Below are 60745 nucleotides of genomic sequence, written 5' to 3'. Positions count from 1 at the left end.
CCTGGTGCTTTAATGCCACTGGGTATAAATAAAATAGTGAATGGATTACTTGTACCTCTAATTATCGGCTTTGGCACATCACGATTTGATTAGAACTCAAATACTCACACACAAAACACAAAACTCTAGTCAATACATACATGTACACCTGTGTTCAAAATAATAGTAGCGCAACGGATTATCAAGTGTTAACTATTTTGATTTTCTTTCATTTTTTATTTTATGTTCATTTAAGAGAATAGTGCATTCTACAACAAAAACAATATAACTCAATGCCACTAACTTTATACAAAATTTACTATAATTTAAAAAATTTTAAAAAATTTTTCCTCACAATTTTTTTAGTTTTAATCAGAATCTTAAAAAAAATTCCAGGTATACCCTATGATCTGAAAGTACCGGGAATGTTTAACTAAAACAAAAGAGAGTTAATTTTCAAGCAAATTATTTTTTTCTCCTTCAAAATATGACCCGACTGAAGCAACACACTTGTGCCAACGTTTAACCCAGTCCTCCATGCACACCTGGTAGGCCGACGAAGGGATGACCTTCAGCTCCTTCGTCGCATTCTCTTTGATCTCCTCTATCGATTGAAATTTCCTTCCACGAAGTGGTAACTTCAACTTCGGAAACAAAAAAAACGTCGCACGGGGCCATATCAGGTGAATACGGTGATTGCACGGTGGTATTTACCTGGTGTTTGGTCAAATAATCCAGCACACTTTGGGCTCGGTACGATGGCGCGTTATCATCATGCAAAATCCAAGAATTGGTTGCCCACACTTCCGGCCGTCCAGGCAGACATTAATGATCCGATGGTGTTAAAAAGCGACAGATGTGTGTCTTACAGTCCTATCAACATAAGAAAAAAAATATGGACCGGTTCCCATGTGCGCGGTTCGTTTAAGTTAAACATTCTGATCATAAAAGTGTAAACTTGAAATCGCTCAAAATTGCGTTGATTTTTGACAATTTTTTTGTATGCGATGTTGAGAATTTTCCTTCATATAAATTTAATGTTCAGCCCCTTAGCGAAAAAAAAAAAATGCCAAAAATCAACTAGAATTTTGAGTGACTTGAAACTTGTACTTTGTTATACTGATATTGAATGCGCTTTAAAACTACGTGCCCAGAATTTTTCCATAAATTCTGAATAAAAAGTTGGAAATTTTTAAACTTGTTAAGTTTTTGTAAATTGTGTACAAAGTATGGAACTTTGAGTTATACTATTGACGCTATTGCAGAATGCACTGTACTTTTCTAAAAATATTAAACAAAAAACAAAGAAAGTCCAATAACAAATGGAAAAACCACAACCAAATAGCTAAAACTTACTAATTCAGCGCGCTGCTATTACTTTGCGCACAGGTGCTTATAATCTCGTACACACTACCATTAGTTATGGTTGTGAATGCTAAATGTTTAAAAAGAAATCAAACTTCTGTAGAAATTTCTAATGAGAAATGCGAGTTTTAGATAATATTTATTATCTGAATATTTAAATTGACAATATTGAGAACTTCCTAGTCTACATACCTCGAATAGGTGTATATTCTTTGCATGCTTTCCGATTTCTTGGAGCATGAAGTATTCTTCTCCTTCTTCTCCTCCTCACTATCTTTCGCGTGTATTTTCTTTTACTAATTGGCGCCAATTTACAGCAACAAATCAGTGATTTACCACATGAAGGGAATTCTTCTTTCCAAACACCAGCAGCTAACCATTCGAATAATTTGCGGGCTCAAACTCTGTCCTGGCCTTTTTTGACTGGATACGAAATATGGATCGATTAAACGGTGATGAGGATCTTTAACGGCAATTAATTTTGATACATACGAGGGCGGTTCAATAAGTACCCGTGTTTGATGGCAGAGGGTGTTCCAGAGAGTCTTCATATTCGAGCAAGAGGTGTTTCGTGAGCATCGGTTTTTGCTGAGGAGGGACCAGAACACCCGGCAGACCTAGTTACCGAAGAAATCTAAGAAATCTAAATAATATTTAACACATAACTTGTCGAGGCAGATGTTTGGAGTAATTGAAGCGAGATCCGAAGCAATTTTTGCGTCGAGTTGTCACCGTTGATGACACCTGGATTCATCATTACATACGAGAAACGAATCAACAATCAAAACAATCGATTTCTCTCGGTGAATCTGCTACAAAGAAGGCGAAGACAGTCTCATCGGCCGGAAAGGTCATTGCGACGATTTTTTGGGTTGCGAACGATGTTATCCTCATGGATTTTTTAGAAAAACGAAGAACGATCACTGGACAATACTACAGTGAGTTTTAATAAAAAATTTAAGGAGACACGGCCGCATTTGACGAAAAAGAAGGCAATAATGCACCAGCACATTCATCCGGAGCTTTTGCCGCCGAACTGCATGAATTGCATTATGAAATGCTGCTGCACCCCCCGTAGTCACCCGGTCTGGCTCCCTACGACTTTTTCTTGTTCCTTAACATGAAGAAATGGCTCGCGGGAAAAAAATTGAGTTCAAACGAGGAAGCCATCGCCAAGACAGAGACATATTTTGGAGAGTTCCACAAATCCTACTTTTTGGAGGTGTTAAAACAATGGCCGAAGCGTTGGGAGAAGTGTATCTTTCTAAAAGGGGTCTATATTGAAAAATAAAAAATAAAAAACACTTTGATACTAAAAATATATGCAATTATGGGTTTTCTCATCGTTCCCTTATTCGTCCCCACTGCCTACTTCTAATACCTTAGTCTAAGGTCAAACCTTAGCGCCCTTGGACTTCCATGAGACAAAATTGATTTGAAAGATTTGTCCCGATTTTTGAGTTCGCGAAGTGTGAGACCATAGCATTTTTTCCAAAAAAGATATTGACACAGCATGGCAGACCATAAACTAAGTAAAAAGCAGAAGCTGAAGGGAAAACATATAATTTATTTTGTACTGAGCTCCTGACATCAGGAGCTTTTACAACCTTTGCCAAAGCAATTAAGCGGGCCGAAGAAAACACAAATTCTCGTAATAAAATAGGCCTCTTCCTAAATGAAGCAACTGGTATAAATAAACATATCTGGGCTACGCTGGAATAGAATGTAGAATTTGTATAATTGTAGAATTGCTTACAATTACATTTGTTTGGGAAAATCGTGAGTTGTACCAGTTTTATGAGGTCGAACCATACTCGCTAGCAGCGAATCTTACTCGATAACTTTGATGTTGCTTTCACATACAAATTTTTCGACAAGTGAGCCGAGTAGAAGGATAGCGAGCAGAGAAGTGGTGAATAGAAGATGTCTAATACCTGCTCTTCAAAATTTTAGAGAAGAAGATGTAAATTTGTGCCTCACAAGGAAACTGGGGCAAATCAATATTAAAGACTTTTTTGGAATAAATTCATTCTGAATTATAAAAATGTTTTTTATTAAATTTATGTAATTTTATATACTATTTATTTATTTACTTAATCACTTAAAATATAGTTATAAATAAACATGGCAATGGGAAAAACCCCTTCCATTTTCCAGGCGGCGGTCCAGGCCTGTGCGCCAGAGAATGTATACGGAGAGGCACGCGCGGTGCCAATATTAATATTCTCTCTGACAGTCAAGCAGCTCTAAAATCGCTGGTTAGTTTCTCATTCTAATCAAGGTTGGTCTGGAAATGTTTTAAAATCCTCAACACCCTAGCATCAAGAAACTTTGTTACATTGATGTGGGTTCCGGGACTTGAGCGGCACGAAGGGAATGAAATTGCGGACACTTTAGCGAAAAAGGAGGCAAACACTCGCTTCATAGGTCCTGAACCTTTCTGCGGGTAAATAACAACTTCAAAAGTGCCTTTCTACGTGAGCAGAAACAACGAGGCCTAATATATTACTGGAGAACCCAATCGGGCATGCGGCAATCGAAATGACTCATAGATCCAGAACGGATAAAGGCAGAAACAATCCTTAACCTAAGCAGAAAGGACATACAACTTTACACTGAACTACTAACAGGACACTGTAAACGTAATTATCACATGAAAAAGATAGGTGTGATAGAAAACGATTCTTGTAGACTCTGCAAAGAGGCACAAGAAACAGCAGAACACGTTCTATGCGACTGCCCAGCAGTGGCGCGATGCAGACTAAATTACCTGAGAAATGGGGCTATAAATCCAAACCCCCTGGTAAAAATTAAGCCTATAGCAGTTTTAGGATTTATTAATAGTCAAAAACTCTTCGAGTAAGCTACCTACAGTACAACACAACGCGTTAAAATTACCGAGTTTTTCTATTCTTACATAATTAGCCACACAAATTGATGTCGGATGAAGCGCATTTACATTTAAATGGTTATGTCTACAAACAAAACTGTAGATTGTGGGGCTCTGAAAATTCAAGGGCAACACACCAACATCAGTTGCACCCGCCTAAATGTACTGTTAGGTGCGGTGTTATGGCCACTAGAGTTATCGGTCCATATTTCTTCGAAAATGAGGATGAAACGCCGGAATCGATTTCTGGAGCTTCTTACAGAACATTGATTGAAAACTTTTTGCGGCCAATGGCGGAGCAGTATTGTAATTTGTGGTTTCAACAAGATGGAACAACTGCGCATACTGCTAGGCAGTAGTCTTTAGTCATTAGTAGGTTTTATTTGGCCCACCCTGTACAATAAGCAATTTTGAGCCTTTCATGCCAGCCTGCCAAGTTCAGTTCATTTAGTACTAGAACTATTTAAAATATTTTATTTGTATTTTTATTTTTATTTTTAATTTCTCAATACATTTAAATTGCAAGGCTTTAAAGTCCTACGCAATATTTGTATCAAATTATTAACCATTGAAAAAATATGAATTAATTTGTATCCTTAATAAGTGTGTTTTTGAGAATTTGGAGAAACTCTACAAAAGCTCTGTATTTCTCTTGAATTGTTTCTTTAGCTTGAAAACGCTCATACCAATCACTCATATCCGGATGCTCTTCCCTTTGTGCTTCACTGAGCGAATTCCAGAAATCCTCGAAAACTTTCGTATATGTTTCCACTGCCTGCTTCATCGAATTTTCAGCACGTTCAATGAGTCTATCCCAATCCAATTTATCAAATAATTTCTTCACCACAGTTGTTTCACTGCTTTCATCTTCGATCTGCGCTACGTCCACAAAATCCTCATACAGTTTAGTAATTTCTTTTAAAATTATTTCCTTTTGACCTAGTCCAGAAATGGAATCGTCATCTAAGTCAAGTTTTTCAATGCGGTCCAACAATTGCGTTAATCTGGGAATAAGTTCTTTGACATAATCATTTTTCTCAGGCAATGCATTCAGTTCGACTAGTAGGTCTTGAAGAAAAGTAGGCGTTTCTCGTATTAATAAAGTTGGAAAGTCTATTATAGTGGCTAGTATATCAGAAGCCACTGGCCGGAGTAATGTACGAAAATCGGTTTCTGTGGATTTCGATTCATCTGTGATTTGCAAATCCTTTAATTTGATGTCGTCCTCCTGAATGGCGGTTGAGGGCTTTTGATGCGGAAAGGCGGTGGCGAGCTGTAAGGACATAAAAGAAAATTAGGAAATTTCACACAAACAGGAGTTCGCTTAACTCACCTGCAGCGCTAAACAAACGCCCAAAACTAGTAAAACTGAAATCTTTGCCATTTTGTCGTATTCGCTTGTGAGTTTCCGTACCAGTCGTTTCGACGAATTTGATGCATCTGAATTGAGCTGCAATCACTGCTTAGTTTATATATCAATTGGCTTTCACTATTAATGAGTATAGATTTTTCAAACTCAATATTAGTATACTTGAATGAGTGCTGCTCAGAATGGCGCTTAGAACTCACAGGCAGCGTAGGTTGACTGACTGGTTCTGGAGTTATTTAAATAATTAGCTGCGTACAAGACAACTTATCTTCGTGTTTGTATAAATTTTAAATTCACTAGGGCTTTAATTATAGGAATATCGTGTTTGTGTGTGTGTGTAGTAGTGGAGATGGACATATAATTAATTTAAGCAACTGTTTTTTTTTTTTTTGAATATAATTAAACTAAAATAACGCACGATTTTCCCATAGTTGGCCCGTGAAAAGTTGTACTGAAACTCGAAATGTAATGGAAATACTGTAAATAGAAATAAAACATACATTGTTTTTTAATATTTCTATATCTCCCTTTCATATTTCAGATATATTTGTGTAGTGCAGCTTGTAATCTCTATTAACCAACATAAACTCTCTATCTGCCCATATTCTCATGGCGGGATCGCTACTTTTTGCATATTGTCGCATTATCGAACAACCAGAGATCGACTGAATATCCTTCGGCCACAGAAGTTTGAAGTTCCCAAAAGAGTTATGCCGTTCCAAGCTTCAATACATCAGAGCGAACCGTTCAGGCATCGACCACATCAACATTCTTCGCGTTATCGTTGAGCCGTCAGTTGATTGAAGTACCCCGCTCTATCTCGTCTTTAAAGACTTCTAAAAAGCGTTCGATATTTTACGTCAAGGCGCTATTCGTAACTCCCTCGAGTGCAAAAGGTTCCCATCCAAATTGATTGAACTCGTCGAGGCACTTCACACGGACACAAGCTGTCGGGTAAAGCATGAGAAATTTCTGGGTGACAAAATCAAACTATATATTAGCAGGTGCTCAGCAAGGATGTGTTCTCTCACCCCTTCTCTTTAACATCGTTTTGGACGTTGTCACGAAGAACGCCTCGTCATCTGGAGGCGATATTACCTAGCGAGTGCAAGGGCGCCTAGCGCAAAATAGACCCGAATGGAAGAAATTCGTTGTGGTCCTTTGTTCCACTCTGGAACTCTAGGAGTTTATAATGAAGTTTCAATTCATGCCCTTACTTTAATTGAAAATTCGTCTACGAAGATTCTGGCCGATTTCTTTGTATTGTTGTGACTTCAGGAGTGAGTAAGTTATAGGCAACTGATTAGACTACGCATCCGCGTCTGGTACTGGGGCTGCCAGCTTAGGCCTGTGGCCGACCGTACTGTTTTAAAGGTCGCTCCTAACGTGGAGGTAGGCGCCTACCTGGGGGCTTTCCGGCTGCGAAAATGCTCCAGGAGTTAAAGTTGTCGCAGTTTTGAAGGTTACACCGTTGTCCTGTTCGTTCATCCGCTGCTATCCGTGTTACTCAATCGTGCAATTTATCTGTGTGAGCCAAGTACACAAAGAAGTTGTGGTGGCTAAGAACAGATACCCTCCGCCTGGTTTAGTCATGAGTTGGCATGTTTTTTCAGGATGTGGCGCTTGGAGCCAGAGGTTCTTTCAGCGACCGCGTGCAATACGATTAACTCGAAGTTGGATAGGAATGGATTAGTGGAGGAGAATTTTGGAAGCAGCTCGCTATCGAACCACTGCGGTCTGTCCCAAGTAGAGGCATCCGCAATCAAAGAAGCAGTTGATTGGCTGTTCACTTGTGTCATAACTGTCAAAGAAGTAAATATCTACTCAGTCAACTACGTGACAGTTAGGGCTCTGGGCTCACAGTTGAGGCGTGCGAAATTAGTCGGGGAATGCCTGATTTTACTTTGGGCTGCATACGAATAATCCGTTATTAGGCTCATCTGGGTGCCTGATCGCAATGGTATTGCGGGAAACTGTGGAGGCGACTAACCTAACTAGGCAGAGACTGTTTCTCCGCGAGACGAGAAGATGGCGACTCCTTGGCTACCTGTGGTCTGTTCCGGGAAAGGCGGATTTCACGTCAACTTAACGAGCACTGGACAACAAACTTGTAAGGTTGTGAGACTGTTCTGGCCACGGGTGGATCGGGGGCGCTCGAGGGATCTTCTAAGGTTAGTAAAGCCACAGTGTGCAAAGCAAAGCCGTGTTCATTGATGAACACATCATATTCCAGCAGGACAACGCACCTATTTATGCGGTAAACTCTACAAAAAAGGTGCTCTGGGGATTTGGTATCCCAGTTTTATCATGGCTAGTTTTAAGCCAAGACGAGATCCCCTGTAGAAAACTTGTGGCACAATCTGATAAAAACAGTTTTCGATACGAAAAAGCTGTTTATTGAATTTATCGATGAACTCAGAAATTAAACACCAACGCTTGCAGGGAAGTTCCAATTGGCGCTACTGAGCACCACATTCTACTATAGAAAGATAAATGAAGAAAAGACGAAATGCATGGCACGGTCCTTTCATGATAGTCACATAAGAATCGGATATTGTATTTTTGAGTACTCAGCACAAATAACGATCTGTCCTTAGCAAAACGAGACCGTATTCAGGCAGCTAACAGAGCAGACTTTGGATTTAGTCGCAGGATGAAATGTGACGTGGTTTATAAAGTCGCAAAGATTACGGTGGTATGGACACATCATTAGAATGAGCAGTGAAGCAGCGTCCAAAAAAGTTTTTGAAGTAAATCCTGAAAGAGCAAGAAGGACAGGCCGGCCAAGGCGACGAAGGTTGCAAGACTTAGAAGGCGATATACGAAATTTGAGAATCTCACAACATAGTGCGAAAGCGGACTGTCGAGAAGAATGGAGACGTATTGCAGAGGAGGCAATGGTCCACCTTGGACTCTAATGCCAATATGATGATGAGGATGTCTACTAAATACTAAGCGAAAATTGTGCGGAGTTTATAATTACATACTCGCAAATTTAAGAGCCGAACATTTTTTTTATCTCAATTGAAAAATGAAGGAATAAATGAAAACCTTTAGTTCGTTTATTAGAATTATTTGATATCATTTAATATTTACATCTGTTGCTATAAAAAAATACAGTAAACAGTCAATTCATAGCACAAATGCTTGAACACAAAACATGGAATTGTTTGCCTTTTAAAAATGAAATGTTGGGAAGTACTTTAAAGAAGTATTTAATTTCAGATTAACAGTGAGCGCTAAGGTAAAGAAAAACTATTCTGGTTCTATGTTTATTAGTGTGTTTTAAGTATTTATTGGCTAATAAGTGTTCTTTGGAGAATTAGGAGAAACTCTATAAAAGTTTGGTACTTCCCCAGAGTAGTCTCTTTAGCTTGAAAACGCTCATACCAATCACTCATGTCCAGATGTTCTTCCCTTTGAGCTTCGCTGAGCGAATTCCAGAAACGCTCGAAAATTTTCGTATATGTTTTCACTGCTTCCTTCATAGAATTATTGACTCGATCATTTAGTCCATTTAAATCCAATTTTTCAAATACTTTCTTCAACACAGCTGTTTCACTGGTTTCATCGTCCGTCTTCGCTATGACCGCAAAGTTCTCATACACTCTTGAGATTTCTTCTAAGACGGCTTGCTTTTCTCTTAGTCCAGACACAGAGTCGTCCTTTAAATCAACTTTCTTCATACGTTCCAACAATTGTGTTAGTTCTGGAATAAGTTCTTCGACATAATCATTTTTCTCAGGCAATGCATTCAGTTCGACTAGCAGGTCGTCAAGAAACGTTGTCGTTTCCTGTATCAATGTCGTTGGAAACTCTTGTATAGCGGCCAGTATATCGAAAACCACTGACTGAAGTAATTTGCGAAAATCAGTGTCTGTGGATTTCGATTCATTTGAGATTTGCAATTCCTTTAATTTGATGCCATCCTCCTCATTGGCGGTTGAGGGCTTTTGATGCGGAAAGGCGGTGACGAGCTGTGAGGAAATAAAAGACAATTAGGAAATTTCACACAAACAGGAGTTCGCTTAACTCACCTGCAGTGCTAAACAAACGCCCAGAACTAGTAAAACTGAAATCTTTGCCATTTAGTTGTATTCGCTTGTAAGTTTCCGTACCAATCGTTTGAGGAGTTTGATGCATCTGAATTGAGCTGCAGTCTCTGCTTAGTTTATATATAAATGAGTATAGATTTTTCAAACTAATATTATGTATAATTGTATGTGCACTGCTCAGAATTGCGCTTAGAATTCACGCCATAATTACGTACTTTTCACAATTATTAAATTTACTTCAGCTTTCCTTATTTCTAGGAATAGCGCATATATACATACATACATATGTAGGTACAGTAATGAAGATTTACATGTAATTAAATCGAACTGCTTTTTATATGGAATTCAATCCAACTGAAATAACCTACGATTTTCTCATAGTTAGCCAGTTAAAAAGTTGTACTAAGAAGCGAATTGTAATGGAAAAAGAGGTGAAGAACTTAAGTCCTTTAGTACAATAAAAATTATTAAGAGAGTTTTGGAAACCAGAGTGAAACCACAACTTATGGAATGCTTAGAAGTTAATGAGGTGAAATGAAATTTCTATTGGGGTTTCGCAAACATGACTTATCTGAAACAGCACTGCAATATATGTATGTATATAGGTAGTATTATAGAGGTGTAAAGGTAAAGAATACGTACATTACGATCGGGTATTCAGAAAATAGATCAAGAAAGCAGAAAAGTTATCGCCAGTCGTAATGATAGCCAAGAGTGAAACTTAAAAGCCATCGATGTCGATGAAGACGAAGACGACCAGAGAGCGTGGTATTACCCATCGGCACAATGCATTTACGTTGTAATGACGACGGTTGTGAAAAACTACATACCCAAGCCATGGACAGCGAAAGTGTAGAACCAGAACGGGGTGACGGCAACAGCTACATTGTGCAAAATTCAGTGGTAATTGGTAGAGGTTGGTCAAGATTGTTGCGTACCGGAATGAGAGGACGTCCGCAAAATCTATACAACGAACTGAAGTTAAGGTGTGAAGATCCGGTTCGGGCACCGCACAGTGTTGAGCAGGCGTTAAATAGCCCCCCAACCACTTCAAGGGTAGTCGAGTCCTGTAAATGCAGGCAGAACTATGTCGGCAGACATAATAGGCTGATGCTTACATGGGCCTCGGGGCACGTGGGTATTGTGGGTAACGAGAACTCTGACTCCTTAGCCAGGATGGGCTCTGAGGCCAACTTCTTTGGCCCGGAGCCCGTTCTGCCACTCCCTTCTGCAGCCATCAAAGCCATGGTTAGCAAATGAGTTACTACAACCCACTAGCGAGCTTGGCAGGCTGAGAGGTGGATTAAATTGATGTTACCTGTCATGTCCGACCGACTGTCGCAAATCCTCTTGCCATTCACCAGAAAGGACTGCAGGTAGCTGGTTGGACTGATGACGGGCCACTTTCTGTAGGCGAAGCACATGGGAAAGGTAGGCATCTCAGACAGTGTACTCTGCCCAGCTTGTGAAGAGGAGGATGAGACGGCGGACCAAACTTTGTGCGTCTGTCCCGCTTACGCTGAAATCAGACTTGAGCTCTTTGGCGCTGATGTGTTAAGAAGCGACCGCCTTGGCTTCTTGGCACCACAACATCTCGGATTTTTTTTGTAATATATCCACAGTTTACAATTAAAATTTGTAGAAATATTTTTGGTATGCAATATTTTGGCTTATTTAATCTTCTTTTTGTTATTTTTCGCCCAAATTCGCTTAAGGGGTCCCGGTGGTCTAGAGCTCGAAAATTTAGGGTATTTTCAGGACTTTTTTTTTTACAATAAAAAAAATTAAAAATGATATTTAAATTTCTTAGGCTGTAGCTATACCCCACACTAGAATAAAAAAAAAAAATAACAAAATGGCGCGGTTTTTAATTTGATCCTCTAAAAATCGGGGTTTTGCAAGAAAATACGAAATAGCTGAAATAATAATATGATTCTAGTACGGTTGATAGACATTGATGTTGTGAATAACACAAATACATATTAAAATTTCAGAGGATTCGGTTGAATAGCTTTTTTTTGATAGCACCAGATGGAAAAAAGTCTTGCCGAGATACATAAATGAGTTCAAAGTTTTAGGAAGAAACCATAATATTGGAAATTTCCGCATGAAAATTTCACAGTATATTCTTAAAAGCCTATACTTTCGAAATATCGAAATATCGAAAAAAACCAAAAATCGATTTTTTGAAATTCCTAGACCACCGTGTCCCCTTAAGCGGTTATCGCGAGTAGTATGTATATTCCGGGCTACAACGCAATATCAAAAATATTAAAATTTTAATATTTTTATCATTTTAACTCAAAAATTTAACATTTTTACCATTTAACTCATTTTTTTAACTTACAGTTACTCAAAATTTTAACATTTTTTAACATTTAACTCATTTTTTTAGCTTATATTATCTCAAAAATAAACGTTTAAATTTTGAGTTGGGTCGATGAGTCCAACCCTAAATTATAGTTACTCGTAGTTAATATTTTTAAGATATTAAAGATATCTATTTTTGATGTACTAGTAATCAATATTTAGGTTGGTACAGTTAAAATTTTGTGTTGGGTCGATGTCTATTAAGTGAAAAAATGTTAAAATATTGATTACAAAATATTTAAAGTAATCTATTCAAACAAAAATAAAAAAAAAAGTTAAAAATTTTGAGTTGGGTCGATTATTATTGATTGATAATTTTAAATATTTATTACAAAATATTTAAAGTAATCTATTCAAACAAAAATAAAAAAAAAAGTTAAAAATTTTGAGTTGGGTCGATTATTATTGATTGATAATTTTAAATATTTATTACAAAATATTTAAAGTAATCTATTCAAACAAAAATAAAAAAAAAAGTTAAAAATTTTGAGTTGGGTCGATTATTATTGATTGATAATTTTAAATATTGATTACAAAATATTTAAAGTAATCTATTCAAACAAAAATAAAAAAAAAAGTTAAAAATTTTGAGTTGGGTCGATTATTATTGATTGATAATTTTAAATATTGATTACAAAATATTTAAAGTAATCTATTCAAACAAAAATAAAAAAAAAAGTTAAAAATTTTGAGTTGGGTCGATTATTATTGATTGATAATTTTAAATATTGATTACAAAATATTTAAAGTAATCTATTCAAACAAAAATAAAAAAAAAAGTTAAAAATTTTGAGTTGGGTCGATTATTATTGATTGATAATTTTAAATATTTATTACAAAATATTTAAAGTAATCTATTCAAAAAAAAATAAAAAAAAAAGTTAAAAATTTTGAGTTGGGTCGATTATTATTGATTGATAATTTTAAATATTTATTACAAAATATTTAAAGTAATCTATTCAAAAAAAAAAAACAAAAAAGGATACATTTATTTTTTAAAGTACCTTTCAAAAAAAACGACGAACTCCTCAAAACAAGAGTCTTTGAGTCAGATTTGAACTTGCAACAAAATTATTGTTATAATTCCAACTGCTTAACCAACTCATCTAAACATCATATTCTGAAGTAATGTAATTACAGCTGAGTAGTATGCAAAGCAAGCAATGCTGATCTTATCAACATTGCTCACAATCTATAAATAGAATAAGCATAAGCACAAACCAAAAAAAAAAATGAAATACTGTTGAATACGAGTCACAAACTGCAAGATAAGCATAATATTTGATAAGCTTTTATACATCAACACATGTTTCGACAGAGTCGAAACCGTTTGACTTTGTCAAACATGGTTACAAGTGCAGTATGTATTTAGCGTTAGAAGAGGGTGGACGCAAAATAATTGAAACTTCAAATTTGAACTCTTTGAAGTTCAAATTTATAAAATTTACCCAATATTAGTTCATAATTTAAATCTCTTATTAAATATGTTATTGGATTAGATGGATAAATTTTACTAATATAAAATATTTCTCGAGTCCAATTATTTTTATATTTGTTTTCAAATTGTTTTTTATGTGATTGAATTCTTACTTTTTCTCCAATTTTAAAAACTGGTTTTTCTAAATTGTTTCTATTAATTTTAAAACAATTATCAAAAATTAATTGTTCATTTTTTTCATTTACTTCACATGGTTTCATACCAATAGTTCTATGTACATCTTTGTAATTATATTCATATAATATTTTATCAATTACATCAATCCAATTAGTATTTTTCTGAATTTCAAATCGTATTTTTAGTTTTTCATTAATGGTTCTATTAAATCTTTCTACAATTGATGATTTCTTTTCACTAAATGTTTGATACATGTTAATATTGTATTTATCTAAAACTTCTTGGAAATGTTTATTTAAAAATTCTTTACCAGAATCTGTATGAAGTAATTTTGGTGCACAACCTGCTTTTTTAATAATATTTAAAAATGCTTCAGAAGTTGTTTTTCCATCTTTCTTTTTTAATGGTTCTATATAAGCAAATTTAGAAAATGTATCAATTACATTAAGCATATATTTGTATCCTCTATTAATTCTAACATTAACTGTTGTCATAATTAGTAAATCTGCTGCCCATAGTTCATTTATGCCTTTAGTAATAATTTTTCTTCTTTCAAAATTTTTTCTTACTGGTTTATGCAACTCTTTTGCTATTTTAAAATCATTATTTTTAGTATCAATAAATTCATCTTTATCCATTTCAAAAATATTTAAAATTTATTTTAATTAAATAACAATGATATCAGATAAAGTTTTAAAAGAATATATTAAAACACAAAAAGACTTAAAAAATAAACTTCAACAATTTAATTTAAACAAAGTAATAAAACAAGAAAAAATTAATGAAGATCTTCAAGCAATTATTGAACCATTAAATCAATCAGTTATTAATGTTCACAATTTAAATGATAGCTTTAAAAATTTAATAGTAGATTTAAATCAATCATATAAAAAAACAATAGATGGACATTCACAAAGTGAATATGTTTCAACGGAGTCGAAACCGTTTGACAATAATATGAATTTACAAACTAATGAATTTAACGAAAAGCAACTATCACCAATTAGAAAAACAAACAAACAAAAATTAGTTGAAAGTACACCAACAACTAGCACATGTTCACGAAGCGAACAGTTAACTCCATCAACATCAAAAGACGCTCTTTTGCGTAGTGCAAATGAAACGTTATCTACACCAGTACAATTTATTTCAGAAAAAATTGGAAATATGGCAATGAAATATTTAAATTTAAATAATTCTGATATGAAATTATGTGACAATATTTTTGGTCTAAGATCTGAAGATGGAAAAGATTTATGGATTGGTAATACTGAAGTAAAAATTAGTAATAATGATATTATTTTAAATAATAAAACTTATAATGGAACAAAAGGGTTATGGGAATTAATAACTTTAAAAGAACCATCAACAGCTGTAACAAATAATGATTTACAAAATTATGAAGAAATTATATTATCAACATATGCTTACATGCAAAATAATGACAAAAGTTCTAAACGTATTAAATCTAGCGTTGGAAATAAATATATGAATTTTATTAGACCAATATTGATTAAAAATAAAATTATAAAAGAAAAAGTAGGATCTGGTTTAAATTCAAAAAATAATCTTTCAAAATCATTACAAAATTTTAAAATTAAAACTAGTTTACCTACTGAATATGTTCGTTTTGCGAATCGTTCACAATGTGAACGTGTTTATTGGAATGATATTAATGAATTAAAAGATAGATTAAATTTGTTGTTAGGAGAGTATAATGCAGGAAATGATAGTCCAGAAATACATAATGAAATTATGAATATTATTGAGGAACTAAGAGAAGAAAATATGTTGACTCTCTCCGAAGGAAACGTATTAACTGTTTAATTAAATTACATATAAATTTAAATAAATTAAAAAATTTTTTTCTAATAAATGGGAATTGATAAGTTTGGACAAAAATCTTTTTCAGAAATAAATTCATCTAATGAATATTCTCTTAATAGAATAATATCATTAGAAAATGAAGTTGAAGAAATTCGTTCAAATAGTGATCAAATGAGAGAGATTATTAGTAAATTAATGGAATTAAATCAACTACTTCAAAAAGAAGTTGAAAAACAAGAAAAAGATAATGTGGTAGCTTTTGGTGTTGTATATAAAGAAATAGAACAATTAGAAAATAATTTAAATCAAGATATTATTAACATAACTAAACAAGTAGATTTTATAGAAACAAATATTGAAAATTTTAAAAACAGTTTAGAAAAACAATTGGATAGTTATTCGGAAAAACAAATTTTAATTGATAATTATCTTAAAGATTTAGTTTTACAAAATAAAGACAATATTAATCAAAATAATATTACTAAACAAAATGATGAAACTAATAATAAGATTGATAAAAGTATTCAAGTAGATGAATATATAAAACAATTAAATATTGAAGAAAGTGAAACAGATATTGAAGAAAGTAAACTACAAATTGAAACAAATATAATTCAAAAATAATTTAAAAAATTCATACATATATAAATGATAAACAAAAATAATAAATCAAAATAAAAATTCAAATATTCAACATCGTTGAAATATGTTCACATCATATTTCATTTGAAATTAAAAAAAAAACTTAATCTAATATAATTAATAATTTAATGTATAGTAAATAGGAGGGGTTCGTTTTAGTTACCTACATTTCCTATTTCATAATGTCCCCAGGGTAATTTGTAAGTCTTATTTAACTTATCGTTATCATTATTATTCAACTTTTTATTGAAATAAAACTTATCATCATAGGGTGACAATCCTATTTTATTCTCTTCTGTAGTATATAGTTTATTATCATATGATCTAATATTATGAACAGTTTCATTTTTATTTTTTAAATTAATTAAACAATTCTTATAATCTTCAATTGTTAACTTTTTAATATTATTTTTCTTTATTCCTTTACAAACTTTTTTATCACAAACATCGGTCTTAAATGCATACATTTTACTTCTAAGTCCACAAAATTCTCTAATTGGTATTCCATTATATTCATCTTTAAATTTTCCTGGTACTTTTTTATTAATATTAGATTTTAAATCTTCAATTGGAAAATTATCTATATAATCACTGGTATCATAATTATCTAGATCATCTTTCATTTCAGAATAAATATCAAAATCATCATCAATATGTTTACCTTCAAAATAAAGAATAAATGAATCAGTATCTGTTCCTAATAATTTCATTCTATTACCATATTTAGTTTTAAGTTGTACATACATTTTAAACATTAATAATTTTGATAAATCTAAAATATTTTGACCTCCAAAGATAGGTTTATTTAATTTAATATTTGTATTTTTACCAAACACTACACACATATTATGATCTATTATTTTTCTTGATTGATATGTATTTCTACTTATTAGTTTTCTCATAATTTTTTCAGTTTTAACTATTCTAACATTAAGTCTATTTCTAACATTTTCCATTTGCTTACCATATACACTATTATTCATAAGTTTGAAAAAATCTTTTTCAAAATCGTTTTTAGCTTCTTTTCTAAGTGTTGTATTTTTTTCAATATAATTTTTTAACCATGCTTCTTGTCTACATTTAATACCTCTATGAATTTTAGTTAAAATTACACCATTATTTAAATATTCTTTTAATAATCTTATATCAATTATATAATTTTTCTTTGGTAACAACGTACACATTAATTTTTTAATTTTATCATTTGGTTTACTACCAATCCCTTTATTAATTAAGTCTGTTTGATTTGGTGATAAATCTTCAAATTGTGGAACATAATGATGAGGTGCTGGAGCATAATCATTATAAAAGTTGTGTAATTCCGGAGGAATACTTATATCAACTTCTAATGTATATCCAATATTATTATCATCAAAATCTTTATTTAAAATATTATCAACATTACAAAAATATTTAATTTCATCTTCATTTAACCATTCATGATTACCAACACTTAATTTTTGTGACATGGCCCATCCATATAAATTATTTGCATCTAAATATAAAATATAACTTGTTAATTTTTTAGAATCGTATATACCTTTAAGAGAAGCTTCCTCTTTACTTAATTTATAAACTTGTTCTACAATATCAGCATGTTCACTCTGTGAACCGTTGACAGAGTCAACATGTTCACTCTGTGAACCGTTGACAGAGTCAACATGTTCACTCTGTGAACCGTTGACAGAGTCAACATGTTCCTTTCGGTAACCGTTGACATGGTCAATATGTTCACTCTGTGAACCGTTTCCTTCGGAAATGTAATAATAACAATTATTAGCTTTAGCATAGTTATGTGCAATTTGTGATATTCCACCTCTAGTTCCACTTTCATAAAATTCATACATATCTTGATCTGTTAATAATTCTAATTTTTGTTTGGTTAATTTTAAAGCAGATGAATTACTTAAATGTGGTGAACTTATATAATGTATAGGATCTAAATTATAATTTTTAAAACATTCTTTTCTAAAATTATCAAATACATCACTTAAAAGTATAACATCTAATTTCAAATACCAGTTATGATAGTCTCTAAATGTTTTACAATTAAAATGTTTCCAAAATTTATTTGCAAATTTATAATCGTTAATATTAATATTTCCATTTAATGATGAATTAAAATTTTCAAGATTTGGAAATTCTGTTATACTTAATTTTTTATAATCATCAATAAATTCATATGGATATACACCTTTTCTAAGTAAATAACATTTATTTTTTAATGATAGATTTTTAAAAATATTATTAAAGTTTTCTAAATGATCAAAATTAATAGGTTTTATATTTTTAGTATTACAAACTGAACAAATACTACAAGCATATATTTTATTCTCAGTATTTTTACTAACTTTATAAGATACATAATCCATTTTTCTTATTTTCTTACATGTTACACAATATATATCATTAACATCTAATAAATTTTTAACAGCTTTATCTAATGAAGTATTTATAAATTCCATTGAATCTATAAATCTTAATTCTATTTTTTCGACAACTGTATATAATTCTAAATCTGTTGAATTACAATTACGACAAGTGTTTCTTGTCTTTAAATTATATTGATATTTACATTTTTCATTTTTACATTTTAAATATTTAGTTTCACCTACAATAACTGGTTTTTTAATTTGTTTAAATTTTTCAGTACTCGTTGCTAGAACACTAGTTTCAGTTTCAGGATGAAATTCATCTAAATATTTTAGAAATAATTTTGAATCATAACCTTTTAAATTATGAATAATAATTGGTAAAAATTTTGGCATCTTTAACTTTAGATTACATTTATTACATAAAGCCATTCTATATTTACCAGTTGTATGGTCATGATCCCAACATTTTTTATTTTCTTCAGAAAATGGAATATCACAAATTTCACAATTGTTAGTATTATCAAACTTTAATATCGATTCTTTATCCTGAATTATATTATTCAATTTTCTTACTTCATAATAATCTTTAGCATATTTTATTAAATTATCTAAGAATGATTTCAATAACACTTTTCTATTAGAAGTATTCTTTGAAATATATTGTTTGTTATAAGTGTTATAAATACCATAACTATTTGGAATGTGTTCATGAAGTAATATTGTATTTTTACATTTGTCAGATTTTTTTTTATTAATTTTTTCCAAAGTACATTCAAAATCAGCATATAAAGTATATGGATGAAATAATTCTGCACCATTAGATTTATATTTTAAAATATTTTCACCCTCTTTAGGTAACTTTATATTTTGTATTATATTATTATCATCTTTTAATAAATAACATGTTTTTATATGTTCTTCTAATTTATCAGATTTTTCAAAATGTTTAAAACATTTATTACAAATATGTAGATGTTCATGCTGATGATGAATTTTACCACTTAAAAATCCAGATAAATTTTTAAGTAGTACAAAGTGAGATTTGTATGTTTCTTCTGTAATATTTTCTTCTATATATATAATATTAACATGTTTTTTTGGCAAACCATTAACGAAATAATGAAAAGAGTTACTTTTATACATTAATTGAATTTGGTAATATTCATCATCATTTTTTTCTGAATCATAATGATAAAAATTCATGGTAATATTAAAATAATCTTCTAATTTTTTAACATTTTCTTCATTAATTATAAATGGAAATTCTAAATTTAGATTTTTAAATTTATCATCATTTTCTAAATCTTGAAGATATTTTTTATATTTTGTTGGTCTTTGAGGATCTTTAACAATTTCATCTTGATGAATAGAATATAAAATACAATATAAAATACATTTATTATCAGTATTTTTAATATTAACACAATTTCTATTAGTAAATGGAATATATGATCCAGCAAGAATTTGAGACTTATCTCTACTAATATGTGTTTTTACTATTCTAACAAAGCTAGCTGTAGATCCTTTTGTACATTTTTCTGAGAATTTATTATTTATTTCCTCTATCATTAAATAAAATTCTTTTGTATAGTTTAATTTATTAACATAATGTATTTCTGATCTATACCAATATTCATAACTTTCTTTAATTTTATTAGTTTTTTTATCAATAATCACAATATTTACCGCTGTTGCTAAAGACACTTTAAAATTACTATATTTTTTAAAACCTTTGAAAAAATATTTGAAACAATTTCTTTTTATTAATTCTAAATGCTTTTCAATATCAAATTCTTCATTATTTGTAAACTCTAAATCAGCAACCATATTGTTAAAACATGAACCATTTAATTGTTTTTCTTGAATATCAATAATATCAAAATCATAATCATCAAAATTTTGAAATATATTTTGAATAACATCATTATTATGCTTTTCTATTAAAACACTTATTATGTTTAATAAACTATTTTTATTTTTATTGTACCAATATTTTGGCAATTGAAAAATATGTTTATTTGCTCTAATATATTTTTTTAAATTTTTTAAATTTTTAGATTTCAATTCTTTAATATTAAATGGATTCATTTTTATTTATTTGATATTTTTACTTAATTTTTCCTTATTTATATAGAAAAATTTTTTTTAAATATTTTGAATTATCGCCAATAAATAATATTTAAATATTAAATATGATGTGGTGTGATGTAAATTAGAAATTAATTTCGTTACTTCATAATAAATTGTTAATTATTTTCTTTATTATTAATATATTTAATATGAAATTGAGAATTACAATGACGTTTTTTATGTGATACTGTATACCACATTCCACATTCACACTTTAATCTTTCAAATCTTGATGGTAATGAGTTATAATATGCAATTTTTTGATTGTAACAGTTTTTACAATATCTCTTATTCGAAATAAAATTAGAAATAGGTTTCTCTTCTAAACATGAAAAACATATTTTTTTACCATCTATAATAGAGAAACATATTCTTTCACCATTTACCATTTTATGATATAATCTTTGTTTTGGTATGTTTCCTTCGTGAATGGTTTCTTTTGAAAACATAATTTCACTCATTATTTCCAATTTATTAACAAATATTTTTTTTAAATTTATGTTAACTTTGTTAACTATTTTCTTCGAAAATATCAATTTACATTTCTAATATTTAATCTTATACTAATTTTTTCTTTTCTAAAATCAATTAAATTATTATCCTGATCAACAATATAAATAGTTATATTTCTAATAGTATTTGTATTTACTGGATAGTATATTAAATTTTTAGGTATTTCATTTATTTTTTCACCAGGTTTATCATTAATAAAAAATTCATGAATAATATTTGTTTGTTTATTATTTTCATAACTACCTCCTACAATATTACATTTTATTCTAATAGAATTAACATTCATAATATTTACTGGTAAATCAGATGATACTAATGTATTAGGTTGAATAATTTGTTCACTAAATCCTAGTAATGAAGCTATGGAATTTTTTTGTGTAAAATCAATAATATAATTACTTTTAATTTCAACTTTTAATGTTGTCATATTTGGTTTAATAGTAATACCCTTTATTTTCTCTTTTATAAAATTGTTTATATCATTTATTTCATATGAACCAGTTGGAAATGTAATTTTTTTGTTAACACTGTTAATTGTATGTAAATTATCTTGTGAATCATTTCCTTCGAAAATATGTTCACTTTGTGAACCAATGACAGAGTCAACATAATGTAAAATATTATTTTTTAATTTTTCAGATATGTTCGGTATAGAATTATAAGTAGAAAAATTAAGCAAACACATTTCAAAATCATGTTTAACTTCATTTGACTCTGTTGAAATATGTTTATTATCTAAAATTATTGGTTCATCAAAATTACATGAAATTATTGAAGTATTTCCATCTAATGATATAGTCGGCATTATTTAATTAAGTAAAAATTTTAAACATAGATGACCACAAATTATTTCATTTATTTCTTGATCAATATTATTATTAAAAATTACAGTATTTTCATTAGTTTTGAAATATTTTTCTATTAATATTGGTAATTTATTTATAGCAAAGGAATCATAGTAAAAAATATGATTATTATATTTTTTATATGCTACCCAGTGTGTACCATTACCATCATTATTATCTAAATTTATTATTCCACATTCTTTATCTTTTATCTTTTCTGGTAATCTATCTTTCATGAATACACCCCTAAAATTTGCTATATTAAATTTTCTAGCATATTTTTTTAAATCATAATTACTTAATGGTTTAATTGGAATTAATTCAAAATCAAATTTTTTTTAAGTAACATACCATTACCAGATTTTTTAAGTAACATACCATTACCAGATTTTATATTTTTTTCTTCTAATGCTTTATTATGACGTATTTTTTCTTCTAATAATTTATCGTTAGTTTTTTTATCATTATATGCTCTATATAATGTTGTTCCTGCAGTAACTGCAGCTCCTATTGCTGGAATAAGTGGTAATAGTGCTGGTAAAAATCCGCCAATTTTTTCATTATTAAAACTTTGTAACTGAGACATAGATAATTTTAATATAAAAATTTTAAAAGTAGTTTTATTATTATCTAAATGTTTTTTTATTGAATTAATTTGTTTTCTAGTTAATGGTAAATATGTTTCATTCATTACACTTTCTTTAGTTCTTTGTAATTGAATTGGTTCTAATTTTATAGTAATATCTGTTTTATTTTTCATAGCATCATAAACTTGTTTTTGTTGATCCTCATTTAGAGATATTGGATATTTAATATATCGTCCACATTTTGGAATAAAATTAATTTCATTTTCATTTGTATTATGTTCACTTTGTGAACCGTTAACAGAGTCAACATTTATCAATTCTTCAGTTAATGAATTGTGAGTTGTTAAACCCATACCCATTTTTCTTTTAAATTTCATAGCATTAGTAGTTAAATATGCATTTACTTTTTCTGATAAACTAGCATCTTTTGCTGAAACTCTTGACCATGCTTTATCTTCTAAAATTTTATCAGCTTCATGTCTTTTCTTTATATCGTTACTTTTAGAATATGCAATATCATGTTCTTTAGCTGCTTCATCTAATTTATTAATTGGATGTATATCTTTTTCAAGTTTTAATTCAAGATTAGTACCAGGTCCTAAATAATTATACCCTGGAGAATGTAATTCAAATGGAAGATTATTTATAAGATTATTTATAATACCACTACCATAATATCGTACCATTTATTATAATAGAAAATGTGATGTATTTATTTATTTATTTGGATAATTATTAATCATGAACTGAAGGTAAACTTGAAATATCATCATCAACTTTTTTATTAATATTAGACAATTCGTTTTTATTTTTCTTATTTATTTTAGTTACATTCTTTAAAAATCCCTCTGTTAAACTATTTGATTTAGTCTGTCGAGAATTGTATTCATTTGTCGAGAATTGTCGAGAATTGTCTTCTTTTGTCGAGAATTGTCGAGAATTGTCTTCATTTTTAGTGTTTTTGCCAATAATTTCAATACCAAGTAATTTAAGTCCATTATTAAGAGAATCGCGTGAAATATGATTTTGTTCGCAAAATTTTACTTTAGTTAATTTTGAAGTACTAGCTTGTTCTAAATAATTAATAGCTAAATTTCTTTCTCTAATTTGTTTAAGTTCATTAGCATTTTTTGGAATATGAATATTTTTTGAATTTCTAAAACTTTTTGTTTTCCCTTGTAGTGATACAAGTGGTGAAACAGTTTTAGTAGAAGGGCTTGGATGATTGTATAAATTAGTTATATTCTTATACATTTTATTAATTTTAATTTATTTATAAAAAAATTTTTTAAAATAATTATATTTTTCTTAGTGTTTCAATATAAAAAAATATTAAAAATTTTTATTATAATAAATGTCGAATATACATACAATTGAAGAATTTAAAACAAATACTGATGTGCCTATCTTGAAATTAAGAGGATCTAGTATAAAACTATTAAATAAAGAAGAAATAGAAAAAGAGGTTAAACAAACACAAGAATTTATTAGGCAACATAAATCTCAGTTTAATAATAGAAGTGGTTTTGTTCAATGTTTAAATGATGCACTTAAAAATAATGATCATGTATGGCATGAATATGCTGTTTGTATTATGAAAAGTGTTAAAAATATTAAAGATTATAATATTGAATTACATTCAGAATCAAATAAAATATTAGTAAATGAATTATTAAATGAGAAAGCTATATTAGAATTTAGTTTAATGAGTTATGAAGAAATTATTGGCAAATTAAATGATGATATGTATGAGTTACAAGTAAATTATGATATTCTTGAATCAGAACATAATAACCTTATAAATAGCATTGAAAATAAAAACGCTGCATTAGCTGAAAAATATAAGAACAATTTTATTAAAAGACAAAAAGCTATTGAAGAATCTAAAACAATGAAGATTGGACTAGTAAATAAAAAAATTACAACACAAAAACTCAATGATTTATTGAAAAGTGTAAGTAAAATGAAATAAAAAAAAAAAATATTGTTAATAAATGAATACTTGTGTTAATATTATTCCATATCAAAATGATTGTATATCACAGTTATACATAATTGATGCTAATAATAAATATAATGGAGGATGTAGATGTGTCATAATGGATCCGTCTTTATTAAAATTAATTTCTATTGTAATTTTTATTGTAATTGCAATTCTTATATTTTATGCAATATATTTAGATATACAAAAAAAGGTAATTGAAAATGAATGTAAAAAGATTAACAAAAAAAAAATATTAAAAATATTTAGGATTTTTTCTATTGCATTAAATGAATAATTGTAAAAACAATTTTGATAAAAATAATCAATTATCAAAAATAGATTTTATTATTTCAAATGGAATAGATAAAATAATGCAAAATGAATACATTTCAATGGTACTAATTATTATTCTATTAATAATGTTTTTTTATAATTTGATAAGACAATTAAATACAAGACTACAATTATTTTAAACATAGGTTTCGACCTAGTCAAAACATATTAGTAAATTTTTAATAATATTTTTTAGTTAAATAAATGAAAGAAGAAAAAGGTATCGAATCTTATGACTTTTATGAACATTTGCCATCTAATTCTACACTATTAAATGAATATGGAAGACCAATAGAAATAAATATTAATAATCAAGACATTAAAACGTTACCATCAAAAAGTTTACTTAATATTAGAGGTCAAATTATTGCTAAAGATAAAGATGGTAAAATATTAGATAAACTTAATCCTGATAAAATAAATTTTGTGAATAATGGTATAATAAATCTGTTTAGTAAAATTACATATTTTATTAATTCAGTTGAAATTGATAAAATTGAAAATCCTGGAATAACAACAACAATTAAAGGCTTAGCATCATTTTCTAATGATTTATCATTAAATAATGCTGGTTGGCAAATTGTAAATAAAGGTAGTGTTTGTAATAAGAAAGGTTATTTTTCTGTTAGCATTCCATTATGTATATTAATTGGGTTTTTTGATGATTACAAAAATTTCATTTTTAGAATTAATCAAAAATTAGAATTAATAAGATCAAATGATGATACAAATTGTTTAATTATTGATAATAGTTTAAGTGATCATACTTTTTCTATTGATATTAATCAAATTATATGGAGAATGCCTCATGTTAAATTTTCAGTTGAAGTTGATCATGAAATTAATAAAAAAATTTCAAATAATACAAACTTTCAAATGTATTTTAGAAATTGGAGATACTATTGTACTACTGCAATTCCAGCTGTAAAGACTTATACCTGGAATATAACATCATCTAGTGCTAAACCTAGATATTTTCTTATTGCATTTCAAACATTAAGAAATCAGAATAATTATAAAGACAATAGTAAATTTGACCATTGTAATTTAGAAAATGTTGTAGTTAAATTAAATACAAATAGATATCCAAACTATGATATGCAACTATCTATTAATCAAAATAAATTTGATACATTATATAATATGTTTCTAGATTTTAAAAATTCATATTATGGTTCTAGTATAAATAATTTACCAATAGTTAATTATGATACATTTTTAAAAGAATATCCAATAATATGCATTGATACATCTAAACAGAATGAGGTAATTAAAGAGGCTGCTATTGATATTAAAATTGAATTTAAATGGACAGAAGATTTTCCATCAAATACTGTCGTTCACTGTTTAATTATTAGTGATGATAGTTATTCATATAATCCACTAACAAATCAAGTAATGCATGTTTGACTTGTTTTTTTTTTAATTTTTATAAAATTTAAATTAACTAAAAATTAATTGAAATAAATATGTAATTAATTATATTAATAGATTAAAAAAATTTATCTAAAATTCTAAATTATGGATGGTCATTTAAAAGTTACTAAATTAGATAATAAAATTAAATTAACTATTCAAAATTTTGATACTCATAAACCAATAAAAAGATTAAATGAAATATTTCCGAATATTATTAGAGCAATTATTTGTGGACCAAGTAATTGCGGAAAAACAAATGTATTATTAAATATATTATCAAAGATTTATTATTCTGATATAATAATTTGTTCAAAAACTTGCTATCAAGAAAAATATAAATTTTTAGAAGATATGATAATTCAATTCAATAAATTGTGTGTTAAAAATGATTTGGAATCTAAAGATATAAAATGTTTATCAATTCAATCTCTACCAACACCTGAAAATATTAAACCATATTCTGTAATAATATTTGACGATATCTCTACAGAACAACAAGATAATATTGCCAATTATTTTGCTTATGGTAGACACAATAACATTTCTTGTTTTTATTTATGTCAAACATATTCAAAAATACCTAAACAATTGATAAGAGATAATGCAAACTATATAATTTTATTTAAACAAGATAAGACTAATCTGAAACACATATTTAATGATCATTGTAATGATATTGATTATGATATTTTAAAAAATATGTGTATTCAATGTTGGAAAGAACAGTTTGGATTTTTAGTAATAGATAAAGAACAAGAAACAAATGATGGTAGATATAAAAAAATGTTTGAATTTTTCTTTACAATATAAAAAAATGTTTGAATTTTTGTTTGAATAAGATTTTTATTTTTTATTATTTCCATTTATTTTGGAAATCTTTATATTTTTCATTTTTTTCATCAAAAACTATATCTAATATTTTTCTATATTTATATAATCCATCAATGGTGGGCAGCAGATTTACTAATTATGACAACAGTTAATGTTAGAATTAATAGAGGATACAAATATATGCTTAATGTAATTGATACATTTTCTAAATTTGCTTATATAGAACCATTAAAAAAGAAAGATGGAAAAACAACTTCTGAAGCATTTTTAAATATTATTAAAAAAGCAGGTTGTGCACCAAAATTACTTCATACAGATTCTGGTAAAGAATTTTTAAATAAACATTTCCAAGAAGTTTTAGATAAATACAATATTAACATGTATCAAACATTTAGTGAAAAGAAATCATCAATTGTAGAAAGATTTAATAGAACCATTAATGAAAAACTAAAAATACGATTTGAAATTCAGAAAAATACTAATTGGATTGATGTAATTGATAAAATATTATATGAATATAATTACAAAGATGTACATAGAACTATTGGTATGAAACCATGTGAAGTAAATGAAAAAAATGAACAATTAATTTTTGATAATTGTTTTAAAATTAATAGAAACAATTTAGAAAAACCAGTTTTTAAAATTGGAGAAAAAGTAAGAATTCAATCACATAAAAAACAATTTGAAAACAAATATAAAAATAATTGGACTCGAGAAATATTTTATATTAGTAAAATTTATCCATCTAATCCAATAACATATTTAATAAGAGATTTAAGTTATGAACCAATATTGGGTAAATTTTATAAATTTGAACTTCAAAGAGTTCAAATTTGAAGTTTCAATTATTTTGCGTCCACCCTCTTCTAACGCTAAATACATACTGCACTTGTAACCATGTTTGACAAAGTCAAACGGTTTCGACTCTGTCGAAACATGTGTTGATGTATAAAAGCTTATCAAATATTATGCTTATCTTGCAGTTTGTGACTCGTATTCAACAGTATTTCATTTTTTTTTGGTTTGTGCTTATGCTTATTCTATTTATAGATTGTGAGCAATGTTGATAAGATCAGCATTGCTTGCTTTGCATACTACTCAGCTGTAATTACATTACTTCAGAATATGATGTTTAGATGAGTTGGTTAAGCAGTTGGAATTATAACAATAATTTTGTTGCAAGTTCAAATCTGACTCAAAGACTCTTGTTTTGAGGAGTTCGTCGTTTTTTTTGAAAGGTACTTTAAAAAATAAATGTATCCTTTTTTGTTTTTTTTTTTTTTTGAATAGATTACTTTAAATATTTTGTAATAAATATTTAAAATTATCAATCAATAATAATCGACCCAACTCAAAATTTTTAACTTTTTTTTTTATTTTTTTTTGAATAGATTACTTTAAATATTTTGTAATAAATATTTAAAATTATCAATCAATAATAATCGACCCAACTCAAAATTTTTAACTTTTTTTTTTATTTTTGTTTGAATAGATTACTTTAAATATTTTGTAATAAATATTTAAAATTATCAATCAATAATAATCGACCCAACTCAAAATTTTTAACTTTTTTTTTTATTTTTGTTTGAATAGATTACTTTAAATATTTTGTAATAAATATTTAAAATTATCAATCAATAATAATCGACCCAACTCAAAATTTTTAACTTTTTTTTTTATTTTTGTTTGAATAGATTACTTTAAATATTTTGTAATCAATATTTAAAATTATCAATCAATAATAATCGACCCAACTCAAAATTTTTAACTTTTTTTTTTATTTTTGTTTGAATAGATTACTTTAAATATTTTGTAATCAATATTTTAACATTTTTTCACTTAATAGACATCGACCCAACACAAAATTTTAACTGTACCAACCTAAATATTGATTACTAGTACATCAAAAATAGATATCTTTAATATCTTAAAAATATTAACTACGAGTAACTATAATTTAGGGGTGGACTAAATCGACCCAATTCAAAATTTTTAACTTTTTTTTGAGATAATATAAGCTAAAAAAATGAGTTAAATGTTAAAAAATGTTAAAATTTTGAGTAACTGTAAGTTAAAAAAATGAGTTAAATGGTAAAAATGTTAAATTTTTGAGTTAAAATGATAAAAATATTAAAATTTTAATATTTTTGATATTGTCCTGTAGCCCGGAATATACATACTACTATCGCGTCAATCAAGAAGACGAAAAGAAAATTTAGTATAACAAAGTGCAAGTCTGACGTGAATCGAAATTCTTGTTCACTTTTGATAATTTTTTAACAAATCCCTATATTTTTTCATATGGAAGAAAACACCCAACTATGCCACGAAGAAAAATTGTCAAAAATCAACGCAAGTCAGGTGAATGATTTCATTAGTCGATTCCAGTCTTAAACCCTCTTAGCGCGTCTGTATGTCCAAGCCACAAACTTAATTTGAAAAGAGGCGTATCGAGAATTGAGTTTGCAAAATGTAGGTTAGGTTAGGTTAGTATGGTTGCCCAAGGAGTGAGCACACTTGGACGAAGAAAGATTCGTCCTTTGCGATACCATTACGAAGGAGGTGAGATGAAGGAGTTGCAAAATGTAAGACCATTTAAATAGTCTTCTCTCCAACATAAGTCAAAAGATGCGGAAGCGGACTCGCAGAATTTATGCTGTGCCATAGCCATAAACAAAGCGCAAGGCCAGTCGATACGAGTTACAGGATTGGAACGTTGCGCACGCCCAGCTGCATCTATGAAACGTTTACCTGTGTTAATAATACTAAATAAGATGTACAAATATAAAAAAGCTTAATTAATAAATTATCTTCTCAGTTCTGTGTTAGGAAGTATCTTCTTCTCCATTCTAACGAAACTCCAATAATCACCGAAATCCGAAATAATATCGCATGAAATAAAAATTCCATAAGGATCATGTGGGTTCTGGGTAACTAGTGCGCTGATACTAGAGCCAAAGAAGCTGCCCAAGAACCCCTTCACTTCAGTGCACATTTTACTACCAAAAATATTCGGAATATTATCCTAAAATCTTTACAGGATGCGCACAATAGCCAATGGTTTAATTATCAACACCACTACAAAAAGTACAACCCTACTCGCATCAAACCCATATATCCTACACACATGTCTTCCAAGAACCTCAAGATATTTACTCGCCTTCGAATCGGTCACACTATAGCCACCCATGTTCACATCCTAAACGGCACAGCCAAACCAGACTGCCCTTTTTGCAGCTCAGACGACTACACGATACCACACCTCCTCGATACCTACCCAGGATTGAAATGCACTGGAAATGCAATTCATCCTAACCTTGAACGTTCGAAGCTACTCAACAAGCATTAACTTAATTTGTAAATTTATTAAACTATCTAAATTAAAACTTTAACTCTTTGCGAAAACCAGATATACATATGTGCATATATAAAATTATACTCCGGTCAAACTCACACTACCAATCTTCTAATACTCCCTCAACTGCTCTCTCCCATCCTTTTGCATAGTTACTTACCTATATTATTACTCTAGTTAAGAAACCATAAGCCGAAGGCCCTGGCAGCCAGTGCTTATTTCGAAAGTGGAATAGTTATTAATAACTGTTACTTTTTTAAATAAATAAAAAAATAAAATTTTCTTCTTCTCTCTATGCTACACCAAAGAAGTGTAATTCCCGTCATACGCATGCGTTATTCAAAGTATTTACCTCCAAAGGACACTGAAATAGAATAAGAATTTCGAAATTTTTGCACATTTATTTCATTTATTTACAAAAGTGAGCATTTTTTCACTTACTGTGTGAAAGCTTTCAAAATACAGAAATATTACGTTCAAGCTGAAGAATGGCTGCACTGTTTCCATTTCTATTAGAAGCAGAGCGATTTAAAAGTCAGGTACAACTTTGAAGTTTCAGAGTCGCAATGTACGCCGAGCTTAGCAAATTTATAACTAAAATTTTGAATTTACACGATTTTATTATTGACTTTTTTGATACTTACACCCCGTTTCATAACGATGTCACCGGTTTGAGATATTTTCTTTTGAATTTTCATTGCTTTTTTATAAAAGTATAGTTCATTGAGCTCGAATACCATATAAATAGGTTTTTAAAATTTTTTACAAAAATTAAAAGAAAAATTTATATAAATACCACAGTTTTTCATTAGAATTTCTGAAAAGATTTTTCGTATGCAATTTAATAGCTTTTAAATTCTAGTCTAATAAGGTCCAAGCTTAATGTTGCGAAAAACTCCTTTGATTTTTATTAATTTTTTTTCGTTGAAGGTGCTGAATATTTATGCCATATAAAAATATGTTGAGCCTTCGGAGAAAAGGCGCAACACCGTCAGGGGAAAAATTAGAAAGGTTAGGTTAGGTTAGCCTGGTTGGCAATAAACCACGCATAGACCTTTTGGTCCCTAGCGATACCAGACGGAGACCGACCTCTATGAATACTGAATGTAGACAATGTAGGATATCAGCGCTTTTGGCGAATCTAAGCAGAGCAGACGTCCCTCAGACCCTCACACAGTAGTGCTGCCAGGCATTTTAAATGCGTTTTTAATAATGCCGGACAAACACAGAAGGTGTTCTAAAGTTTCCTCTCCATCCTCTCTGCATTTCCTGCATTTGTTCGTGTTAGAAATCCCTATCTTGTACGCATGTGCAGCCAATAGATTATGACCAGTCAGCATACCTATGTATGACAGTTCTGCAGTCTTTTCACGAGAGCGTAAGTACGAATTGAGTCAGTTTTTTGTCGTTAGTTTTACACACAACTTTTGCTGCTTTGCATGTGGTCAAATTAGTCCACCTACCTTCCACTCGCCTTTTCATGTATATTGTATTTAGCGGTTTTGGTATATCGTTCTTTTGTTCAATTGGTAGTCTAACAGCACTTTTTGCTATCTCATCTAATATTTCGTTTCGCATAATGGCTTTGTGATCAGGTACCCAATAGATATGCAGCCTACTGTTTGCGGCCTTTTCTATGGCCTCTCTGTTCTGTTGAACATTTTTGGACTTAATACAATATGAGCTTATTGCATTTATTCAAAATGTATATCGAAAAACCAATGCACCCACAATGAATGACTGTTTGGTGCCGTTTATGGGCCGGCGGCATCATTGGACCGTATTTTTCCAAAATGAGGCCGGTCAGGCAGTTACTGTGAAAAGTGTTCACTATCGTGAGATGATAACGAACTTTTTATGGCCCGAATTGGAAGATATGGATGTGGACGATTGTGGTTTCAACAGGACGGTACCACTTGTCTCACAGCTAACGAAGAAATGGCTCTTTTGCGCGAAAAATTTGATGGCCGAATAATCTCACGTCGCGGCGATGTCAATTGGCCGCCAAGATCACGTGATTTGACACCGTGGGACTTCTTTCTTTGGGGTTATTTGAAAGAAAAGGTGTACGTCGGTAAGCCAGCAACAATTCAAGAGCTAAAGGATGAGATAATTCGGCAATTAACGGCATAGAACCTCAATTATGCCTCAGCGTCATCGAAAATTTGGACCATCGGATGGAGGTGTGCCGCCGAAGTCGCGGCGGCCATTTGACAGTTATTTTGTTCCATACGTAATTGCGCCATACCAATATTATCATAGTAAAGAGAAATGACAATAATTTTCTAAAAAAATTGTAATTTATTCAAAATCTACACCGGCCCTTGAAATTTAACCTCCCTTTATAAGTAATGAGCAAAACTTTTATAAAAGAAAGTAGTGAACATTCAAAGGCAAACAGAAATAAATAGTCAAAATAGCCTCCAAATGCTGATATGCAATCAATCGTCGCGTGTTGTAGGTGCAAGCTCAAAAACTTCTACGCAACACCAGATTTATAACACAGAGCCTCTAAGAATATTCTTTAATTTTCTTTCTTCCCAAGTGTGCTTTTTAGAATGTAAAGAAACTCAATAAAAGTTTTGTATTTCTCTTCAACTGTTTCTTTAGCTTGAAAACGCTTATACCAGTCACTCAATTCCGGATGTGCTTCCTTTTGTGCTTTACTGAGCGAGTTCCAGAAACGCTCGAAACTTTGTGTATAGTTTTGGACTGCTTTCTTCATAGAGCCTTCAACGCGTTCATTGAGCCTATCCAAATCTAATTTTTCAACTACTTTCTTCAACACAGCTGTTTCGCTGCTTTCGTCTTTCCTCTTCACTATGATCGCAAGGTCCCCATACAGTTGAGCGATTTCTTCTAAGATGGCTTGCTTTCGGCTTAGTCCAGGAGTAGAGTCGTCATCTAAATCAAGTTTCTCCATGCGTTCCGAAAACTCCGTTAATCTGGGAATAAGTTCTTCGACAAACTGATTTTGCTCAGGCAATGCATTCAGTTCGAAGATTAGATCATCAAGAAACTTGGTCGTTTCCAGTATCAATGTGTTCGAGTAGTCTTGTATGGTGCTCAATATATTAAGAATCTCTGGCTGGAGTAAAGTGCGAAAATCGGTTTCTGTGGATTTCGATTCATCTGTGATTTGCAATTCCTTTAATTTGATGTCATCCTCCTCATTGGCGGTTGAGGGCTTTTGATGTGGAAAGGCGGTGACGAGCTGTGAGGAAATAAATGGAAAGTTAAGAAATTTCACACAAATGGGAGTTCGCTTAACTCACCTGCAGCGCTAAACAAACGCCCAAAACTAGTAAAACTGAAATCTTTGCCATTTTGTCGTATTCGCTTGTAAGTTTCCGTACCAATCGTTTGACGAGTTTGATGCATCTGAATTGAGCTGCAATCACTGCTTAGTTTATATATCAATTGGCTTTCACTATTAATGAGTATAGATTTTTCAAACTCAACATTTGTATAGTTGTATGAGTGCTGCTCAGAATTGCGCTTAGAACTCGCAGGCGTTGTAGTATCACTGACTAGTTGTGAGATTATTTAAAGAAATGGCTGCGTACAGGAGAACTTATCTTCGTGTTTGTTTAAATAATAAATTCACTAGGGCTTTAATTCTAGGAATATCGTGTATAGATGTGTGTGATTTAGTAGTGGAGATGGACATATAATTAATTTGATTTGCTTTTAGTATGGAATATAATCAAGCTGGTGTTAGACAGCTTTACAGTCGGTATTTTTTAATACTGAAATAAATGAAAAAAATCCGCATTCTCTGTAAAACCCATTCGCAGTTTGAGTTTTTGCTATGTACGGTTAGTTAATTTTGTAGCATAAAAATTGTAAGCTGTTCCCTACGAGTGTAAAATTAATCAGTTAAGGGGTTAGTGGTGGTTTGTATGTATCATACAACGTCAAATTCATACAAGACTAGTACTCGTATTTTGAAAGCTTAACGTTTCGAATAAATATCAGTTTGTTGATCTAAGCAAACATAAAGTTCTAGTGTTTATATAAATAAATATAAACAAATAAAATATTTTTTATGCATTTTCTCTGAACTATAAGGTGGCGCAAAATTAATCACCCTTTGCAAACGGTTTGCAAAATGATTGCATAGACAAACAATGAAGCGTGTAAAGGTGCAAACAAGGATTTTCATCACTCAAAATCGTTGTTTGCTATTTAGTAAGAGATTATTCGAAAACGAAGTTGGGTGATTAATTTTGCGCCACCTTACCTAAATAAATTTATTCAATATAAAGTATCTGCCTGCCAAATAACGAACGCTTTGATTTTCTCTTGAAATGTATGACCATTATCGGCCGCTGTAGCTGAATGGGTAGGTGCGTTGACTACCATTCGTAATTTACAGAGAGAACGTAGGTTCGAATCTCGGTGAAAGCCCAAAATTAAATATGACCCCTAAAAAGTATAAACGTTTGACGATTGCTGAAAGGAGGAAATTAATTGAAAAAGTAGAAGGAGGTGAGAAGAAAATCGATATTGCAAAAGAATTTAAGATTCCTCTCAGTACTCTCTCAATCATAATAAAGAACAAGGAGAAAGTTACTGCTGCTCAAACTGCTGGAGCACGGAAAAGAACAACTAAAGGTGAATTTCCTTGTCTTGAAGAAAGCCTGGTCATTTGGCTTAGGCAATGTAGAGGACAAAAAGTATCTATTAGCGGAACTTTGTTAACTCTTTCCGGGGCGCTGGTATACAATTTATACCACTTATTTAAATATTTTTCCTGCATTTTATGCGCATTGGTATAATTCTTTTACCACTTATACGGGCAAATTTAAGCTTATATTTTCTAAAAAAAAAATATAACAAGTATTTTAAAGAGATAAATACTATATGTTTTTTATGCGCAAAATGAGTAAAATATTAAAGTATTATATTAAAGTGTAACTCAGAATTTATCATATTTTGTAGACGTGCCGCATCGGTTTCCTACAATTTTAATAAAATAAAGTGTTTATGAATTAATTACTCAACCAGTGGAATAAAAATAATGAAAAGACTTAATGTGGAAAGTGTTTAAAGTTCCTGGTACAAAAAGTATACCACCGCGCTGTATATACGTATGTAAATGACAATGGCTAAAAAACTTAAGCAAGGTGATATACGCAAAATATTGGAAGCTTTCGATGATGAAATTGATTTAACAGAGATTCCTTCGGATACTGATTCAATTGTTGATGAAGTTGAAGTATTCGATGAAGAAAACTTGCAGGAACTCTTTGATGCCATCGTTGAAGATGAAGAAGACAATGAGGATGTTGGAATTGCTGAGGGCGAAGAACTAGGGTTTAGCAGAGCCCATAATTCACGAGAAGTTTATGATAACGGTGATGAAGTTCCTCTAGCTGATTTAAGAAGAAACCGTAAACTGCTTGGGCCAGCCAAGTGGAGTAAGCAAATTTCTATGGAACCGTTAGTAGTATTTGCTGGCGAGATGCAGGGGCCTACTGATGTTTTCGAAAGCATGCCATCACACGACAATTTTTCAATTTTCAGTTCAATTGTAACTCCAGCTGTGGTTGATCATATAGTATTCCAAACTAATTTGTATGCCCAGCAATCTGGAAAATCATACATTCCAACAAGTGTGTCAGAAATATATGCATTTATTGGAATCAAATTTTTGATGGGAATAAAGCATCAGGCCAGTTATCGAGATTACTGGTCATCTCGCCCAGAACTGAACGATAGCTATATATCCAAAATAATGCTCATGAAAAGATTTGACTGGATTTGAACGACTCTTCTATAGAACCAAAAAGAGGATCACCATCATTCAACAAACTCTATAAAGTTCAACCATATTTGGATATGCTGCAAGATCGCTTCAAACTGTGTTTCAATCCTGGCGAGTACCTTGCGGTAGACGAATCAATGATAAGATTCAAAGGTAATTTTTTAGGTACGTTGATATTTGTACAAAAACTGTTTTAATAGGACGATCAATTTTGATCCAGTATATGCCGAGGAAGCCAATAAAAGGAGGGTTCAAAACTTGGATGTTGTGTGACAGCACTGGTTATGTCATTCGGTTCGAGATATATACGGGTAAAAAAGGAGATCTAGTCGAAAAAAAACTTGGAGAACGGGTCGTTCTCGGCTTAACTACTGATTTTGGGAGGAAAAACCATAAAGTGCCTTTCGATAATTTTTTCACTTCGTTCAACTTGATTCTTGAACAGAAAAAGCAGTGGGTAAATGGCTGCGAAACAATGCGAACCTATCTAAAATTTCTTCCTACCGATATTAGACCTGGTAAGCAGTTAAAACGGGGCGACTATGATTGCTAAATTAGTGACTCTGGTATACTCTTTATGAAGTGGATTGACAAAAGGGAGGTTACAGCTTTATCTAACTTTCATGATCCGAGTAAATTTGTAAAGGTACAACAACGCCAAAGCGATGGTTCTGTCAAAGAAATCGAAAAGCCTGAAATAATACTCGACCAAAATATGCACATGTATAACGTTGACAAGTTAGATCAGCTAAAGAAGTACTACGAGTACGAGCTGAATAGAAAAAGCCGCCAGTGCTGGCACCGAATATCTTTTATTATTTGTAAGAGTATAGGGTACCACTTACCCCTTAAGGACTTCAAACTTGATTTGATTTCAATACTATGCAGTTCAGCCTCAACACCTACTCTTGGAACCAAAAATAAAAAGCAAGTTTTTTCATGGCAGAAATACACTCGGAGGCTTGTCATTATCCGCACCGAGGGGCAACCGCTATTAGAAAAAACGTTTGCTATTACTTTGCTGTTTCATGCACGGAGATTGCAGTCCCGAATGGTAGTCACGCACGATCCATTCGGTTACGGTGACCGCCCGGTGGTCATACGAAATTTTCTGTTTCAGTCAGTTACCGCCGCGTCTGTAAAGTTCTGGTAAGACTATTGCGCAGCAAGTTTCGTTGACAGATTTCTAGCATAATTCTAAGCATTTCAGTTTATGCAAGCTCTTTACCTCTTTCTCCCTCTCGATGTTTTTATGTTGCAATAAATAGACGTGATGTGAATACATTTGTAATAGCCTGGTGAAAGGATGATAGATTGCAAGGTTTGGCCAACCGAAGCAAATTCGTGGGAGAATTATGCCAGCTCATTTCACACCTATTCAAACACTCGTCCAATCAGTCGATGTGCAGACGGCAACGAATTAACATGTCCAATGGCTGCATTTGGTTTTCTGCGTATATCACCAACACCATCACAGTTTTTTTCATAACCACAGCTACAACAGCAAATCAGCTTATTCCTTCAAAATCGTAGAAAGCCGGTTAAGGGTACGATGCTGGTCACACCTCTACATTTAGTACAACGTAGTCCAGGGCACTAAATTCTTAAAAGAAAATAAGAAATCATCTGATGACTCAATTTTTGCCTATTTGTTTATAAATATTTTCCGAGTTCTGCCTAGTAGGTGCGAGTGGGAATATTCCTCCTGTAAATTATATGCTAATACTTTGTAGCCTAGGGGGGCCAGTGCTAGAGTGCAAATTAGTCTCTTGTAAACCGGATTTTCATTGTTAATAAATATTGATTAGTAAAACATGTTTACTGAAAATGTGCTTCCTTCTAATAAAAGAGCAAAAATCAGAGAAGCTTTATTCGTTCTACGCCTTAAATTTAGAGAAATGTCTGTCTGGAAAATAATAAAATAATTAAGATGTGCAACGTCGTGATGCTATTAATATACACAACAGCATACAAAACAATTTTTTTTTAGAATTTGTTTACAATTTATTTTGCAATCATAATGCGGCAATGCTGCAATAAGCGCATTTCGTTAGAGGGAGTCCAGCTGTATGAATGAAGAAAATATTTTCTAGATTTCTTGCAATATTCCATATACTTTCAGATATCATTTATTTATTTATTTATTTATTTATTCATTTAGTAAATCTAGAAATACAACTTTTCTGAGAGACTACATAGAACTAACTGTATTTGTAGGAATTAAAATATATAAGTATTTATGAGGTGCGTTCAAAAAATGAGATGAATTTTCAAATTTCGCGGGCTACGTACATTCGACTTTCGATTATTATTTTTTTACGTTGGTACACTCTTATCGAAGATATGTTCACGGTTTTAGCAATAAAGCTTATTTAGTTTACTTCTGAGACACATAAATAAGACAAGTGTTTTGCGTGTTCGACGTTTTTCTGCTATCGAAAAAAAAAATGGATCAAAGAACTAGCATTGAATTTTGTGTAAAAAATGCAATTAAGTGCTCAAAACCACTTGAAATGTTGACAGTGACAGTACGACGAGAGCACTGTGAGTCACAAAAATGTTGACAACTGGTACAACCTTTCCAGAGAAGGTCGAGAAGATGTGAATGGCGACGCTCGCTCTGGACGCCCCAGCACATCAACAACCGATGAAAATGCTGAGAAAGTGAAGAAAATTGTATGGAGAGTCATCGAATCAGAATTAAAGAAGTTGCTGAGTATGTCGACATTTTGGTTGGCTCATGCCACGCAATCTTTCGGAAATTTTGGGCTTGAAGCGTGTGACAGCGAAGTTCGTTCCAAAATTGCTGAATTTTGGAACCAAGAAAACATCGTACGAGCAACGCTCAGGTATTGTTGAATGACGTCAATGATGATCCAAATTTGGTTGAAAAGGTCATAACTGGTGGCGAATTATGGGTATATGCTTATAACATCGAAACCAAAGCCCAATCGTCCTAATGCAAGAGACCAGGAGAGCCAAGACCAAAAAACCACGCCAAGTTCGATCGAATGTCGAGGTTTTGCTCACTGTTTTCTTCGATTACCATGGCATAGTGTATCAGAAGTTCTTACCACAAGGTCGTACCGAAAATAGGGATTATTACCTTGAAGTTTTGCGCCGTTCACGTGAGGCAATACGAAAAAATCCCCAGGAATTGTTGAACAAAAATTGAAGGCTTTTCCTGATGATAATACACCTGCTCACTCATTTTTACTTGTGAGAGATTATTTGGCCAAAAACAACACCGTTATCTCTGCGGAAGCTGCCTAAATGAGGAAAACGACGGCATGATTCGGCATCTTTTGTGCCGTTGTCCTGCTCTATCCAGACGTAGATTCACAATTTTAGATAGACAATTTTTGAATGAGTTGGAAGATCTTAGTACTGTGGAAATCAGGGATCTTCTTAAAGTTTTGAAAAGTCCACATCGCGGGAAGCTCACAAGTTCCCCGCTCAGCATAATAATAAGCTATGAGCCTGAGTGTGCCCCACACGACAACCGCTTCAACCTAATCTAAGATTTCAGTATAGTAGAAATCAGGGATCTTCTCAATGTTTTGAAAAGTTCACATTAGTTTTAAGAGCGAAAGAAGACCCAATTAGCTGGAAAATGCCATTTGGATACACCTCTTTTAGAACCGCTGCTTTTTTATAAGTCGAACCATCTTGATTTGACTATGATTCTGCCTATGTCGTCTATTTTCTATTCTGCAATTTCTTTCAAGTTAATCATTAAGAATTCCCCCAGCATTATATAGCGCAGAGGATCCAGACTTGAGCTCTCACACAGGTAGTGAAAAACTGTTTATTTAGATTATTCTTGATTGCAGCTTCTACATCTATCGATGTACGGCCACCCCATCTTCTCGGCATAGGCTCCCAAAGACCAGTAGCCGCTTATTGTTGCCGTAATTCTGAATATCTCTGTTCGAGACTTCCTTAACATCTCGTCAGTTCTAGATTTGTTGAAATTGGTCTACGTTTGTGTAGTTATTTTAAGTTATCTGTATTAGTCCATCTGTCAACGGTCTGCTTCTGGAATAGCGAGAAGACGCACTCCTTAGGGGCAGCCTATTTCTACTGCTACGGATTCGTTATAGGATGCCTTTGTCTTGCCAGTTCATCAATTTCTTATTTTCTTCTATATGCCTAGGGCCAGATACCCAGATGAGAGTGATGCCCGTTGTGCATGCTAAGGCATTTAATTTTTCTTTGCATTGCCTAACGATTCTTGAATTGGTTGTTGGTGACTTTAAAGTTAAGATGCCTGCTTGACTTTGTGACAAAATACATACTTCCGACAGTTGTTATGGATAGTTTCTAATTATCCTGCAAGCTTCCCTTATCCCGAGAATTTCTGCCTGAAAGATACTGTTCGAATTCCCTAGACTAAAAGACTTGGAAGCTTCACCTCGAAGGTGACTGAATTCAAATCCCATTCATTTCGCGTGGGAAACTTTACCTTAAACTCTAATCTAAGGTCTGGGGTAGCGGTAGTATCAGGTAAGTTCATAAGTTCATGCGTATTTTACCCATAATTTCACTTTTGTACGACTTTTCCATACAAAAAATTATTCGCGGAATATAACGGAACTATTTATATTTCAAAAAGTGATTTTGATCGCGGATAGAAGCACGTGTTGTTAAAAAATAAATGGAATCTTCGAACAAAGCGTATAAGAGGCATATTTTGTATTTTTTTTATACAAGTGGTAAAAATGCAACAACGTGCGCTGGTCGTCCTGAAGTCTTTAAGGCCCACGCCTTGCTCGAACTCGTGGAAGCTGAGCCAAATTTGACAGTCGATATGATAGCTCAGAGGTTAAATTCATCGCATGGAACAGTTCACAGGCACCTGGTTCAATTGGGAAAGGTTTCAAAGCTGGGAAAATGGGTGCCGCATAGATTTTCTTCGCCAACCTTCAGCAGAGAGTGAATGTGTGTTCTCAGCTGCTGCAACGGCTTGAAAATTAAAGTTTTTTGAACCGTATCGTTGCTGGTGATGAAAAATGGGTCCTTTACAATAATCCTGTTCGCAAACGCCAATGTTTGGATAAAGATGAAACACCAGAACCGACCCCTAGAGATGGCCGTCATCCCAAGAAGATTCTCCTGTCTATTTGGTGGGATATGGCCGGTATTGTTTATCATGAACTTCTGGAACCAAACCAAACGACAACTGCTGATTATTATTCCCATCAGCTATCAAACCTGAATGAGGAACTTAACAAAAATCGACTGTCTTTAGTGAATAGACGTAAAGTTTTGTTTCACCACGATAACGCAAGACCTCTTACCGCAAGGCAAACATTAGGCAAGCTGAACGAGCTCGGATGGGAGCTAATGCCGCATCCACCATATTCTCCGAACATTGCACCTTGTGATTATCACCTTTTACGTGGACTTCAATCCCATATGAGTAACAAGAACTACTCCTCAAAAGAAGCTAAAAAAAGGGATATCGACGCGTATTTTGGCTCCAAGGACAAACAATTTTTTGAGCAGAGAATTAAAAATTTGCTTAAACGTTGGGAAAACATTATAAATAATGAAAGAAAATATATTACTGATGAATAAATACTTTAAACATCTTTTTTTATTAATTTTAAAACCACCATTAAAAAACGCACGATTTTATTTACTGACCTGATAAAATCAGATGAGTTGTTAGTAAGCCGCACTAAGGACATGATAATCGGTGGCTTTATTAAATAGAAGAAAGGGAAGCTTTGGATACGCAAAATATGCGTCTCAGTAGTCCACTATCCAGGGCCGTAGAGAGCATATCCGGGCCCCGGGGAAAATTGCAAATGCGGGCCCTTTCCAATTATGTCTAATTCATATAAATACGTATAATCTCGAGTCCGGGCCCCTCTGAGAATTCCGGGCCCAGGGTAAAAGGCCCTCCCCTTCACGTCGGGCCTGCAACTATCCCTAATTTAGCACAATATTTAATAACACATTTTTAAAGCTCAATACCGGCGTATTTTAATTTTAATGATTTTAAATAAAATTTTAATATAAACTCACAAAGCAATATTAGTAATTATAGTATAAACAGCTGACTATGCTATCAATAATTATGCTATAAAATAATTTAAAAGGTACTCGGACACATATTTTTGTATATATAAAACTATTACAGCAAATTCCCTTGGAAGTCACATAGAATACATTTCATAGCTCTGCTAAATGAAACTGCTCAGTAAACTTAGTTTAGTCATAATTAGTTTTCTTTTCTCTTCTGCAATGCTTGTATAGAGTTACGCCCTTATGAATAAATAAATTTTTACACTTCAGCCAAAACTGCTTAAAAACTTCAAAATGTTCCTCAATATCTTCTTCGTACGAAAAATGCTCAGCGATACGTTTCATTTCGTCTTCCGTGCTCACCTTTTGCGCCTTACAGAGGATGCGACCAACGAGTTTCTCGAGCCAAGCCGTATCACCTTCGCCGCTCACTTCATTGATTTTCTGGAGCGAATCGTACATCGATCTTCCTTCTTGCTTTGCATAATCATGCGTGCGATTGCCAATATGTTCCAACATAGTCCTCAAATCTTTAATGTACCATTTGTATTGTTCCTCTTGCAACGACTCCAATTCGTCCAACTTCCTTTGCGCCACTTTCTGTGTGTCGCGTATGATAATTTCAGCAAAAATGATGTGCGTAATATTGGTGGCATTCGCAGGAAGATTAGCAACATCAATCACACATACGGTGTCACTGCTTTCGCTATCCGTTTCTGCTGCCAGGTCGCTTGCACTATTTTTGGTATTCGTCGGTGGTGCGTAATCCAACCAAAACTCCTTGAATACCTCCAAGTGTTGACTAATCTCTTCCTCGATAGTAAAATTGTCGGCCAAACTGTCTATATCAGCATCCGCCTTGGCTTCTAAGACTAAGCAGAAGATGCGAAAACTCATTCTATTCAACCAAGGTTCGTCGTCGAAACTATCTGCATTTTTAGCGTCGATTCTCCTTATGGCATCGAACATTAATTCGCCTTCATGCGACGCATTCACCAGCCGCACTTTATTGATTCTCTTCAGCACAACAAAAAAATGCGTCACATCCATTTCTTTTTCAGTTTTAATCAGTTTCAGTTCCCTCAATTTGTTCTTGAAAACCTCGCGTGAATCGCGTATCAAAACTTTAGCAAATACGCTATAGGCGTCGTCCCTAGTTTTTGTTGGAATATTGGGACCGATTCTGAGGCACGCTTCGTTATTTGATTCCTTTGACATTCCGGATTCCTCCGATGACGGCGCTGCCTCGGACGAGGGCAAATGCGCTGCATAGTCAACATTTCTTACCAATCCTTCCTCTTCCGAGGCGTATAAAGCGCTGTAGGTAAGCCGCGGATGTGCCGCCACTAACTGCAAGAAAAATCGTATAACGGTAAAACTTTTTGGCGAACAAAAAATAGATATATTGTTGAAATAACCTGTATTGCCAGTAGGCCAGTCAGCGAGATGAATACTCGTTTGTGCGCCACCATTTAATTATTATTTCGTTTATTAGTTGCTCTTCTTCTTGCGATGGTTAACTGACACTGAACTTGCACGCGCGTCTTAACTAGCGTTTTATATCGTTCGCGAAATTCGCGTTTAGTCATAGATGTTAATAAATCGTATGTTTTTATTTTTTTTTTTCGCGTTAATTGACGCGATATGATAAGATTATATTTTCCGGGGTTTGTTTTCCATGAATTTCATGGTTCCATAGTAGAAATTGTGTCATGCTTATGCATATTCAAATTAATTAAGGTAATTTAGTGCGGCTCTCAAAGTGTAGGCGGTTGGGCTGAGGCTGTTAAAAATAAGAAAACATAGTCACTACTGCCTCTAAGTTGATTAAGAATGGAATGGAGCTACAAGGCATTTGAAACACATTAATTGTTATTGCACAAGTAACGGGTGAGCAAATAGTTTTTACAGATTTCCCATTAATTTTCGAAGAATTGTGTGACTGTAGTGGTTAAGTTTCAAGGGCCGGTGTTGATTTTAAATAAAAAAAAAATTTTTTTAAGAAATTATTGTCATTTCTCTTTATTATGATAATACTGGTATGGCTCAATTACATATGGAACAAAATATCGGCCAAATGGTCGCCGCGGCCTCGGCGGCACTCCTCCATCCGATGGTCCAAATTTTCGATGACGCTGATCCATAATTGAGGTTCTATGCCGTTAAAGTGCCGAATTATCTCATCCTTTAGCTTTTGAATTGTTACTGGCTTATCGACGTACACCTTTTCTTTCAAATAACTCCAAAGAAAGAAGTCGAACGTTGTCAAATCACATGATCTTGGCGGCCAATTGACATCGTCGCGACGTGAGATTATTCGGCCATCAGATTTTTCGCGTAAAGGAGCCATTGTTTCGTTAGCTGTGTGACAAGTGGCACCGTCCTGTTGAAACCACATATCGTCCACATCCATATCTTCCAATTCGGGCCATAAAAAGTTCGTTATCATCTGACGATAGCGAACACTTTTCACAGTAACTGCCTGACCGGTCTCATTTTGGAAAAAATACGGCCCAATGATGCCGCCGGCCCATAAACCGCACCAAACAGTCACTCTTTGAGGGTGCATTGGTTTTTCGGCAATCACTCTTGGATTATCATTCACCCAAATACGGAAGTTCTGCTTATTGACGAATCCACTGAGGTGAAAATGTGTCTCATCACTGAAGATGATTTTCTTCGATAAGCATTTTGGTTTGAACGCCCCTTTTCATAATAAGCCTGAATAACTTTAACGCGTTGCTCGATTATGTATCTTTCCATGGGTCCAATTGAGTTAGTCTGAAATTGAAAAATGGTACATGAAATGCAGAAAAAACTTGACGTTTAGGAGTGGTTTACATTCAACATCGGCCGTTAAAATTTAACCACACTTTACTTGAATCGCTAAATGCGCCAAATTCTGCTACAAATAAATATTTTTTCCAATAGGGATAACTTTTCATTTGACAAAGAAAATTGTAACCATAAAGTGTTAGAGCCCCGGACAAACTTGGTTACGCACAATCCTATATGAGAGCTCTTCCACCGCCACTTGGAATGAAGTTGGACATATAGCGGCTGACAGAAATCGTTGAAGGGCCTTTGTTTCCGCATTATGGACTAGGAGTGATTATATATGCAGAGAGATGGTTTTTTATTATAGTTCTTTAGTTCTTCGTAGGAATAAAAAAGGCTTCAACTGCTAAAATATTCACAATATTCGTCAAGCATCACCTCACGTTTGATGTCTGAAAAATATCAAAATTTACTGGTATCGCCTAAAGGTCGAAATTCTGCCACCAATAAATATTCTGCTCAATAGGGATCAATTGTCAACTGTCAATTGTTAAAGAAATTTGTGACTGTCGAATATTAAGTGTCAAAATATTCACAAAAGTGTGACACTTTGTCAAGCATCACCTCACGCTTGCGAGGAATTAATTGTCGGTTGTCAAAGAAATTCCTGACTGTCAAGATAAGCAGTGTATGTTGTCATGCCTTGATTCGTTTTCCTTTGAGAATTATTAAAAGTAAAATAATATAATTAAAAAAAAAAAAAAAAAAATGTACTTAGCTTAACAGTAGCCACGCGTGGAAAAAGTACCTCCAATCTGAGCATCCTTTACTAATGTAAATCAATATACGTGTGATCCATCCTTAGTGCTTTTTTGGACTTCTCAAGTATTCCATGTCATTTATGCTAATCATAAAGTTATCAAACCACTATCCAATAAATTTTAAAAACTGAAAAAGGCAAATGAATTAATTGAAGACTAATTGAAACCAAAATTTAAATATCTCCATGATACTCAACAGTTATTAGCTTACTATAAATATCAATTAGAATTTATTATTATCCAAAAATATGGTTTTTTATATTTCTTTCGAAAATTCTCTAAAAGGAAATTTAGATAGAATATTATTATATTATATGCGCAACTAAGTTCCCGCTGTTTGTCAATAGATGCCGCCAGCAATGTGTGCTAGTCGATTTTAACATAACCTAAACGGCATAAACCAAGCCTCGACATATGGTAAACAAACTGCTTCGACACATTAGTGATTTCCCTTTGGTATCATATACTTTTCGTTTTGTGAAAAAGCCTGATTTTGAGCCGAATAATTGTCATTTGCGGGAAGTGTTGATTTTCCACTTTTATTCGAAAAAAAAAAAAAAACGGCGGCTGAAGCGCATCGAGAGCTACCAAAAGTTTATGGAGATGCTGCTTCAAGTGAAACAACGTGCCGAGATTGGCTCCGTCGCTTCAAAGACGGTGATTTTAATGTTGACGCCCGTCCGCCGTCCGCGTGAAGGAAGGCCAAAAACCCTCGAAGACGCCGAATTGGAGGCATTGCTCAATGAGGATCCATGTCAAACGCAAGAAGAGATTGCTTCAGTATTAGGAATTACCCGCCAATCCATTTCCAAGCGATTGCATGCTTTGGGAATGATTCAGAAATAGGGGACTTGGGTTCCTCATGAGTTAAAACCGAGGGATGTTGATCGTCGTTTTTTCGCCTGTGAACAATTGCTCCAGCGGCAAAAAAGGAAGGGTTTTCTTCATCGCATCGTGACGGGTGATGAAAAATGGATTCATTACAGCAATCCAAAGAAAAAAAAGTCATGGGGACTGCCTGGACATGCTTCTACGTCGTCGCCTCAGCCGAATATTCAAGAAAGTTATGCTATGTATTTGGTGGGACCAAGTTGGTGTTATTTATTATGAACTGTTAAAACCAAGCGAAACCATCACTGGGGATCAGTATCGAGTTCAGTTGGTGCGATTGAGCCGGGCACTGCGCGAGAAGCGGCCGCAATAGGCGGAGAGGCATGAAAAAGTGATTCTACAGCATGACAACGCTCGGCCTCACGTTGCCAAATCCTACCTGGAAACATTGAAATGGGAAATCCTACCCCACTCGCCATATTCTTCAGATATTGCGCCGTCCGATTCACCATCATCTGTACCGATCGATGGCACATGGTCTAGCTGACCAGCAGTTCCATTCATATGAAGACATCAAAAAATGGCTTGATTTGTGGATAGCCTCACAAGATGGACAGTTTTACCGCGACGGTATACGAGATCTACCAGAAAGATGGGAAAAAGTAGTAGCCAGCGATGAGCAATACTTAGTTGCGCACCTAATATAATATGCCATATCGAGACATTACCTTTGGCAGAGTTAAAGAGCGACATGTGCTGAAAACTTCGACTACATCGATTGTACTATTTTCCCGTTTCCACTTTTCTATTCTATTAAATAGATCTATCCATCTTACAAATAACTCCGGGGGATCCCATGATGCTGAAGTGCTCAGTGTTTAGCCTCTTAGCATGTACAGTATGATACATATGGAGTTAGGTGTATGCCAAAAGTCTCGTACCAAGTGCTATCGAAGGCGAACAAGAGACAAAATATTTAATATCATTTTTAAGGCACCGAGGGCAAATGCATTGACATGTACGCCGAGTACATTCAGGAATTTCAAATATAAAAAATAATCAGCAAAGCTCACTCATAAATTGTTTTCAGTGACATTTGCTCAATGGCAGCTGTTATCCTTAAAAAATTAGGGCACTTAGTTCACCTACAATCGCCATGTCATCGAGGAGCAAACTATTTATTCATTTCGAATGGTAAATACCTACAAGCCAAAATCTTTGTTTTATTTTATTATCCATTATTTATTAACCTTTACTGACGTGCTGAACCAACGCCAGCACCCTTCTCGCCAACTGCCAAGTCAAAATAGTGCCCTTACAGAAATCAAAGGGCAATTACAGACCTATTGAGAGCCTATCTTAAGTCTTAGAGGGCATAATGAATGCATCAACAGATTAACTTATTTATATCTAAAAAGCACCTAGTCAGTGCACAAAAATCTGACTTTAAGCATAACAAAAGCTATAGCTCCGCGCTCCTCATAATTTTGATGATAAGAATAAATATTGACAATAATTATATCAAAATATGTATCAGCAGATTCACTTGAAACTCTGGTGATGAATTTAATTTGCCATTTTCGTTTTAGTAATTTAAGTGCTTTATTTGGTTAATGCTTCCCCTGTGTCAGAGATTTCCAATCATTTTGTACTGCGTCGAGCCCCACTGCTACGCGAGTGGGAAGAAACGTATTCTGGACCATGCAACTTTCACGTGGTAGGCTTTGGATAAAACCAATGGCAACAATGGTAATGTTTTTTCCGAAAAAAAATTTTTTTTTATATTAATATTTTTTTTAATTTCAAGATGAAATTTTTGTTCTGTTTTCATAAATTTGCGCATGCCATAAAAATGTTAAACAAATATGTTTTCTTCACAATTCGATAGTGATAGGTTGGGTTAGGATAAATGGCTGGCCTTGCGAGGCGCCGACTTGGACAAATATTGAAAATTCCTCCGTTCTGATACCATAGAGGCGAAAGGAGAAGGAAGGGAAGAAGGGACCTTGGGATTAGATGATGATGACCATGCACTTACGACGACGACCGACGGAGGCTAGTTTACGTTCGTAATTAGTCGCTTCAGGCTACTGATGAACTTAACCAGATACAGTCTGTGTCAGAAAAAAGGAAACGTGATTATTCATGAATAATAAAAGATATACAATATATTTAATTTTTTTTTTACATTAAAGTATGTACAAAACTACGGGTCGCAATTACTCAATAAGCCGTGTAGTCTCCATCGTTGTCGAGTATAGCCTGGCATCTTCTTCATGCTTTGAACCAGCTTTTCTGCGTAGCTCGTCGACAAACAGGGCTAGATTTTGCGAACTTGACACCCGAGTTGCTTTAAATCGTGGACTGGTTTTTTGGCAAGATGCGTTTTCATAATTCCCCGTTTTCATAATTTTCCACACATTTTCGATGGGTTTGGCGCCTGGGGACTGGGAAGGCCAGTCTATTACTGTGACGTCATTTTCTTGTTTCCATAAAAATACCGCCTCGAAACGCGTCCCGTACTTCTCACTCATTTTTGTTTGGCTGCGTTTAAGGGAAGGCTTCGAACGACACTAACCTGAGTTAGCACTGGCGCCGTAGCTCTTGAGTGGAACTATAACGCAGCAAAAAGCAGAACGAAATATATCTTGAAGTTACAAAAAAAAAAACTGGTTATTTTCTTCTGACTCAGACTATATATGATATTTAGCAAAAAAGTAAAAACCCAGATGTCTAAATCTTAGCGCTCGTTGAGTTGACGCGAGGCCCATCTTTCCAGGAGCAGATCACAAGTTTTCAAGCGAATTCCAATTCTCTCGTTTAGCGATGAAAATGGCCGAGGGTTCTATGTCTAGCCAGCTCATCAGAAAGGATAAACTGTCTGCCGCTGTTTTGAACTCTCCATTGATTATCTTAGATTCGTTTTGTGGTCGGTTGGAGTAACCAGTCTAAAAGACAAAACACTTAGTCAAAAAGGCCATTGTACTACATCCGGATAGATTATAGCGGAAGGAACAGAGACAGGATAGATACAGTACGGATGGTACGACCGAAAAATAGGTTCCGCGAATGTTTTGCATTCATTGATGAATCTTAAAAGATTCGGAAGAGGAAGAATATGAACTTTACCCATACGCAGTACTTCGCAGCTCCCCTAAGCCTAAGTCTGATTCTAACAATCGTTGGACAGCTACAGAGAAACCGCTCTGCAGTGTACTCATTTTAACGGGAGGATAGGCGTATTGGGTCGTCAATGATTCCCATGCCAGCCATGTGCTCACCCCAGGCGTTGTGTTCTGTGATTACACACACCAGTACTCTCAGGTCCTTCGTACTAAGTTTTAGGAGAAAGGTCGCTAGATTCTGTTTTGTTCTTTCACATAGCACTTGGCTACTCTGCAGGAGCCCAACTCAGACGAAAGTCCTGTATGGGTATACCTCATGAGGACGTCATACCATAGTTGAGTTGATGCAGAGTTGACCCCTACAGAGGGTTCAGGGTCTTGTGCTATGCTTGCAGAGCCTTCATTAGACAGTTCGTCAGCTAGTTCGTTCTCTGCAATACCACAATGTCCAGCCATCCACAAATAAGTCAAATTTTGTTGTGTTTTGCGACACTGTTCAGTTTTGTCTTACCGGCTCCCCATTGACTGTTGTGTGAATTTCCTCTCCCCTAAACTTTGATAAATTCCTGTATATGGTTTTTGTGTAGGTGTATGTTTGTATACAAAAAATAAACCTTTCTTGCAACTAACTTCCGCTTTTTTTCAAATTAATATCATACTTGTGCTCAAGATACTCATTAAAGCCGCGTCGAAGCCTCGGACAGCAAACGGCTGCTGATAGTAAATAAAAATATTCGGATGCGCATATTCAAATGTATGCTACACCTCCAAAGCTCTTAAAAGCTACGTTCATACATCACACACATACACACGTACATATGCACGTTCGAGGCGCTCACAGTTAGCAGTAAGTGGGCAATTAAAAATTAATTAGATGTAAGCCATTCCAGCAGAAAAACAAACTTGTTGTAAAGTTAAAGTTCAAATGTGTTTATTAAATTTCTACACTCGAACAACAAATGGAAATAAAACTAAGCGAAAGAGGAAGAACAACAAAAATCTGACATTACAAAATTACTAATGGATGGCATTTAGGAGATCTACTTTAGCACTTCTACAATTTAAAACAGTTTTCTTATAAATCAAAATAAGTCCAAAATTCCGTGAACGAATTCCACTTGGTATCAGTGTCCCCCTTAGCGAAGCGTCTGTGCAGCTCCACCAAACCCGCCTCCATCAGCCGCTCACGCGGTGTAAGCGAAGCAATAAAAATATTAAATTCTTTGCCAAATCCATTGATCAAACTCTCCATTTCATCGCCCAACTTATAACGCATATCCATCCAACCAACTTTTTCGAGCACTTGCTCGAGCTCCCGTGGCGCATCTAAGGGATTATCGAGCTCATCATGCAAACTGCTGACAATCTCGGAAGCCTCGCCTAAGGCATCGAATTCTGTAGAATCCTGTGCCACATCAACGCCTTCGATTTCCTTCAATGCCTCCTTGATTTCACTAAGTTTTTCTTTAACTTTTTCACTCTTCGCGGGCAGCGCCTCCAATTCAACAACAATGCGTTTGATGGCTTTACGTGTTAAGCTCACATAGTCTTTCTCATACTGATTCATGCCAGCTTTGGCGAATACAAACAATCGTTGACGCCTTGCACTTAAACTCAAACGCTTTTTAGGCTTCTTAGTTGGAGACGGAATTGTAACAGCAGTTTCTGTCGACTCCGATGAATTTTCCACTACACTTGGCAGATCGGTGGGCTCCGTTTCTTGCGCTGAATCTGACGAACTATTCTCCAATGAATTCTCCACCACGTGTTTTGGCAAATCATTTGATTCCTTTGATGACTCATCTAATATATTTGATATGTCATGCAGCTGATCGGATGCGCTCAGATCGGATATGCTGAGGTCTAAACTGCTGTAATCATTGTGATAACGGGACTCTGTAAGCTGTAAGTAAACGAAGTAAAATAACGGAAGTGCTTCGAAAACTTGCATGCATGCACGCGTAACTCACCTGGAATGCCGCGCATGCCGAAAAGACCACAAATATGCCCCAAAACTCCACCATTCTGCTGCTATTCTTGCCTCGTTCGTGGGTGAAATATTTTCAACAACTGAATTGCAATCAATCAGTGTGCAATTTTATATAGTCTACGTGCATATGCACATTTAATCGTTTGATCGTATTTAATTTTTATTTTTTTTTTTCAACAACTCATTACCATTTCTACTTAATTTGCGGTGGCGATTCAGCATTAACAGCAAAAACAAGTTTCGTACTGATACAACTTTTCTTAATAGTTATCACATATTATTGTCTCCCCCATTATCAGCTGGCGTAAATTTTATGCACCTATGCATATTTTCTCGTAAATATGAGCGCTTACCCACTTCCATACACACATCCATATGTACATACATGCAGCTGCTTAGATGGACTTACAAACTTGTTTTTGTATGTTTTCTGAAGAAAAGTTGTTCTTGTTGTTACACGTGCTTACAATTCCAAGCACATCGTTTTTCAACGCAGCTGGGAAATCAAAAAGTTTAAAAATTCTGTGGAAATGTTGCTTATCTAGGCGCCAAAGTGCTTGATTGACATGCGCACCGGCACAATTTTTCGGTTATTCCCCATATTGAAAATACTCAGTAACAGCAAGAAATATTTTTTCACTATCAACTAAATCTTCACACCAGATGTGCTAGTAAAAAAAAAAGAGGTGGTCTGTAAAGTCGGTTTACTGACGATAGTTTAACGTGATAACGTCATAAGAAAATACTGATTGAATGGTTGCATTTTTCAAAAGAAAATTTTAATTTTATTTGTTTGATAGATATTTTGTATGGATATAGAGAATGAGTTAACATTAACATAACATAACATAACAAAACATAACATAACATAACATAACATAACATAACATAACATAACATAACATAACATAACATAACATAACATAACATAACATAACATAACATAACATAACATAACATAACATAACATAACATAACATAACATAACATAACATAACATAACATAACATAACATAACATAACATAACATAACATAACATAACATAACATAACATAACATAACATAACACTTATCAACAGCTTTCATTTGATACCCATATTGTACATACACAACCAAAGGTTACCCGGGTCCACGTTTTGACCTATATCGCGAGACCCCAGTCACGGAGCGGCATGAAAAATACTCTGTACTAAAGCATTCACCAACAGCTTTCATTTGATACCCATATTGTACATACACATCCGAAGGTTACCCGGGTCCACGTTTTGACCTATATCTTGAGACCCTATCTACCAATAGGTATTCAAACTATACGGAAATCATCTTCAATACCTACTTAACAATGTGTGTAAGTTTGGTTTAATTCGGTTCAAAGACACGGCGGGTCCACGTTTTGGCATATATTTCGAGACCCTAGTCATCAATAGGTATGAAAATTACCCCGTATTAAAGCACTTATCAACAGCTTTCATTTGATATCCATATTGTACAAACACATTCTAGGGTCCACGTTTTGGTCTCTATCTCGAGACCCTAGTCACGGAGCGGATGGAAATACTCTGAACTAAAGCATTCACCAACAGCTTCCATTTGGTACCCATATTGTACATACACATTCGAAGGTTACCCGGGTCCACGTTTTGACCTATATCTCGAGCCCTATTTCCAAAATAAAATATAATCCATGTTACTCGTGGAGGATGTAGCTTTCGAATGGTGAAAGAATTTGCAGTTCATTCAATGCAATGAGCAAGGTAACTACATATGAGCAAGGTAACACTAATGAGCAAGGTAACACTAATGAGCAAGGTAACACTAAAGAGCAAGGTAACACTAATGAGCAAGGTAACATTAAAGAGCAAGGTAACACTAAAGAGCAAGGTAACACTAATGAGCAAGGTAACTACATATGAGCAAGGTAACACTAAAGAGCAAGGTAACACTAATGAGCAAGGTAACTACATATGAGCAAGGTAACACTAAAGAGCAAGGTAACACTAATGAGCAAGGTAACTACATATGAGCAAGGTAACACTAAAGAGCAAGGTAACACTAATGAGCAAGGTAACGACACATTTTTTCGTGCGTGCAGCCTGTTAAATCGAATTATAAGACGTTATCACGTCAAAATGACTATTCGTTGAACAACATCAAAACGCACACCACAAATGGGAGGAGAAGCTCGGCCTGTCTATGCCTGAGATTTCATTAATTTGCTGTAAGAAAGGCTTACCGAAAGAGGGAAGTCTTGCTCTAGCTAGACCTGGGCGTTCGCATAAATAGTGGAAATGACTTCCTTTCACGCCCTCCTCCTGACAGCTTCAACAGATGGTATTGAAAGGAAGTTTAAGTCTGGTTGCATGATCCCCTACTTTCCAGTGACCTGTAAGAGTTGCAGTGAGATGCTTGGACGAGAGCATCCTTACAGGTAATTCATCCTCTGGGTGTTGTACTGCGGCCATGTTTTATGAAACAATGGATGTTTTTATTGTGTTGAATTGGGTAGCAACTGCCACCGCCTCTGTTATGTCTAATGCCAAACCTTTTCTTGCTAGCTCATCTGCTATCTCACTACCCTCCATATTCCTATGACCGGGAACCCATATCAGAGTAATTTGAAGTCAATGACCAAGCAATTCTAGTTTCTCTCTACACTTTAAGACTAGATGATGGATGAAAAGGAATTGAAATTTCAGGCTTTGATAGCTGCTTGGCTGTCTGAAAATTTGGCTGCTCTTGCAAAAATTTTTCTGTAGTGTTTTGGTGATTTTCATGCTTCTCTGATTGCTAATAGTTCAACCTGGAATACGCTGGCATAGTCAGGAAGTGTAATTGATTTGGATAATTTGAGCGGCTCCGAATAGAAGCCAGCTCGCACACCACAGCTCAGCATAGAACCGTCAATGTAGATTTCAATGGTGAATCTACCAATCGCCTTCACTTTCCTATACTCGGCTCTTGATGGAAAACGTACAGTAAAATCTTTCTTGAAGTAAAGGTCGGGGATTGTGAAGTCTGAATTGTTTTTGAAGAGTGAGGGTCCCCGTAGGAGGATCTTGTTGTCCAGCTTCCTATGTCTCTGAGACTCACTGCGTTGAATGTAGCGGGTGTTTTTATGTGTAATTTTGATGGACGTTAAGCGCTTCAGTAGAACTGGTACTAAGCGTAGTTAAGATACACGCTGAGCTTTGCATCTTGTTCAGCTTGGTTTGGTTGCATTCATTTTCTATTGCGGGCCACCAAGTGCCGCGTGTGTTAGTATCGGTCTTACAATGACTTGCCTCAATCGCCCTCACAAGGTCATGAAGAGCTGTGTCTTTAGATTTTCTTTTGAGATGGGCATGTGGGGATGTTGAAGTTGTTGTATTTGTAATATTTTCTGTAAAATATGCGTCAGCAATCGAGCGAGAGTTTTAAGGATAAAATAGTATAAACTGATGGGTCTAAAATTTTTCGCTATATCATGACCGTGTCACTCAGCTTTGTAGATAAAAAGCACCTTAATCCCTCCCTAGCCAAGGAATTGTCGTTGTTCGAGGACTCCACAGCATTTCACGGAATATCTCATCTGAGTTGGCGGCTTTGTATGTTTCAAAGCTTTTCATCGCTTTTTGTCTGAGCTTCTCTGATTGCTTTCTTGTATTCGCTAAGACAATCTTCATAGGGTTTAAAGTATTTGTGTTTGTAGCAAAGGTTGAAGATTTTCCTTATCATTCCCCTAAGCTGACTTAAATCTTCATTCCTCCAGGTGGGATCAGTGGTTTTGCTAATACGTTCAAGCCAAATCATTTCGTGAACGAAACTTCGAAAGCTCTTACTTTCTCACCTAAGTCTTAACTGGTCGTGTTGATATGTCGAAGGCTAGAACGGGTTACTCTACTGTATATGTTCAAGCTTGTTCTTCTTTGGTTTCTATAGATGATAGGTTTCTCAAACAAGAGATCGGTATCGAAAAGAATCTAACTATGATCCGAAAGGGATTTCTCGTCCGATACTCTCCAGTTTATAACTATTTCTTTGGGAATTGTATTTTGTGCAGAAAATAACTTCTAACCCTCTTTGCAGGCTGGGAATATTTCGGAAAAGTGCAGGCTGGAATGGTCCCTACGTTGGTATGAAATCAAACAACGACTCACCTCTATCATTCGTCTCCGAACTGCCCCAAAGCTCGTGTCTAGCGTTTGTATCGCGGCCGATCAGCAGTCTGGCTGTGTGGCTGAGAAAATTGAAAAATGTTGTGTGCCTCACGATGGTTCTGCACGGCTTACATTAATGCGGTCATCTGGTTTGTAAAGCGGAACGATTGATTAATAAAAATGTATGGTACATAAAGTAAGTGCAGCTTAAAAAATATAGGAGCAAATCCTTGCTTAGACCGCAATTGCAATTTTTGTGAAACATTTTTAGAAAAAATAATTAAAATGTTAATGATATCTAATGGCAAAGGGCGGATTGTATGATTGGTAATGTGATTGGATGCGATTAGATTGCAAAAATCTACTGGGCTGTCAGTAACAATGCTTTCTTAAGCAAAACTACTTGGGTAATCGTCTGTTTCGCATTTGAAATTAAAGTATTAATAAAAATAGTTCGGATTAGGCTTTAACTTTGAATTTGCCTTTAACAAAAGCTGTTTGAATAAAACTTTACCAAGATAATTAAACAAAATTTTAAATTTAATTAATCAATATTTAGTAATATTCGATATTTGTCTTTACACATTTTATGTTTTACTGTGACTCTTTCATATAAAAATACTTCACAATTCGTTGAGTCCAAATAGCGAAATATGTGGTAATAAAACCTCGGCATATCGCATTCAAACTTCAAAGTTGATGATGTTTAACACACATAGAGTTTTTTTTTAATTTTATTTTATATAAAGGGTTTTTCAATAAGGGCGGGTAGATGTTGAAATGGAATAAAATGGCGTTTGCTGTGTGGCACGTAGCACCATCCTGCTGGAACCACATGTCGTCTAGGTCCATATGGTTCAATATGGGACATAAGCAATTGGAAGGGCCACCACGTCTACCGAAAAATGGGCGCAATGCGCGTAACGTTTGCGTTAATGAACACTCATTTTGATAATAAAGTTTTATCATTTGAACGTGCTGTTCAATCGTGTAACTTGCCACGATGATTTGGCATAAACAACTGAATAATAAACAAAAGATTTGACAGATGTCACCAAAACAAAATGGATGCCACAGGGCGTCAAAATCGACCCGCGCCAATTGAAAAACCCTTTATAAAGAAGTTTTCGGCTTTAAATTCGTTATAGCGGGGCTTCACTGTTTCAATATTACTCAAACGGCCTGTCATTGCGGTTAAAAATTAGATTCGAATTAAAATCAGTTGTTTGTGTACTAAATGAATAAATAGTGAATACTAAATGAATGAATCAATTATGATAATATTTTTAATTTACATTATGATGAAACAGGTGGCGCTTGACTCACCAATGTTTCTGAGAAATTTGCCTTTGCCTGCATGATGTCGCTTTTCAGCCTTATCTTCAATTACTTTAAAGGATAAATACTGCCTTGCAGGTACCGAGTAATTTAAGAGAATTAAAACTTAGAGTGTTTACGTCCATTCGCACTTTCTTATCCAGCAAGGGGAGCTACTCAGTTGTTATTCTCCTTCGTTGTATACTCGTTGCGATTTCTTTATAAATGTCTGTATTTTTAGCTGCATTCCATAATTCTGCTACATTGCACGTGTTCGTCCAATGCCTTATATTACCATGGGAACTGCTTCCGGGAAAGGCATCGTATCCCTTCAATTTTTCCTTCCAGTATTAATTGTAAGATGTGGTATTTGGTTTTTCTCATTAACTGTTCAAGGTAAACTGTCTTGCAATGTTTGCAGAAGTTCACAATCTCGGTTAAGTCGTCGTAGAAGCTCCATATTAGAAACCTGATTAGTCTACAGAATTTTCAAAAGACGCCTAAAATTGCACATTTCAAAGCCCTCGAGTCTGTTCATGTCAGCGACTTTGAATGTCCAGCATTCCATGCCATATACTTACATAAGAGCATAGACCACACATAACATTTCACAAAACGACTGATCTTCAAGATTTGTATGGCAGTCATGGCAGCTTAAGACCTTTCTTAATTTATCTTCTTTCTTATCTTTCTAAACTAGAAGTTCTCGCCATTTCTATTCTAGTACTTATTTCAGCTGAGGTATCCTAATTTCCATTAAGCCAGCATCTAAGATATTTGAAGTTTGGTATTTTTTCTATCTATGCATTGTGAACCATCAGTTTATGATTAGCGCCTCCGTGACTCTTACTGAAATGCAGGTATTTCGTCTTATTTAAGACCGTACTTTTCGCTACGATGACCAAATTTATTTAGTATCCCTTGCAGATCCTTCAACTAATCTGCTAAAAGAGTGGTATTGTCGGCGTATCTAATGTTATTTATAACCACTCCACTAACTTTTATGCCTTCGTGTGAATCCCAAAGAGCTAGTTAAAAGATTCTCTCAGCATAGAAGTTGTTTTTGCCTAACGCTTTTAGAATGAGAATTTCTTGCGATTGTCCACATGGGTGTGGGATTCAATTGTGAGTACGACAGTATTATCCGCGAACGTTCCGACTATTGTTTCTTCAGAAGCGGGTAGATCGTATGTGTATAACAAGTATAGGATGGGGTCCATAGTATTGCCGTAGGGTGCACCAGCTGAACTTTCACATAGTTCGGACTGTTCTCCGCCTTGTTTGGCAAAGAAATATTGGCTTGTGGAGGTAGGACTTAATAAATATGTAATAATTTATTGAGAGAGTGTCTTTTATAATATTTTATAGAGTTGGCCATCATGCCAAACGCGACCAAAGACTTGCGATATATCGAGTAAAGCCGCTGTACAATATTTTTTTTTTGTTCAAATGCTTCATGTATGCTGCTCATGAGTCTATGGACTTGTTCGTTGGAACAGTGTTTTTTTCCTGAAACCGAATTGGTGATTTGAGATTATGTTTGGGTCTTCAATTATAGGCATCATTCTTTTGAAGTAAGGGATGTCATTACTTTAGAGGCAATAGGCTGATGATTTAAGCATCATTTTTACTGGAGCTACTTTCCATTGAGGGGGAACAAAACCAGATAATGTAATAATATAAATAATGTGTGTCTACGTAAGGAAAGTGAGTCCTTCTTCTGGGAGTTATTTCAGTACTTATCCTGTTATGGGAGCATATCCAGGGCCTTTTTTTTATGTTTTTGTATCACTTCTTTAACTTAATTTTTTGAGAATCTTTTTATTGCTGGGTCCATCTGGTATGTTTTAGGAGAGGGTGCGACTTCTTGAGCCCATCGCCCATTTGTTATTTTCCATTTTAATGGGTGCTAGGGTTGACATTTTTAAATTCTGTGTTGCTTTCCATAGAGAGTAGTCAGTGGCAGAGGTTGCATCAAGTTTGCTGAGATAGTTCTGGAGCTGAGATTTGAGTTCTTTGTTAAGGACTTGTGTTTTTTCCCCATACGGTATCTAAAAGCAAATTGCGTAGGGTCCATGGCTTTTTGATATTTCTTATAACCTCTGTTGTGTATTATTAAAAAAAAAAAAAAAAAAAAATTTAACTATATATTTAACTATTAACGGCATACCTCCCTCTTTATAACGAAATAAACATCCGATCATTTATATTAAAAAATATCATTTTTCGTTGAATATCAAAATAACACCTCTTATTGGAAAACCCTTTATAATCGCATGGGCCAAAAATTAAAAAATGTTGGAAAACTCAATCCTGTCTATTTTTCAAAATATAAAAAAAAATCCTACTATTTTTTCATAAACATCTCGAGAAAGAAATTTGGCTCAAAAAAATGATATTTTCCTTTCCCTAAATAAAAAAACACTAAAATGACATAAATAGTAATATCATAGAGTTATTTATTTTGTTAACGTAAGCACAGGGAGCCTCTTGATAAACCATTTGATACAATCATTCATATTCTATTCAAATAACTTATCAAGCAAACACAGAATCAGGTTGTTATTTTTCATAAGTTAAAATTTTCTACACATATTCCGTAAATTTGTTTTACTAATACTAAATATCATAAACCTTAATGAATAAAATTAAATTTATTAAAATACTACATCAGCGATCAGTCTTGCCCCGCACTGCTTGAGTTTTCCTCTTGCGGCCCACAATTGCACAAAATGTGATACAAATCCTTCTGCACTGAATTTGCATTGGCGAAATTCGTAAATGTACGCAGATTCGGATCGTTTTTGACGTTGGCTGTGGAAACGGCGCTCACTGAATTACTTATAACCACTCCCTCAGGGCGGGACTCAGCCAACTGTAAGAGATGTTGATAGTTTTTAAAATACATTAGAGCCTCAATTAAAGTGAAATCGTTTCCTTGCTAAGTACCTGAATAGCCAGACAGAGGCACAACACAAGAGCAACAGTGCAATATTTCGTCATTTTCAAATGAATTTAGTTGGTTATAACTATTTATTATTCCAAAAGTACTTGATTGCGTGAAAGGCAGTTTAGTTGAACTGATGCGGCACTGAGGAGAGTGAGCTTTTTATATGGATTTGCATTACGTGTGGATGCATTTTGTTTCAATAGAACTTATCAATTAAAGTTGAGCATCGAACATTAGTCGGGTGAAAAGCGTAAGTACCCCAAGATTATGTCTGTTATTAAAAAGACAAAATTCAGAGAAAAATATTTCTACTAAAGCGTAACAGGTTGACTGATAGCAACAAACTCTTTCACCCCACTTGTTGCTGCTGTGAGGCACGCGACGCTACACATGCAGCAGCGATGGGATTTTCAGCGAAAAGCGCGATAAGCGAGAATTTTGATTAGTGTAAGGGAATGTGAGCGTAAAATTAGCCGTCCCATTAGTGAGTGGGGAAATCATAGACG

The 60745-nt window shown here is 33.5% G+C and overlaps 5 protein-coding genes across 5 annotated transcripts; all 5 read right to left on the bottom strand.

Moving 5' to 3' along the window:
- Positions 1-4696: 4696 nt before the first annotated feature.
- LOC128863624 (uncharacterized) lies at positions 4697-5678 on the bottom strand. The gene is made up of 2 exons (XM_054102871.1): positions 5568-5678; positions 4697-5507 (listed from the first exon to the last, which is right to left on the bottom strand). Exons 1-2 carry the CDS (start codon positions 5616-5618, stop codon positions 4818-4820), a joined length of 741 nt encoding a protein of 246 aa, XP_053958846.1. The 5' UTR covers positions 5619-5678; the 3' UTR covers positions 4697-4817.
- A 2965-nt stretch (positions 5679-8643) lies between these two features.
- LOC128863623 (uncharacterized) lies at positions 8644-9741 on the bottom strand. The gene is made up of 2 exons (XM_054102870.1): positions 9641-9741; positions 8644-9580 (listed from the first exon to the last, which is right to left on the bottom strand). Exons 1-2 carry the CDS (start codon positions 9689-9691, stop codon positions 8897-8899), a joined length of 735 nt encoding a protein of 244 aa, XP_053958845.1. The 5' UTR covers positions 9692-9741; the 3' UTR covers positions 8644-8896.
- A 23024-nt stretch (positions 9742-32765) lies between these two features.
- LOC128863622 (uncharacterized) lies at positions 32766-33885 on the bottom strand. Its single transcript, XM_054102869.1, has 2 exons — positions 33763-33885; positions 32766-33701 (listed from the first exon to the last, which is right to left on the bottom strand). The coding sequence occupies exons 1-2, from the start codon at positions 33811-33813 to the stop codon at positions 33012-33014; spliced, it is 741 nt and encodes a 246-aa protein (XP_053958844.1). The 5' UTR covers positions 33814-33885; the 3' UTR covers positions 32766-33011.
- An 8350-nt stretch (positions 33886-42235) lies between these two features.
- LOC128862945 (uncharacterized) lies at positions 42236-43832 on the bottom strand. The gene is made up of 2 exons (XM_054101791.1): positions 43709-43832; positions 42236-43640 (listed from the first exon to the last, which is right to left on the bottom strand). The coding sequence occupies exons 1-2, from the start codon at positions 43760-43762 to the stop codon at positions 42477-42479; spliced, it is 1218 nt and encodes a 405-aa protein (XP_053957766.1). The 5' UTR covers positions 43763-43832; the 3' UTR covers positions 42236-42476.
- Positions 43833-50759: 6927 nt separating this feature from the next.
- LOC128863183 (uncharacterized) lies at positions 50760-51927 on the bottom strand. The gene is made up of 2 exons (XM_054102183.1): positions 51816-51927; positions 50760-51748 (listed from the first exon to the last, which is right to left on the bottom strand). The coding sequence occupies exons 1-2, from the start codon at positions 51867-51869 to the stop codon at positions 50921-50923; spliced, it is 882 nt and encodes a 293-aa protein (XP_053958158.1). The 5' UTR covers positions 51870-51927; the 3' UTR covers positions 50760-50920.
- Positions 51928-60745: the final 8818 nt, after the last annotated feature.

Source organism: Anastrepha ludens, chromosome 5 (assembly GCF_028408465.1).
Source record: "Anastrepha ludens isolate Willacy chromosome 5, idAnaLude1.1, whole genome shotgun sequence".
NCBI lineage: Eukaryota > Metazoa > Arthropoda > Insecta > Diptera > Tephritidae > Anastrepha > Anastrepha ludens.
This window is presented reverse-complemented; position numbering and strand designations above follow the sequence as displayed.

Excerpts from the sequence above, each read along its gene's own strand:
- LOC128863183 (XM_054102183.1), bottom strand. The coding sequence starts at position 51,869 with ATGGTGGAGTTTTGGGGCATATTTGTGGTCTTTTCGGCATGCGCGGCA. Across the intron at positions 51,749-51,815 it reads CGGCATGCGCGGCATTCCAG|CTTACAGAGTCCCGTTATCA; the intron begins GTGAGTTACGCG and ends GTTTACTTACAG.
- LOC128863622 (XM_054102869.1), bottom strand. The coding sequence starts at position 33,813 with ATGGCAAAGATTTCAGTTTTACTAGTTTTGGGCGTTTGTTTAGCGCTG. Across the intron at positions 33,702-33,762 it reads GCGTTTGTTTAGCGCTGCAG|CTCGTCACCGCCTTTCCACA; the intron begins GTGAGTTAAGCG and ends ATTTCCTCACAG.
- LOC128863623 (XM_054102870.1), bottom strand. The coding sequence starts at position 9,691 with ATGGCAAAGATTTCAGTTTTACTAGTTCTGGGCGTTTGTTTAGCACTG. Across the intron at positions 9,581-9,640 it reads GCGTTTGTTTAGCACTGCAG|CTCGTCACCGCCTTTCCGCA; the intron begins GTGAGTTAAGCG and ends ATTTCCTCACAG.
- LOC128862945 (XM_054101791.1), bottom strand. The coding sequence starts at position 43,762 with ATGGTGGCGCACAAACGAGTATTCATCTCGCTGACTGGCCTACTGGCA. Across the intron at positions 43,641-43,708 it reads CTGGCCTACTGGCAATACAG|TTAGTGGCGGCACATCCGCG; the intron begins GTTATTTCAACA and ends TTTTTCTTGCAG.
- LOC128863624 (XM_054102871.1), bottom strand. The coding sequence starts at position 5,618 with ATGGCAAAGATTTCAGTTTTACTAGTTTTGGGCGTTTGTTTAGCGCTG. Across the intron at positions 5,508-5,567 it reads GCGTTTGTTTAGCGCTGCAG|CTCGCCACCGCCTTTCCGCA; the intron begins GTGAGTTAAGCG and ends ATGTCCTTACAG.